This window comes from Micromys minutus (genome assembly GCF_963924665.1).
Source record: "Micromys minutus genome assembly, chromosome: 1".
Taxonomy (NCBI): Eukaryota; Metazoa; Chordata; class Mammalia; order Rodentia; family Muridae; genus Micromys; species Micromys minutus.
Window position 1 is genome coordinate 8,479,207 of NC_137969.1, and position 72,089 is coordinate 8,551,295.

The following is a 72,089-nucleotide window of genomic DNA, read 5'->3' on the forward strand; positions in this document are numbered from 1 at the left end:
TATTTATAGGGAAAATTACATAGGCAGTTAGCAATGGGAGCATAGCAATTTTATTGTTTTTTTTTTTAATTGGCACACTCTGTCCATTTTGGACATGATTTAACTCTAGGCCACTGGCTTTTGGGGCACACTGACCTTTATACTTTGTTTCTCTCAGGACTGCAAGGCCAGCTAATGGAGTCTAGCTAGTCTGGGTTTAGGCCATTTCTTTAAACAAGTTATTTTGTTTTTAGCCTTGAGGCATACTTGTCTTCAAAGCAGGGTCGGTGGGGCCAACTTGAAATTTTAACTCTTTCACTAACATGAGGTCTAGAACTTAGGACACCTACCTCAAGTTAGTATCTGTTTTCTGACCAATGACTGCTATCTTCAGAGGACAGAGAATGTGCTGAGATGCCCAAGACCAGTCTCTCCAGTGTGTGCAAAATACATTTATGGATACAACCTGACACGGGACTACGTATTAACAGTCCGGGCACCACAACTGACCAGCACTTTTTGTTTACAACCCAGTTTTGAATCTGCAGTGTTGGAGCACACTTCAGCTTGTTCAGGCCGGTTTCCCCACCTGTGAACTGTGGGAGCTGATGCTCATAACGAAGACACAACTCACCACAGTATCATCTGGGATCAAGCCTTAGGTCCCTAGCTCTGACAATTATGATGGGAAAAACCTAGTGTGTGACTTTGAGGGTGTCTCTGGAAGATCTTGATGCAAATCTGACACCCCAAGCTAACTTAAATCTGACCTTGAGGAAACTCCCTAACAGTCCCCAGGCAGTCTCCTCTCTAAAATAGGTTTTCCAGCTTAGAGTCGGTTGGAGGTAAGTTCACAGTTTACAAGCGGTGATTAAGATGACCTACCCTGCCAAGATTTTCCCCACAGTACTAGAGTGTGCCAGGTATCAAGTTCGATAGGGAGGCATTCCACTACTGAGCTGTACCCTGCTCTTCTCCCCTCACTCCTGCATCTCTGCTTGTCCCTTTGCCCAAGATCACAATACATACAATGAGAAACACCAACCAGGATTGAAAATGCAGAAATAAATGGCATCAGCAGGCAGATCATTTATTTAGACAGCATCTTCAGAAGAAACTATGGTTAAACGAGACTATGGGTGGTGCTTACGACTGTTCTCTGGTGTGAGCGCTGGGTATCCGCAAGCCAGAAAGACACCCTCATTAGCATCCACTGTGTTGGCTCCTTGCCTTGGATGTTTCGCTTCCAGAGCTGTGAGAACCAATCTCCGACACTGCTAGACAGCCAATGACATGGCTGTCATCCACGTCACTCAGAATCTGTCATGGTAGCAGCGCTCTTGTAGTTTCTGGTGATGATTGAACCCTAGCTGAGATCTGGGCCTGGAACATTTTAGAACATTTAAAGATCCCAGTCTTATCCTAATAAGTCTAACTTCCTGGTTACTAGAAGATAAATCTTAATACCTAGAGTCAGGCTGGTAGCACATGCCTGTAATATACTTGGCAGAAGGGTCAGGCATTCTAGCCCATCCTCAGCTACACAGTACATTTGAGACTAGTCCCAGCTATGTGAGACTCCCAAACAAAATACATCAGGAGAGGAAACAATTAATACCCACACTTCTAGGTAAATGCATTTCCCTTTTGCAGAAGCTCTTCCCAAGGACCACATTTGCATTTTTGGACTGTCAGCCACCATCACACACACAACTCATGAACCGGCACCGCTCTCTCAGGACAGTAAGTCCCAAGAGTAGCCAGAACATCTGTCCCAATGCCAACTGTCCTCAAAGCTCCAATTATTTCCCCAAACTTCACTGTGTCTCTGAAACAATACATACCATGTTGAGAATTTGTGCCAGAAGAGAGCAGTTCAAGAGGGCACCGTAAGCACAGCCTGGTCACACCCTCTGTGTCTTGGGTGGGGAAGGAGTGCGAACAGAAGTGAGCTAGACAGTTTCAGACTTCGGTAAATGTTTGGAGTCCTGATATGATAACTTATTTGCAATTAGTATGCTCGTTACTTATAGAACCTTTTCATGTTTTACGCCTTAGCTGGTTAAGAAACCAAGATCTGGCATGTTTCCTGCATCCACAGACAGGGCAGCACCTTTGTCTGGATTGAGCACATCTACTTCAGGATTATCAGTGGCCCTACCCTAGTCCAAGAGTCTTGTGTGCTGCAGCACAACCCAACAGGGTCCCTGGGGCTCCTTCTCCAAGCTCTCTCAACTCTGCCCTAGGCGTTAGCCCACCCTGTGGACATTTTATGTGACAGCATCGTTTCTCTTCACCTCTCAGCCATTTTCTATACTGTCTCTAAGGAACTTGGGTGCTGTACATTTATATAGGTGTTTGCCCATTGGTGAGAGTCCCCTGTAACCACTCATGTTACTGAGGGTGGGAAGTAACACAGATGCCTTCTGTACTGTTATAACCAGCAACCATTTAGAATCAATAGCCAGACACATGAATTCAAAGTAATCTGCTACGACCGCGTCAGAAGAGACTGCAAACTACTTCAGTACAACTCACCACCGCTCTTTTGGTGATAAACCAAAATAAACCAAAGATTTGAAACTATAATTTCTTCCTTTATATTTGTCTTAATATTACATGAAGTATAATCAGCCCTGTTTTGGGGAGTCCCCTAAAGGCATAAATTGCATTATATTTATTCTTTGGTATTCTAGACAAAAAGACAACCCTGTTCTAGAAAAGCAAGCCTTTGCTAAAAAGCAGCCTCCAGTTTTGTTGGGGTTGACTGGGAGATGTACCCTTTCAGCAACAACTCCCAGTCACTAAAGTAAAGGAAACTAATTTAGCATAATTATTACTTCAATGTCAGGTAAAACATAAGGTAAAACTCTAGTCCACAAGCTAATACAGAATTTAGTTTTATCTCTATGAAGTATCTGAATCAAAGGCGATGATGATGCACGCATTGAGCACATCCCACAGAAGACATTACAATGGTTTACACTTCCTCTTTATTTATTCCTAGAAACGGCCCGGATTGCAGAGTTTTCATGGATGAAATATGGAATTGAGCAGATTCCTTTTCCTACAAAATTATGGTATAAACTTGCTCAGTTTTCTATCGTATTGCTGATAACCCTTATGGGCACTGTTTGTAAAGTAAACCCCTTAGGGACCGGATGTGCAGAGCATGCTGCAAGGTGCATGAAATAAGCCAGAACTGAGCGTTTACATGACCTACATCTGACAGACACAGCTCTGAACACTGGAAAACATCACGACACAGAGAGAAATTAATAGAAGGCAATACAGCTCAGTCCTGAAAGGGTTAAGTAGAAACAGTAAAATATGTTTCTAACCATCCATCCCAAGTAACAGTGCTTGAAAAATAAATCAAAGTGACACAGAAAAATCACACATTTGTTTGTTCAGTACTCACCAGAAACACAGCTGCTTTGGAAAACAATGTCTGTCAACTTGGTTAATAATCAAATAACATTTGCTTTCAAACAGGAACCTCTCCCCACAAGAAGATGTGGGTAGAACAACTAGTGGACTAGTTATTAAACGTTGCACTGGAATTTCTCTGTGGTTGGCCTCAGACCAGTTTCTCTAAATCAAAAGCAGTACTGGCTCCCTGCCGTGTCTGGGACCCAGGACCTGGAAGCTAAGGAAGGAACTTTCCAGAAAGAGCTGAGGGGCTGCACGGGTGAGACCCTCGTCTCAAGAGAACACAAACACAGCCTTAGCAAATAGGCCTGAGGCCCTGGACTTGACCCCAGCACCACACAGAAAAGGAACCAAACTGTCAAGGCTAAGATGATGGCAGTAAGAATGACAGCCTTTCTACTAGTTTAACTGCAATTGTACAAAAGGCATCCCATATTCTCAGGTTTTGACCTGCCTTCCAATCAATCTCATGACAAATTCAAGGGGCTAAAATACATGGTGGGTCTCAGATTCTGCATTTAGACATGTTTGAAGAAGCTGTGTAGACTCACTAGACAGAACGGAAACCACACTGCAGCTAAAGAATTCCCCGTTCTAAGAAGATAAGAGGATAAAGAGGACCAGCATCTGCAACAGCATCAACAAGGAAGAAACGTTCCACAGTGACTGGGGACAAGACTCCTGTACATCATATATTGAAACTGATTTACAAATCCACAAAAAGGACTTTTAATAAAAGCAGCTGACAAAAGAACTATCAATGACATGGTAAAACAGACATATCTGTTTATGCTGTTCTGTGGTAGGAGTCTGACATAGAACCATAGGAAATGCCTTTATTCTTACATTCTTAAACTTTGTAAAAAATAAACAAACAGGAAAACAACTTATGCCTAATTGTTTCAATTCTTACTAAAACAAACGAAAGAACCAAAATGAGATATAAGCATTTTAAAAAGTCAAAGTTCACTTTAATAAAGCCATGAACTTGAAAACGTACTTTAAGCTACAAAGCTGAGTAAGGAATAGTTTGTTCTTCAAAAGCATCTCCCCTGTCCTCAGTTAACGACTTAGCTAAATCCTAAATCTAGGACCTCAGAAAGCACAGCAAACTGCAAAGTGCTCAGGCTCTGAACAGAGTGCAGCGCGCGGCTTCCATCACAACTGAGGAGCAGTGCTCGGGAAGAAGGTCTGAAGGGAAGCTGAGAACACTTACTGCAAAATAGGTAAGGCCACAGTGAGCTCTGCCTGGACCACTGAGACAGCCTGGAGGTGTGAGGGGGAGGTGGGCTGCAGCTCATCTGAAGAGAAAAGGGCCATACCGCGCAGCCTGGGGTAAGGCTGTCACCACATGTTTTACAGCCACCTTCCCCCGGACAAGCCACAGAGGAGGCGGCTTAAAGTCGTTCGGAGTGGCATTTACAGTTACATACGGTCCACAGCCGACACGTGAAAGCAGCAAAGCGGGAACGCAATGGTCCTGACAGAAGAGTCTAAGGGTCGACGTGAAAACTCTCAGAAGCCCAGAGAGCCAGAGAGACACCGAGAAATGCCACAAGTTACAGTCTGCACTGGTAAGGTGCTGGTGGCTCCTGTTGTAAGGGACAGTAAAAGCTTACCACAATCTAGAGGTAGTCTTTACTCAAGGGTGATGGCATCACTAGACTGTGTCCTTTGACATCACATGTGTGGTTCTTGTACTAACTGTAGCCCAATGAGTCTGCTGCAATTCCCGAGAGACTGAACAAGGCATTGCCAAAGTGCAGGGAAGGAACAATAAACCTGGCAATCAGCACTCAGGCTGGCGCACGAGCCTGGATGCGCGCAAAGCTCAACTAAAGAGGGAAAAAATGGACAGAACATTTCTACTGGGAAAAAATAAAGGGGCAAAGAGGAAGACGGAAATATAAGTTACATTTGTATTTTTATAAACTTACAACTATCTGCCTCTAAGGTACTGTCTTCTGGCTACTTAATTCAGTTTATTTAGTTATCATCTAATAAAAGCCATCTTATGGTCTTAAGTTTAAAATTATAATGATGTTCTGGCTAGGCTAAAAAAAGGAAAAGAAATACAATAAATCATCCTGCAGAGACTTTCCTCATTTTACCCTAAGGGCACCATCTTGGTAGCAAATAATTCTCATGATATTTTTTTTTGCCATTTGCCAACAAGGTGGGAAACACCCTGTTAAATGTAATCACTGGGAACATTCCAAGTAACGATAAAATGTTTAACTTACACATAATACAAGTTATGTACAAGATTTGGGGGAGGGGAACCTGAACAACTCCTGGAACACAGATGAACCGATGAACAGGCAGGGGCGCAGAGCCGTCAAATGGCGGGATTCAGCGCCATTTCCTCAGGAACTACAAAACGGCCACACAGAGCTGTTAGCATCTTAGATTACCACCATAAATACATTTCTTTAAAAGGGGAAACACAGAATAACTAACAGGATCTGAGAACAGACTAAGTTAACATACGTTGCATGTATTGCAGGCAAGGCAGAGGCATTTTTTAAAGCTTTTGCAGACTTCATATAATCTTAAAAAAAATATGCAGGCCTTTACAAAATTTGACTTGCTGAAATCAAAATAATTCCAACTTATGAAAAAGTCATAAGACTTCAGCTTAAAAAAAGTTCCAGCCTTAGACAAAAGAGCCTGGAAGTGTTCTGCACTCAGATTAAACAAGCTTGGTCAGGCTCGAACCTGAATGGACTTCAGAGCCAACCCTCAAAGGGCGGGGAGCGCAACCTGTTTGGTAAGAAGGTGTACTGCATACTCTGATATAAAAAGGCATGGTGAAAATGTACCTTTACTAAAGCTTATGCAAGTTCCTTGGTCCATAAAACTATGTTAGGTTTGTTTCTTCTAGCTTAACCTGTACCCCGGCCATGTAGCTATTTCCTGACCATTAAATCAAAACCAAACCAAAAACAACCGAAAAGGGGCGAGAGAGACAGGTGACCACCTGGATTCCCAACAGCCTGTACATCTGGATGTTGTTCATGTCACTGTGGCTTCTGCACTTCACATCTGCACTTGGAGTTTTGAATAGATCACCTGGTATGAAATGTTTCCCCAAGAAACCACAAAAGACCGTTCACTTTATCCTTGCCTTTTTCTGTCAACTTTTTGCCGAGTTCAAGTCAGTTTAAGTCCCAGCAAAAAGACGGTAGTTAGGACACCACGGTTGCTGTGGATGATGTGACACTGGTAGAATTTGTGCTGGCATTTGTGTAGTTTCCGTCGCTGTTTGTGTTTGACTCGTTGGTGGGCACTTGGCTTGAGTTGGCTCTGAGAATTGCTCCTGCTGCGCTGCAGTGTGGCCGTGGCCCTGGTTCTGGTGTGTAGGTAAAGGTAAGGCTGGTGGAGTAAATGATTCCATCATTACGGACCAAAGTTACTGGAACCTGGACTGGCTGTCGGACCCATCTCCAACCTTCTCGGAACGCAGAAATGTCTGGGACCACACAGAGCATGCTCTCTCCACACCTGAGGAAGTACACAGCACTCAGAAGCGTTTCCAAAGCAAACACCGCTCTGCACGGACAGGCTCAGGTGCCCACACCCCCACCCCAGGCGACAGAACAGGCTCTATCGGTACCTGTACATTGTTTCGGCTTCTACATCCCCAAACCACACTCGTAAATTTGGAGTAAAGTTTTGTCCTGTGAGTTCAAGCATTGCTACGTCCCCGCCGCCATTCAACTGCAATGTAGAGAAAGCATGTTAAGACAGCGCTCTACTCCTCACTGAAGAACAGCGTGGGCTATATGCTCGCTTTCATTTTCATGAAGGTCAACAAGTTCAGATTTATAAAACATCTTGTCTAATGACATGACTACAAAGCTAGCTGAAGCTATTTCAAGATAACATTCAGTGTGATGTAAGCTTCCTTCAATGTAAATACACTGCTCCTATTTTTATTTTCTATCAATAGTACATGTAGGAAGAACCCAAATTGTAACATTAAAAGAAAATCAGTATCACAGCAAGTAAGTTTATGGCACGTTATAGCAAAGAACAGCAGTAAAGACGAAATCACCTTCCAGCTGAACAACCTCACCTGGAGACTTTCCACGACAGGCACAGGAGTGACTGGGGCAAGAACGGGGCCCATCCCCTCGTAGAACGTGTACTCCGCCTTATCTGTGCTGATGATTGTCCAGGACGCTCCATCGTTTATCATCTCTTTATTTTGTTCTTTTGGACATGGAGTGGCCTTAAGAGAAACAGATGTTCACATATTGAGTTTTATAAACATCAGAGAGCAAGAAAAATTTACCAAGTAACATTCACCTACTTCATTAACAAGGAGAGAACTTAGAACAATCTGGGAACATCCTAATAAGCTTAACCCCTACACGAATGCTAACGGGTGCTAACATGAAGTCCACAGGCAGCAGTTTTTGCTAGAACAGAAACACTCCAGCAATACATTAAGTCACACCTCACAGCCATCGTTCTGTGCAGCATTACTACTTCATCAGCGGGTTGGTGCCTGTGATGGAAAATGCAAGTGGACTAAGAAAGGGAATCTCCAGAGACTACAAGTCTGCAGAACTAGAAGCTCTGTCACTTCAGAGGAAACAGGGCTGACCTGGGGTCTAGCTCACCCACTAGTGTGGTGCAGAGCCATGCGTCTCCAACAGCAGTTTACAAAGGAGTTCAGCATGAAGCCACAGCAATCCTATTACAACATCAATCCATGTCACAAATGTCCTCTGAAAGGTTCTGACAGTGGCACTACTAGGGGACCCCAACTGTAAAGAGGATGAAGACTTAAGCCCTCTTGTTGAAGCTTTCTCTCTCCCACTCACTTTCTTTTGGAGGGCTCACTGAATACCAGTGCTCCACTGTGTCCCAATGCTCTCTGAATGCCAGATGAAGAATCCTGCAACTTGCTGTGAGCAACTTCTCTAAGAATACTCTCACGGTCTTGAGTTCTTAGAGGCAGGGTCATGGGCATGCCTGAGGGCAGTGTGTTACAACCAAAGAACCCAGGCTTCCTGTATGTGAATATAATTACCAGCTGATGCGAAGTATGTCTTTGTAAACTGCCAATCGCTTAGTTTTCAGTACATCTTAATCAGTCATTACTATTCTGCAATGTGTGCACTGAGCAGAGGACCAGGTAGGCATTCATCACTGAGCAGCAATCCCAGGCCCAAGGTTTGGATTTCAGTGGTCATTTTATAACATACCTGAAATTGAATTATTCTTTCTTGAGAAAGGCACAAGTACATTCTTTCTGTATCCTTAAGGTAAAATGCACATTTGTGGAGTTGTGATACAGGGTCGTCTGCATCCAGTAATGCTGTCTGCTTATCAACTTTCCTAATTATCTGCATTTCAACAATTTAAAAGTCAGTCATACATAGTATAAACTACATGACAACGTGTTAGTCATTTGTCCTAAACCTACACATTAAGAAACAGTTATAAGTCATTCTACATTTTATAAAGATGCAATACACATATAAAAGTATTGTAACACCCTTCAAAGAACACATTTAAAAGAACAGGGCAGGCAGCCATTTGTTGTCTAGACTAGTGCTTTTTAGATATTAATGCACACAAGGACAGCCTGGAGCTCTTCACTAAAAATGCCTTACCCACCATGATTTGTTTGAGGCTTGATATTCTGTATTTCTAATAAATTGTTTAGTGTTGTGAATGCTGCTAATGGACATAGTATTTTGATTGTCATGTTCTGACAACCTTTTCATTAATGTTCAAATTAAATACTGTACGAAAACATTCAGTAGGCAACTATTGAGTGTCCTAGTCAGAGCAAAAATTATAATGGGATTAAATTACCTTATTAACATTATTTCAAGACCAACATGTTCATTGGAAAATGTGATCAGGGAAGTGGCAAAGCCCTTAAAAGTATTAATAGCTGAGAGACAAGGCTAGAGTAGGCTGACTGATCACCCTTCCAATACTTCACAACGATTATAATCTAGACCAGTGGTTCTCAACTCCCAACTGTAAAGTTATTTTTGCGGCTACTTCATAAGTGTCATTTTGCTAGTTATTAATTATAATACAAAAATCTGACAGCTGGTGTCAAATATCTGGTGTTCAACTCACACAAAGGGGTTTCAACAAACAGGTTAGGAACCACTGCCTTCTGTCCCAGAGTTTCCTTTGTGACTGCTTTCCAAGGCCATCCAGACCTCAGGGCAGGTGACCCTCATGCACGTTTTCTCTGCAGTATTTCACCTATGAGGTGCCTGACTTGGATATTCTTCCTGGAACCGTGTCTGACAGACCTAAACTTACAGTGCGCTCACACATCACACCTACCACATCTCCATCATACTGAGTATGCTTACCTAATGAAAAGCACAAGTTTGACATTTTTTTCAACTTAAGGGAAAAATAATGCCTTAGTTTCACTACCTGGTGAACAAGAAGGTCCATCCTATGCTTGTTCCTAAAGTAAGAAACATCAAGGCTCCTAATTTTAAACAAATGTCTTATTCAACTTCCATATAGAATGATGCTTGTATTTCTGGACTATTGAAAGCTTAAGTCTCACATTCAGCTATAGCAGGCAACACACAGAAGAACACAGCGCATTAAGTTCATCATCATAAAAAAGCCAATGACAAACAACCCAAAAATAAACCCCACACCAAGTTTATTAAAATACTGTAGAAGACATCAGCAATTCGCTTGTGACTAATTCTTTAAGAGCACGTGTGGATTGAGCCAGTGGCTGATAGGAATAAGAGGGACTTGCACTTCACATTAAAAACGTAAGCATAAGAACCAAGCTACCTTTCCTTGCTTGTTTTACATCTCATACTTACCAATCTGGGGAGCGCCATGCCAGTAACTGAGCACACAAGCTTGACAGTCTGTCCGTAATGGATGTAGCCATCTCTAACTGTGAATTCCTCTCCTTCCGACTCATCATCATCCACTATGAGGGTGCAAAAAACAGACCAAACGGTTATCCTTAAAATTTAGTATATGCTTAAGAAAATAACAACTTACTACCCCAAGAAGGAGAACATATTGTTTTCACACTAAAAATACCAAATGTATATTTTATACTCACAGAGATGAATGTAAAATGCTCCCCACTGTTGTGAACTAGCATGGAAATTTCCTCCTTCTACATGCAGGTATCTGGTACTAACTGTCTGGGATCGAAGTCGATTAAACAGCGCCACCTTTGTTCCTGAGGCAATGCACACTGCAAAGACAGGGGGATTTCTACTGAAGTGGTGGAGAAGGAGTTCACAACAGAACAGACTTCTGCTTGGCAAATTATGGTATTTTTTCACAATAATGCAAAGAACATATTCTGGTGGCAAATATTTCAGTCTTCCCAATATATTCCAGGATAGGGATAGTAAACAAACAAACAAAGGTTTATCTCTTTACAATATTATCAAGATTGACATAAAGGGGGGATTTTTTTAAACTATTTTTATTTCTGTTTAATTAATTTAATTTTAAGTTAGTTTATGTTTTTCCAAAAGACATAAGTTAAAATAAAAATAATACAAAGAACTTTCTTGTACCCATCACCCAGTCTTCCCAGACGTCAACATGTCACTCAGAGTGACACAGGACATTTAATGTAGAGATGATTGTTAAATGGAAAAATCACCTTTAAAAACAACAAATGCTTAATGCTAGATACTTCATTAAAGTAACACTCAACCACTAAAACTATGTATGCATAAATTCCTGTGTTATTATTGCATGGAAAGGCCAACTATGAGGCTCTCTATACACTGTGGTCCTGCTAAGCAACAGTGCAAGAGTGTCCCCACATGCTGTCACCCCATCCTGTGAAATATGTACAGAAACGTCTCTAGAAGGATGTTTACCAAAGCAGCCAGCCAGTGCCACCGCATTATGATTTTAGGGAATTCTACCATCAGCCAAATGCCATGCAGTATTGTACTATATGAAAAATACTTGTTTTATAATTAATAAAATTAAAATTTTTAAATAAAGATGTACTTTAGATGTGAAAAATACATCTACATAAGAAAATATCCTAAAAATGCAACAAGTTTTTTGCACTACAAATGATCAATATAAACAAAATAAATAAATAGAGATAAGACGTGAGATATGATGTGTAAAAACCCAAAGCTATGCATTAAGAGTCTCTAGGGACGTCAGTGAGAGGACAGGCACACGCTGCAGCAGTTCAGAAGACCCAGTGAAGCTGCTGCCGGAGGGAGATGGCTGCACCGCATGGCCGTCTTCTTTTTATATAAATCTCAAAGGTATTCAATAAAAACCTAAAGCCAGACAACCAAGCACACTGTGTTGAAATGTAGACTCAGAGAGTACACAACCTTAATGAAATAGCGGTTTCTGCCGGAGACCTTTGGAATCTGGGTTCGCAGAGCACACTACAACACTTCTTTAATTGCTCTTGGGATCTTGGGCACTGTGGGACTCTGAGCATCATCTTCCTATCTAGTCCCTCTGATGAAAGGACCAAAGCCCTCCATTTCCCCAAATGCCCCTGGAAACAGTAAAAACCAATCTAAAGTGATCCTAATAAAGTAACTGAAATTCTCAGAACACTATGATTGAGACTCAATCACTTCATTAGGCCAGACAATACCCATTTATCCTTAAATTTAAAACACAGTAAGGCCAAGAACTAGTAGTTAACAGTGAACTGGCTACTGACAGAACCACCTTTAAACTTTAAAATGTTTGTTTCATTCCTGTAATGTGAGAATTGGGAGCAAATGAAGAAATGTGAGCATACGTACAGTCAGCATTTTTCAGTGACTGCTTCTTTTTGGAAGGTTTGGAGATGACCTTTATCCGCTTGCTGAGGAACACACCAATGTCATCACTATTGCCATAGAACATCTTCACGGACAACATGAAATGTTTTCTCTTGTCTGAATCAGATATGTACAATGTTTTGGCCGTGCAGTAGTTCTGTAGAAAAAAAACGAAGTGGTAACAGGAAGCCCGAGATGGGTGTGCACCTTTGCTGTAGCGCCATCTGCTCGGACATGAGTGACATCACCGATGCATCACCTGATAAACTGTTAGCGCTGCTCTAAGAGAACCTTCTTTAAGAACTTTTCAAAACAATGAGGAATGGATGACAGGCTCACGAGAGGTCAGACTCTTCCCAAATGTAAGCAACAGCAAACCACACTCAGCTTAGGTGCCAAGATGGGGAAATTTAGTTCAGAAGGTTGGACTGAGTCTAGCATCTCCCAGACCCTTCTGGAGATGGTGCTGAATGTGGACCTTGCCATTCAACTGAGGGAGCTGAACACCACAGTCATTAACAAAGCTACCCTTAGGGTGGTTAGAAAACTATCATATCTATTATTCCTGTTCCTTAGTTCAAAACATTATTGAATTGAAAAAAATTTAACTTAATACTTTTCTAGACAGTCCAAGTCTACCTAGCACAAGAAGCAGAGGAAAGTACAGTTGGGAACACCATCTGAATCAACTCAAGCTGCACAGAAAATAATCCAAGAATCTCAGAGCCCAGCCCTGCTGGCTGTGGACAAGCAGTAATTGAGGACTTGTCTAACTGTGGACAGGAGCCCACAGTAATGGATTCGCTGGCTTCTAAGTCTGTGTGGTCTACAAGCTGTTTACTAGCAAAGGCATTCATTTGAATTCCTTGAGTTTTAGTTATATACAAAAAATGACTACAGCATTTACTTTAAAAGCCAAAACCCTGGGGCTGGAGAAGTGGCTCAGTGGTTAAGAGCACTGTCTACTACTCTTCCAGAGGTCCAGAGTTCAATCCCTAGCACTCACGTAGTAGCTTTTAACTATCTGTAGTGTGATCTGATGCCATCTTTTGGCATGCAGGTGTGTATGCAGATAGAGCATTCGTACACATAATATAGAATAAATAAAAATTAAAAAACTCTATAATTCCTATTTACTTTGTTTTACATAGTTTTATGTTTCACAGAATCACACCACTCAATGTTACAGCAATTATTTGATTTCTGTAGTTAAAAACTGACTATCTGGAACAAAAGTAATAAGACTATCATAATTTAGCAAAGTATACAAAAACAAACAAACAAACAACCTATTGGTTGCAGTTTCAAAATAGCTCTTACAATGCTTCTGTTTATATGGCTGAATGCTTTGGTAACCAAGTATCAACTAAAGAAAATAGTGCTAGACTGAATGGGAGCATAAAGCATTCTGGATCTCTTTAAGCACATACGAAAGAACTGTTTTTTAAAAAATGAGAGCTTTGTTTAATGGGTTCATTCATACAATCTCCAAAAAAACAAAACAAACAAACAAACAAAAAAGACACAAGAGTACAAAAAAAAAAAAAACAAAAAAAAAAAACCCATGCATCTGCCAAAATGTTTAAAATGCTGCTACAACTTCACCTGTAGGCAACAGCTCTGAAATTCGCCGTTTCCTTAACCAATGTGAACTAAGGGGCCTGGGTCACAACACGGTCCTCTTTTACCAAACAGGGCAAATGATGTCTCAGTTTTATTACAACTACTTCTGCTGTGTGCTCCTTTTAAAATGCAGAACAAGTACCACTCATTAGAAAGTAGCTAGTGAATCCTAAGCCTTTGTTCTTAAAATTTTTATCAATACAGACTGTTAGTAATAGATAAAAAGTTCTGCAACAGTTTGTCTCTATAACAAAGTTACACAAGAAAATTTAAATGTTATCTTGAACATTCTAAATTTTGAAAGGCCTTGCTGTATAGAAGGCAAAACAAGACAATAGCAGTAAAACTTAACTACAGTAACAGTCTTTGTGGTGGAGTTCTCTTACACACTTAGATATGCATCTGTTCATACAGTAAATACAGTATATCTAACTGTCTGAGGTGGAGTTCTCTTACGCACTTAGATATGGCATCTGTTCATACATAGAGAGGCCAGTCACATCCTTTAAACACCAGCTAAAGGTCAAATCTGCTCTGGAACATAGGATAAAGTCAATGTATTAGAGCAGATGGTCACAGAACAAAACTAAGATTTGTATCTAAACAAAAAAACTACATCCTAATGGGAAGGCCTAAGATCAGATCAGTTAATTTTGAGCACTAACATTAATGGATATAATCTGCTTCAAGAAAGAAATACTGTCTAGCATACATAGAACAGATGCTCACCCCCTGGGTCCTGCTCGGTGGGGAGAACACAGCCCTTTGCGGAGTCCTTTACTACTCACATGCACATGTGCACCTGTGTCCTATCAACAACCAGGACTTATAGGTCTAACATAGGACAGAAGGAAGGGCTCCATGCAGAGATCGCCCCCAAGGAGCTTAATACCAGGATCTGAGGAGGGAAGCTACTGACTGGGTGGCTTTGGCATTACTTCACTGGAAGGTAAATGACGAAAGCTAGAACTGGGTAAAATGAAAATAAAGTTCAGCCAACACAGTTCCACATAATGGTAGCTAATCCCTGGCTTTTAAAATTAACTGTCCATCTACCCATCCACTCATTAAAGAACTGGGTATGCGGCATGCTGTATGTAACTCCAGAAATTATCTTAACAGGAGAATAGATCAACCTGTATTTTCTTTAAAGTTCAAGGGACATGATTTAAAATGGTTTACTGCTCTACTCTTTTACAACAAGCATTCACTGTTGTAATAAATACTATCCTAAGCCTTATCTAAAATCCATGGTCAACAAATGTTACTAACTAAAAACTAGAAAGACCTGATGACAAGCATCCAGATTTGAAGGTTAGGTTTAAGGTCTTCAGCATGAGTAAATGTGATAAACAATTTTTAACTCCTAGCTCACTACCCTCAACACTCCTATACAAAACATAAATATCAAAGAGCCAACAAAGAGTTAGTTATTAAATAAGGAATAAGGAAATAGCGTTTGCATGATAGTTTGGATGCTAGGTAGTCACTGAGATCAGAATCATTTTCAAAACTTTAGTATTACGAGAATACCAAATTAGTAAGAATAAAAATTCACAAACTGTCAGAAAGCCAGTAGACAGCGTTCTCTGTGTAACCTGTGTCCTGCACTGGTGCTGGTTAGCCAAGCCACTACACCCAGCCCGTTCCTCTATCATGTGTGAACAGCTACTTCCCATCACGGGATAAAGGGAAGTCGACAGAATAAACCAAAGCTGAGATCCACTATCATTACTACCTGAGTGTTACAATACTGCCAGGCAGAAAATGAGGGTTAGTCTCCCCATAGAAATCTGATTTACAACCAAGACAGCCAGGAAGCAGGAGAAGCCTCCTGGTGCTGCCTTTAAATGCCAACACATACACTGTAAGGATTCTCTGAGTCACCAGGCCATAGCTGTCCTCAAGGTATACTTGTGGTCCTGACACACACATGTCGCTCAAGAGCCCTTAAGAAATAAGTGCAATAGGCACCGGTGTGAAGAAAACAGAACTAAACATGGCAGGACTGACTGCAGCATGTGTGTCTGGAATTTACCTTCCCTTCCAAGTTCAGCTGCTGCATTTCTTGGTCACTATTTCCTATTCCAATAAATGCACAGGGTTGAGACTCTTGTTCAGAACAACCATCTCGTTCCATTTGTTCTTTTTTTTTCTTCCAACCACTGCCCATAAGATACACACAAGGAGGAGGGCAAAAAAATCTGGAAAAAAAAAGTAGCAGAAAAAAATTAAAGATCATACTTCATTCTTTTAATATATGAGTTCAAAATCATATTTCAATGTACTAAATTGGTTCCTAGCAAAGCATTTTGATCATTTATAAAGCAAATCATCATGTCAAAAGGACTGAGATAAAGACCTTATAAATAAAGACCTAATAAAATCTGAAGACTTATACCATCAGTTAGATTAGTCCTGCTTTAAGCAGAACTTTGAATTCTCACAGCTCAAGGTTCTGAACTACTCGACTAAAATTTGGCAAACAAGACACAAAACATAATAGATCACTACAGAATCTGTGATTACTAAGTTCTAGCCAAAACAACACCATTTATTTTAATGCTATTCTTGTTCTATTACATTTAACTTTATTTGGCGATTCAGCAGGAAGAGCATAGGGAAGCAACACCCCACGCAGGCACCCGAGGGAAGACGAAGCAGCTGCTTGATGTGAGTCCTATAGCATCCATGCTTTATGTGCCTTAGCCCTGAACACCTGCTTCCAGGACTGCATCTTAGACGGAAAGAACAATACACTGTTTTTCTTCAGCTCATGATTACTAACAGATTTAAAAGCACCCTCCCAAGTTCTCTCCACATACAATGTCTGTCATAACCTAACAATCAAACTATGTATGTATCTCCGATGTAAGGCAGAATGTACTTGCCAATGATATGTAATACACCTTTGCCTAAAGATGCCCACTGATACATACATACCTTAAAATGTTTGTGTCCTGCTCTTTTTGAAGAGGCCTGAAAACTCAAATGACTAGTAAGCAGGCAAGCAAGTAGTATAAATGATGAACCAGGCCCAGTTAACACGTAGGAGTATCTTTTACTCAAAGATACTACCTTCCTTCCCCTTTCTTAAAACCAAAGGCCCTCATGGTAATTCCTACCTTTTATATAGTTATGAACACAGAAGTGCTTGATTATGCTAATGCTGCTATAAGCCTAACTGTAACAATAGTCAGCTACCTGTGCTCAGTGACGATTATAAGGAAGCAGCGGGCAAAGATGACCAAGCACTGACACTGCTGAACTGAGCACACGGGCCTCCCACTGCCCTGCGACATCTTCTAGTCAACTGATAGTCTGAATTGAAATTTACCTGAAACTCAGACTAAGAAAAGTAAACTGTGTTGCTGAGCACAGTGCTGCATACTTTAATCCCAGCACTTGGGAGGCAGAGGCAAGCAGATCTCTGTGAATTTGAAGCCAGTCTGGTCTACACAGTGAGTTCCAGGATAGTCAGAACTATATAGATAATATTGTAAATAAATAAATAAATACACAAGCAGATAAACAAACAAACAAACAAACAAAATATCTGCCTGTGCGTACAGTCTCAGGTCTGCGGATGTAAGCTGCTTGCTTCCTCTTCAGCAAACCAAGGATAGCATGAACTCAACAACCTCCAAGTGTTCTGGCACCTTCTTTTCTCAACCCTGATCAGGTGACTTTCCAAGTAACTGACACATATAATATACAAGAAGTGAGCTGAAACTATTCAGTATTTGTTAGTTCTCCAAATACCCCCAGGTACCAGGAATATAACAATACAAACAACATCAAACAAAAATCACTATCCTCATGGAACTTACACTCTCAGAGGGTTGGGGGAGGATGGGTATAAAGTTAATATAAAAACCAAGACTGTTAGCTAGTAGTAAGTACTTACAAAATAAAGCCAGGAAAGGGTGGTTAAATATGGACCGCCTAAGGCAGCCAGGGAAAACTTCCTTAGGGAGGTAACTTTGAGGCATTTAAAATAAAGGAAGACAAAACATAGAAGCAGTGGTTAGAAGAAGGGGATCAACCATGAAGAGGAAGTTGGGGGCAAAAAGGTTGAGTAGCCCAAGTATGTCCTGCAGAGGAAAGAGTGCGCAGTAGAGAAGGAAACCTCTGTGGTGTTTCTGTAATACCTAATTAATCAACACAAAACAACAGGAGCTTTCATGCTTGCATGCTTACACGTGGGGCCAAGGATATCAAGGTCTAGCCCAGATACTGGGCCCAGGTCCCTGTCGTTCCAAGTTTGTAGAGATGCTTATATAGGCGGACATGTTTTATAATTGATTCAGTTTACTTCTACACCAGAAATCTTTCAGGCTTTAATGATGGTGGCTACCAAATGCATAGCATGACACATCAAGTACCTAGGATAATACTCAGTCCTGTCAAACAATATGGCCTTTTTTTCTTTTTAAGCATCTTTTAACTGACAAGCAATGCTATGCTCTCCCACTTGGTGGCGATATGTACACATTTAAAATTTTACTCATTGCAAAATTACTCATTATTTTAGTGAATGACTTACCAATCCTTTTCCCTCAAATCCTGTGAATATACATGAAAAAATCTGATAGATTCAAAAAGGGCTTTTTTTAGCTTGGTATAACAATTAAGTTTGGCTAGACAAAATCCAAACTTGTCACCACTGAAGGAACATCTGGGAGCTCCTAGTATATCAATTACCCCAGTTAACCCGTTAGAATCAGAATCTAAGTATCTAACTAGTTAGTAATTGTCCCAAGAACCTCCCATAAAAGGAGACAATGATGAACATGAATATCATACTAATATCAGTAGACACACACACACAATGACATATCTATCAATACCAAGTAATTTAAGCTTTTTAAATGAAGTTTTCAGGTTCGATATTTTTAGCATTATTTACTGGAATTATTTTTTATGACAGACATGGCTAAAGTGTCTGTGGCCATGTCCCAAGGTTACTTCATACTCCATACCTCAGCGCAACTCTTTAAAACAGCCTGAACCTATTCGGGAAAACTGGCCAGTCACACTTCTCTCCACACACACACACACACACACACACACACACACACACACACACACCCCAGACACAAGCCAATACAGAGAACTGGCCAGTCCCGCCTCTCTCCTCTACACAAGCACGCCAATACAGTTCTTCCTGTTTTGTAAAGTAGCATATTTACCTTCCTTGAAAACATTTGAATACACATGATTCAAGAGGTGGAATCGAGTAGTTACTATAACATCTTCATTCTTTTTCCTTGGAGGTCAAAAGCTAAAATTCTTCAAGTATTTAATGGGGTTATAGATTGACCAAGACATAACTAAATAATATAAGGTAAAACAACCCAGGCTACTATGATAAAGACAATCATTAAAATGTTTATGATTCTTGATAAGCCACTGCAGCCCTGTGGTCTATTTCTTACAATGACTAAGGAACCCTTGGATTACTTCAGAGATCTCAGCCATCCACCGTAAAATTAAATGCTGCATGACTTTGCATAGGTCCTTTTGCACTAGCAACTAATGTAATTTAAAAGGGAGCCGTGAAGAAGATCTAACTGATACGAGCAGAATGGACTGCCCGAGGTCATGTGAGCGTTGTGCTTGCCCCATGCTGCAGTGAGGTCTGGCCTGGCCGCTTTTCCGGCACCTTTTCCGGCACCTTTTAATTCCTTAGCCCTGACCCTCTGCTGTTGCTAACCCATGGAGGGCAGTAAAATAAGACAGCACCAATACACTCCCAGGTAATAGCACACACCTGTGGGGTTTCACGTCATAGAAACAGCTTGAATTTCTACTTTTTTGAAACTACAAAGAGTTTTTAAAATCCTGGAATTAGTGGTAGAAGTTCCAATTCTGGTACCAAGGATAACAATTGAAGCCAAGGCATGTTTAGAGTTCCTTATCTTCATTTCCCTTAACATGTACATTAAAACCCTAACACTGGTAGAGCACTTCTCTGGTTCAAGACCAGAGTGGCTAGGCAATCTCTATTTCATCTCAAAAAGCAGAACTGGCCTTAAACTTAGCATTCTTTAGTGGTGAGAAGCATCTTTGCTTAGAAAACAACTGACTAGTGTGAACTTAAGTTCCCAGAAAAAGGGCCACACCCACGTCACCGAGGCTGACTGACTGTAAGGCTGCAGCTGTGGAGAGCTGGGAAGCTGCAAACTCGGAGCTAACTTCTCCGGGGCTACCTTGAGTCTACACCCTCCTGGCTATCTTGTAAAATCTGCAAGCATCAGATGACCAGCTTTCACCTTCAACAGCCAATATGCCCTCAGACAGCAGAACAGCCCTTTGCTGTAACCCACTAAACCAAGAAAGGCCTCTTGATTTACATCGTTTTGTTCTCAAACTTTAAAAGCCATATTCACGTTACAACAGAGCATTTGAGGTGACCTGAATCTGTATTCCTGAGCCATGACCATTTGTACACAGCTCTAGAATTAATCACTTTATGGTAACACACTACACATACACACTAAATTTTATTATTTAAAACCCAAACATAGAAATCCATGTAGGGCCAAGTTAATGAGCAAAAAGAATTTGTTATTCACATCAACTTCTATGTTTAGCTAGAAATGAGTAATCACGTTTCACATGTCAAATAAAACAAAACAGGGCTGGGGCTGGAGTCTATTAAAGAGCCTTGGGATGTAAGAAAGGCCTAGATGTCCGACCACCCACCTCACCCACCTCAGAACAGAACTTTATTGATCTGAATACCAACACTGCGCTGTGAGTGCTAAATATCATCTCCACTTCACCCCTTCACCAATTTAGTAACTTTGCTGTTTTTTTTTAAAGCTCGGAGATCAGGGAGAGACTTCCTGATTACCTTCTATCATGCAAAGTGATTTGATTATACATTTATAATTCATTTGCCATTTCCACAAATTCTAAGATTCCTTCCATTCTTTCAACACAGTCTTCAAACTCACACTTTCATTCCTTCCGGCCAATTCCCAAAACTCTGACCACCCCCAACACACACAAGTAGGGTATCTTTAGCCAATAACACTTAACCAAAAGCTGCTGTTTGAAAGACAATGCTTACAGGACCTGGCGTCAGGTGAGAACAGCAGAGGTGAGGTTCTGAGCCTGCAGTGACCTGGTCCAGGAGGCCAGGTTCGGCTCACTGCCATGCCTACCGTGTGGTAACTTCAGCTGGGTGTGTGGGATGTGACCAAGTGGTAGACCACGCTCTTTGTGTGTGCGCACAAAACTCTGGATTTGAGCTCTAACACCAATTTTGAAACAAAACCCTGACCAAAAAGAAGTCCATAATCAAGCCAAACATAAAGAGATGTGAGTTTCATGAAAAAGACTACACAGAAACAATATTCATTCACTAATTATCATTATAGATAATTTCTGTGGCACCCAATTAGGTTTGAGTACATAAAGATTTGTCTTTATTTTCCTTGCAGTGTGACCCAGGCATTCTTGGGCACAGGGAATCCTCTTGGCTTGGCTGCCAAAGCAGGTGGGACTACAGGTGACAATGCTACCACGCTCCATGTATGAGCAGATGAACCTTCCTAACTACCAGATATTGCTTCAAGCGGTTGGGAGCTCAAAACTTTTAGGCCTTGCTTATGTGCAACTATGTGCCTACCTGCCTACCTACCTATTGTGGCATTGGGTGGCCATGGGGGCCAGAAGAGGATGCCAGTTCCCCTGGATCTGAAGTTCTAGCCAGTGCAGACATGAGCATTGGAAACGAACCAAGCGGTCTCTTGGAAGAGCAGAAAGTATTCTTCACCATTCCCAGACTTTTTTGAAGCAGAGTCAATGTTGATCAAACCAGTCTCACTTCTCTATAACCCAGAGCTTAGAACTTGCCATCCTCCTGCCTCAGTCTCTCCAATAGCCAGGATTACATAACTGTGTCACAGTGGTCTCATCCTTTTTAAAAACGGCACGGAGTGGGGTGGGAGGGTGCAGTTGTTTATCAAAGTACACTTTACCCACAGAAGGAAAGATGCTTTGTAAATTCGAATGTGTTTCTAAGATGCTTGGAACACAGTTCTAAAACAGACTTAATTTTGGGATATGGCCAGATGGTGTTCACTGAGTTTTCTGATTTGAATATGCCACAATTCACTGTTTCTCCCCTTTAAGAGATAAGTCTTCTCTTACCTACTTTTTCTTTTCTACCATGCAAATAATCCCAGGAATAGAAACAAGTCTCAGACATAAATATAAATCATATGCAAATTACAAAATAAGCCAAACACCCAATGATCTTACCGTTTTTCATTTCCATACGACTTCTGTGCAACTTTTGCATGAAGAATGAGAACCGTTTGATCCCCTCGCTCTTTTAAGTAATTCCGCATTGCTTCCCTATAATCAAACATAAATATCACTATTGTAGAGATGGTGCTGTCAACATCTTTCTTTCACTAAACACAAATGGAGAAACAGCGGCATGAGCTGCTGTAGAAAGTCGTGTGTGGAGGCAGTGTAGACCCACTCTCACCCAAATCCTGGTTTTCCAAATACAATTAGCGTTTACAGTGGTGATGAAATTAACTGACTTTCTCTGTAGTTTATCTTCCTCCTCTACCCTTTCACTCAGTCACAGCAAAACCTCAAATCACCAAACTGCTGCTGCCAGATCCCAAACTAACAGTCTCCCAAGGGACTTTGTTAAATATGTTTAAAAGGCACTAACTGAAATTTTAGAAAATTACATTAAGTAATTTCAAAAAATTCAACATCACATCAAATGAAAACTATCACAGGCTTAATAAGAAAATGTTTTGTAAAAATTTCAATGTATATTTCTTCATTTAAGTGCCACACAGGAGGGAAAACTCTACAGGTTCAAGCAGAATCTCAATTCTTGAGATGTTCTACACTCTACAAAATTTAAGTCAGGAATCAAATATTTTTATAAAATTCAACTAACACTATAAATAAAGACAATCATACAAGTGGATATCCAAATGACAGTAATAAGCTGTCAAAGCTGCCAACTGTCATAAAACCATTAGATGTAGGCAACTATAGGTTTGTGTCACTTGCACACTAACCTCCCTGGATCACCCAGTTCTGAATCTGACTACTGGAGCTAACATGTTTCAGGCTGGATAAAGGGGTTTGATGAGAAAACCTAAATGACATTTATTCCTACTGAGAAAAGAGGTTTTAGCTGCAAGGCATGAAAAGTGATCCACAGTATGGGCAGAGATAAAACCTCTCCCATTGAAGGGAACTAAAGTGAATGGAACAGCACACTACCAGTGCTGAAACATGGTGCCTGTCTAGGTCTGGGTAAGTTCTCCATGATCTGGGTACTGAAAGACCAGCGTAGCTATGGGAGGTGACTAACAGCTCAGAGCATAAGATGCAGGGAGGGAGGGGGGTTATAAGATAAAGAACAGTGGCTAGGAATATGGCCTGGTGGCCAAAACCTTTACAAGAGGGCCAGATTCCCAGAGCGCATCTAAACACCAGGTGAGTATGGTGAGCCACCTGCAGTTCCAGCCTTGAAGGCAGAGCCAGATCCCTGGAGCAAGACCAGCTATACTGGTTAAGTTCTGGGTTTGATTAAAAGACCTGGCTCAAAACAATGAGGTGAAAGAGAGATTGAGGAAGATTCCATAATATACATGAAAAAAAGGACAAACCAAAATAAGATTTAAAAAAAAAGTCAGAGACAGCCAACACCCTGTCAAAATCTGTACAAAAGTCTCGGCATGGAACTTGAAAAGCAGCTATTACTTTAACTGCTTTATGCAAGTTTTAAGTGCAAGCACATTTTCTTAACTTCTACTAACAATATGATCTATGTATCACTTAGTAGTTATTTGCTTATGTTTACAGGTTATGTGTTTGCTTTTCTTATCTTCCTAGACGCACAATAGAGGCTTCAAGTAAAAGTGCTCTGTGTGTAGAAAGTCTTTTTCTAGATAGACAGGCTAGACTAAGGCCCCAGGCACACAGGGCTGCCTTTTCTGGCTGCACTGGGAGAGGATGCAGCTAATCTTGCAGAGAATTGATGTGCCACCAGGAAGGGGAGGAAGGAATAGAACTCGGGGAAGATTAGGGATTGGGGGGTGTGGAGGGGGAGAAGAGATAAAATTTGGGATGTTAAAAATAAAAGACTGAAACTGAGAACTAAGGCTGTGCTAGTTAATTTTTCTAAGCAACAATATTCATACAACCAACAACCTTGAGGTGACATGACCAAACACAGTTAAGTTGCTTTCTTAAAAAGACACAGAAGAAGCAGGATCAAAGCTGGGCAGTTCAGCTATCTCAAGGACAAAGCTATACTACTGGTAGTCCAATGGCTAAGCTAAGCCACATCTCTGCTATGAAACGTTCTGTTACTTTTGAATCTGAGGTTTGTCTCTTCTGTGGAGCTACTGGGAAAGAGGAAAAAACAAAAACAAACTTAAAAGATGAGTTAGGCCCCCACAAAGTAGTTCCTGTCAACAAGTTAGAGGTATCATTGTCTCCCTTTTAAAGAGCCACCCAAGCTCCTAACTATATGTACACGCTGCAAGAGAGGATGGAGAGGGAACCGGAGTAAGAAAGAACAAGGCAGGGTAGGCTTTGAAAGGTCCTTGAACACATGGTCCCCACATTATACTCCCTACAACACAGTGGAGACAAACTTCTTAGACACTTTTCCTAAAGCAGACTCACTTCAGAGGAGAGTAAGACTTCAAAGCTGGTATTGGATAGTACTAAATTTGGTATAGAAATTATTAAGAAAATATCCTAATTTCAAGTTTGTATTTAATAAAACTAATTTCACCACAGAATTGGTTATTGGTTTTCAATTTTCATTTGCCATTAGACACATTTGCCAAGTTTGCATAGGCAATGAAGACACGTAGTTTGCTTTAAGAGAAGCAAGGCCTAATTGAGTTCTCCCACAGCACATACGCTGAGTCGCCCAGGCTATCTCCTCCATGAAAAGGTTACTACAATGTTAAGTTTTAGTGAGACCTGGCTGGCCTACCACATAGTGGCTTCAGCAGCACACTACACCAAACTGCAATAATTCTCAGTTCCCTGTTCTGTGGGGTCTCTGAGACCTGCTCTCTCCCATCCCAGGAAACCGTTCTCATCTGCATCCTGTCAGTAAGAGCAGTTTGCACTTTCTAGAACTTGTATATGCAGAATTCAGGCCTTTTGTGAACTTCTGGACAGAAATTTTTGTTTGCATAAAGCATTAGGCTGTAATTGTGCTTCCTGAGTTTTAGTAGCATTTGGGCATTGCCGACCTTAGGTAACAGCACTCTATCCTCAGAATAACTAGGAACTAGATCCTCTTTCCCGACATTAGGAAGGTATAATGGTGTTTTCTCCTGTAAGCACTCTGTAGAACCCAGCACTGAAGCCAGCTGAGTCTTAGCTCCTGCAACGGACACTTCTGGGTTGGTCTGGATTGGTTTCCTTCTCACTGAAGATTCTGTGTTGCAGCTTGTCTGTGTGGCTGACTGAGCTCTGCTGCTTCCCGAGCCCCACAGTTCTTGCTCTTCCACTGAGCTGTGGTTGATGGAGCTCGGAGGCCTTGCTGTCTTACTGCTCTGCTCCTGAGCTTCATTTTATAAAAGCATAATTTAGTCTGAGCATGATTCTACAAAGACAAACTTGATTATGTGAATTTTTTTTTTTTATTCTGACTACTGAAAGCAGGCACAATTCATAGCCTTCCATAGCCTTTAGATGTGGTTTGTTTGCAGTTTTCCCTAAAGTTGTGGGTAGTGTTTGTATGCAGAAGACTAGATAAGACTGCTCTGCAGATCTGCACTGCGGTCCCACTCGAGGTCTTCAGTAAACACATCCACTGAGCGTCATCTCCGTCCCCTCGTGACGCCCCAACAACAGTGCTGTGATACTTAGAGAAACATAAACACTGAGAAAGACGATCATCTGTTGCAATATAAATTATCTTTCTCAAAATTCTTGGGACTAGAAGTATTTCAGATTACAGAGGATTTTATTGTTTTTATATTTTGGAATATTTTCATAGATGTTAATATTTGAGCATATATGCTCTAAAATCTGAAACTTTTTAAGTTATTATGTTGGAACTTAAAGGGGGGTGTAGTTCTAGGGCAATCAGACTTCAGATTCTCAGATTATGAATGTTCATTGAATACAGACTAATAGGGTTTTAATATGTTGTATCTTCAGAGATGTCCCAAATTTGTCTTCAAATCATCTTCTGTGTTTATCATTTTATACAATTCTCTCTTTTTTTTTTCTTTCTTCCCTCAATCCTTCTTTTCCTCCTTGGATCTCAGGCAGCTTTGGACTCACTGTGTAGTTCAAGTTGGCCCTGAACTCACAGAAGTCTGTGTGCTTCTTCCTGAGTATAGTATTAAATAAAGGTGTGCACCAACCACCATATGCAGCCCACAGCTGTCTTCAGTATGTATCTTAAGAGTAGTGGTTACTTGGTAAAATAGCCTAAGCAGCCATCTATATGAACCAAGAAGAATGTGAATACAACAGAACACCACAGAGCTAATACAGAACTCTGCAGGCCTAAGGTGCTATAATAAATACATGGCGGGTTTAAAGAATGCAGGACAAGTTAAGTGAGGTCCCAGTTTAGGTGCACACGCACATGCACACACACCTCTCCCCCCCCAAAAAAAATTTAATTTGGGGGGGGGGGGAAGGTCAATACCAAGGAATGAAACTAAAAAAACCATTGGTTTCTTTATTTTAAAATTTTTAAGTTAATTCTTTGAAATATACTAAGAATATAGACTGTAAAATTACTTATATAATTAGAACACTATATTATCATAAAAGTAAGTAAATCTTAGAGGTTTTCTTTAAAAATGATAGGGGACCCATATTTGAATATTCATTTCAGAAAGCATATATTAAGTCTCTCAAGTCTTTGCCTTACACATCAAAGTCTGATTGGCTACACATAGCTGCAGCTGTGACTGAGTTTCTAAAAATACTTCATTTTTAAAGTATACCCTTTTATTTCTACATCCCCTTTTAGGAGACAAGAGAATGGAAGGGCTCAAGATGTATTATCAATCTCTGATATTACTAATTCATATTAGTGTCTAAACGACAGGATCTATATATACGCACAATGTTTAAGTGGCTAGTATAATGCTTACCTAGTGAGGCGTTTAGGTGGAGGCCGCTCACCAAACTTCCTGGGGAAAAAAAGTAAGGAAATAAAGTAAATAGGCTATCAGATAAATATTACAGTAAACCATAAGGCATTAGAAAATGATCCTTATGACTTGTCAATCTTAATTATCAACAGTATAAGAACTCCCTCAGCAATCATTTGTGTCCCAAAATAACAAATATACAATACAAAGAGTTCTTAAAAGCAACAGGGCCAGAGAGAAACCACCAGAGAGCACACATGGAAGGACCCATGGCTGAAGCCACATATGTAGCAGAGGATGGCCTTATTGGGCATCAATGGGAGAGGCCCTTGGCCCTGTGAAGGCTCATTTTCCCAGTGTAGGGGGATGCCAGGGTGGTGAGCTGGGGGAGCACCCTCATAGAAGTGGGGTGGAGGGGGTGGGATAGGGGTTTTTCCCAGGGGAAACTGGGAAGGGGGATAACATTTGAAATGTAAATAACAGGAAAAGGAAAACAAATACTTGTTGCTTTTACCCAAAGACACAAATTCAATCACCAGCACCCATCTGCCAGCTCACAAGCAACTGTAACTGCACGTACAGTACGGGGTGGGAGTGGGGGCTGTCTTTTTCTGCCCTCCTTGGGCACCAGGCACAAAAGTGCAACACGCACACAGATGGAGGCAAATACACACATGAAACAAATCTCAGAACAAAACAAAGGCCAACACCAGGCTTCATACACATAAGCAGATGAAGATGGCCAACAATAAACTTTTGAAGCATTTCACAGAAAAACAACTAAGACCTGTGAGGTAAAGGTGGGTTAAAGCCTGAGTTCAATCCCTGGAACCACATGGTGGGAAGAATGCAAATTCTACTCTGCAGCCCCAAGATTTTGCAAATAAAATACTTTTGTGTTTAACTTTTATTCTAGAGTATATTCAACCTTTTACACACAAATTTTGAAACCTACAACCTACCCCGCACAATGTTTGTTTTCCTGATATACCAAGAAAGCCTAAGCAAATAATTTAAACATTCACTATTCATAAATGACTGCTACAGAGGATGGGTTGAATCAGAGGGAGGACCAAATGCACCACTGTGTCACAAGGGTAAGAGGGTCTGACAGGGGTGGGACACACTAAACCCAACACACTTACACAATTTACAGAAGCAAGTGAGGCACCAGTCAAAGGCCACCGGAGCACTAAGACAGTAAGAACCTTATAGACAAGAAGAAATGGGGAATGAAATCAAACATTCCAATGACCACTGTGTGACAAGATCAGCAAGCACTCTCTGGGATCTAACAAAAATTAATTATATGGATAATTTAGTTAGACAATAAATGCACTAAGAATTCAAATACAATTTTTATTCCTAGAACAGTCTAATTCAGCCAAACCTAGATTAGATTATCAAGTAAATATCAGAGTACCTAACCCATCCCTTCTATAAATAAATACTCATTAGATCAGGTCAATGACAATAAAACATGCTGATACAGCATCATACACCCTCATAGGAAATGTGAACACGATCATGCAGTACAAAGGTCTGCTGAACAATTACTCTAGTCTAAATGTTATTGCTGTACTCATAGGTAAGCATATACCTACAGATAAATAGGATCACTGTATTCTAAATGTTATTCTTATAGATAAGTGGATATCTACAGAATGTTATTCCTGCACTCATAGATAAGTAGGTACCTAGGATCGCCTCGTGTCAGAGGCTTCTCTTTACAGTAAATGGAAAAGATCACAGAAAACCACAATACAGATCAAAAGATTGTAGGGAGCCCAACCTCAGAGGATGTCACCTACACCATAGTTCCTGCATCCATGGTTCAAGGAACATCTTAAAAGAGAGGCAGACAGATTTCAAAGGTAGAACACCAGGAAGCCTGCTGTGACAATCTCAGAAATGGCTGCATAAACAAGGCCTAAAGAATGGCAATATCAAAAGCAAACCTTATGGCTCACATTCCTAGACAAGGAACTATAAACTCATGACTGCTGATGGGGAGAATTAGCTCCTCTCAGGGGCTGAGACAAACTGGTTGTCTAATATAAAGAGATGCACACTGGAAATGTACACACAAACAGCAAATCAGTTCAGCAGGTTGTATTTATATATTTGTGTATACATTTGTGTGTGTGTGTGTGTGTGTGTGTGTGTGTGTGTGTGTAAAACAATAATCAGGGAAGGAGAGGCTATTAATTGGAGAGTAAGAAGAGGAGCTGTAAAAAGCTTGTGGGAGGTGACTTGGGAGGACCTGTGTAGAAAAGGGTAAAGTTACATAAATGTATTTTAATTACAAATATATTTTTAAAATCCCAACTGTCTGCAGAGCCTGGTAACATTTTATACAAAACCACAATTATTTAACCTAGCTGCTATGCTAAGGTGAAGAATCCTATAAATACTAAGATCAAACTGCTTCTTCAGTGTTGAAAAGATCCAATAATTGTTACATGCAATCCTGACCTTTTTAAACAAATATGCCAGTCTATTTATTGGAGACAGTGATTACAAAATAGACTTTCTGGAAAAGATCCAATAAAATATGTAACAGTTCACACTGCCTAACTCTGAAGGTCACGTGTACCCTTCTAAACCCAGACTACATGATATACCCATTAAAGAAAACTAATTTTCCCTCTCCCAACAGGTATCAGATACAAATAGCTTCTTGTTTGGATATGAAAGCTTTTTCTTTAGTAGCCGACAATTAACCTATAACTTAACAAATACGCTGAGAGCACCTTGGAGCGCTTGGCCCTAAATAAAATGTCTTCATGAACCTCCTCCCCTCCAGGCTCAGGAATCTGTGCTGAGGAGGTGGAGCCACTATAAAAGGCAGACAGAGTAGATGATGCCAAGGAAACAGCCTCTTAGGCTGAGCAGGGCCGATCCACGGACCAACTCAAGAGTATGACGGCAGACTTCAGACCCAGACAACTTCAAGACAAACAAAATCCCAGCAAGCACAAAGCTCTTCTAGGGTTTCTTTTGTTTTGTTTTTTTGTTTGTTTGTTTGTTTGTTTTTGCATACCCCAATCCTCTTAAACTTCCAAAACAAACGTGTACATCCACTATACTTGTGCTTCTAGTCTGAGGAAAGGGTAAGATGCTTCCTCAACACCAGTTCCCCTTCATCCTACATGCACCAGTGTGTTAAGAAAATGTATGACCACCAATGTACAAAAAGGAGAGGTTATTACATTCGGCATCCTAACACCTTTTCTGGCCAAAAGATAACTCACCTTTAAAAGCATTAAAACAACCAATTCAAATACCGAAAGAAGAAGGGAAAGCAGACCAAGTGCTGTGATACAGAACAATTTAGTAAGCACGCTGGAGCCAGAGAGAGCACAGCCACTGTCTCTGCTCTTCACAGCACTGAGGTCTTGGAAGCAGATTAATGAACTGAAAAACAGACACAAAACATGCAAGGAATCTCTTGTCAATCTGGGGTCACAGAGCTTAAAGTAATTCTATTTATTTTAATTTTACAAATTTTCTGTATCTTCTTGAAATGGGATTAAAAAGAACTGAAGGCAAGCAACACCAGTGAGTCACTTGAAGGAAAAAGTGGGGAAAGAAAACACTAACCCCTCAAACTTCTATAAACAGTATTACTTCTATTAAAACACTCAGAAAAACCAAGTGCAGAGAAAGCAGACTCACTCCTACCTTCAAAGCATTTGCCACATAAGAGAAGCCAACTACATGCTGTGCATCAGATACAACCCATGATATAAATGGCATAAAACTCCAACTGGTACTGATTGGGAAGTTGCTTGGTAACTGAAGGAAAACCACAGCAAGCTCACCATGTAAAGTCCTCATCAACTTTGGCCCTCACCAGTTACTTTTGAGCAGCTACTAGCAACTAAGTACAGGTATGTCCAAACATCAATGAGCAAGAGGCACAAACCCATGCCCTTATGGAACTTATACAAAATCAGGGCAAATGGATAGGGAGATAAGTTAGTGTGTACATATTCATAATTTACAATAGCAAAAATTTTAGAAAAGTTTATCTATCTGAAAATAACTTTTTGTTATTGATATTTTTGGTTGTTTTAAGACATGATCTCTTGAATCCCAGGATGGTCTCCAAAGTAGTTGTTTGACAACCTTGAACTTTTGATCCACACGCTTCTACTACCCTCACAATCAGTTCTATTCAATACTCAGGAGTCAAACCCAGGGTCTTGTGAATACTAACCAAGTATTTTACCAATTAGGTGATATTCCCAGCCTTGGATACATATTTAAGTAAACACGTAATCCATCTTTAAAGAGCTTATGCATTTTCTATCTATAGGTGTAGAAAACAGTTCTTTGAAAAATACACTCCATCAGGAGCTAGGATATAGCTCAATGGGAGAATGCTTGCCTAATACTCAATATCCTGGGTCTCTGATCCTCAACTCGACTCCAACAAAAAGAACATGTCTGCCTTTTTCAAGCTTATTTTCAACCAGGCCTCATCTTACTGTTTACTCTTAAAAGCAATTGTGCTAGAATTCAGCTCAGTGTAACCACTGGTTCTGATGAAATATAAATGATCAAGGCAGTACGCTGTATCCTCCTGGATCACCCCGTTTACACAGAATGTAAGACTTTCCTCATCAGTTTTGTAGATGTATCCAGCAAAATGAAAGGTACTCTAAAACCATTCTCAAGAGATTTCTAGACTCCAAGAACAACATTCATGTCCTTATTTAAGGACAACGTACACTTCCAAACGTAGTAGATACATAAAGCAACTTAAAAACCATTGAAGAAACTTGTTAATAACTTCTTCAGTCAGTCAGTCATGGACAGGACTCTGTCCTGAGAGCACTGGCTAACTCTAGTGCAAACTAGTAACATGACTGTTCTACTGCTGGGAAGAGACACCATAGCCAAGGTAAGGACTCTGACAGAGTGTTTATTTGGGGCTTGCTGGGTTTCAGAGGGTTCTTACTATCATCATGACAGGACAAACAGGCATGATGTCGGAGCAGCAGCTGAGAGCTTTACACTCCAATCCATAGGCAGCAGGCAGACAGACACTGGGCTTGGCATGAACTTTTGAAACTTCAAAGCCCCAGGCCCAGTGACACAACTCCTCCAACAAGGCTACATCCAAAAATCCTGTGTATACCACCTTGACAGCCACCACAACCAGCCTCACAAGCACCAATAAAGCTCCAGCTCTCCCTACATTTTTCTAAAGATTTATTTTTAATTTAAGTGTATGTGTGCATGTATGTGAACTATGTGTACCTGGTACCCAAAGAGGCCAAGAGGCCATCAAATCCCCTGAAGCTGGAGTTACAGGCAGCTGTGAGCCACCCAATGTGGGTGGCTAGGAACCAAGTGTGTTCTGCAAGAGCAGCATGCATTCCTAACCACTGAGCCATCTCTCCAGCCCAACCATCCCCTAACTTGTACTTACATACCGATCATGCAAAGACAATGAGACAACTTCACAACAAACCTATAAGGACACCATATTCTTATATCTCCTTGCTTTCCTGCCCTAAAATGCCCCTTTCTTCTTTGTGATAATACTCATTTGCTTATCCCATTATAACAACCATACCTTATTTAATCTTTCTGACAGGAAGCTCTTCAATAAAGTATCAGTCAATGAAAATTACATTCTAATGATCAAATATTATAGTAACCCAACCAGAAAATATGAAGACTGGCATATGATTAAATAAGCCAGGGAAAAAACATGACTGAGGTAACGGCTCTAAGAGTTAATCAAACGCAGATTGTAAGTAGCCTAGAAACAGTTCCCATGATGAAACAGACTTACACAATGGCAGTTTAGGCTAGCCTTTTATATGGCAGACATGGACAGCATTATAAGGTTGTTTTAGACACATAGACATTAACTGAAATACATATAATGTCAAAATATCTAAAATGGACCAAGACATTCCCTGGTTTGGTTCTGGTATAGTTGAAGAAGCCTCAGCCCATTTGTGTTCTCCCTGTTCAAACACAGACCAGACATAAGGCTCGGAAATGAGTTTCTCCGTTTCCTCTTTCTGTACAGTGTGTTTGCAAGACAGACCAAGACAGCCTATGATAGAAGAAGTACCAAGAGAGGCTAAGAAGCTCCTTATTCTGAAGGAGGTGTGGTCGTGGGTCGATCTTGTAGGATTTAAGATTTATGGTGTTTTCCTAGCATCCTCATGGCTGACTCTTGTTGGTCTACTCCTTGTTTGTCTGCCTGGTTCTGAGACACAAAGGTTGATCTCAGTCAACGTTCACAGTATTAATCTACAGGAAAAAGTACAGAGCAGTCTTTTATTTGTTTAAACTCCGAGTGATGGGAGTAGGGTGGGACTGGAAAGAGTACGAAAAGATAAGGGAAAGGGGGCAGAGACACTGGAGCCAATAGAGCAGAAAAGACCAAAGAGAGAAAAGAGAGGAGAAAAAGACTGTTTTGGGGAGTGTCAGAGCTACTGAGTCAAAGGAAGCAAGCGTGATGGAGAATCCAGTAGCTATAAAAGGGCAATTGTCCATCTCCAAACAAACCAAATCTGGTCAATCCCAAATATGGAAATGTTTTAGTTGGATACAGCTTTTCTTCAGTGGGATGTGAAAAAGATCATAATCAGTTTCCCTATAAATAATCTTTTCACTTCAAGAAAATGCTCCAATTATTAAGTGAGCTTCTTTCAAGTTCTGCTCCAGTAAAGTTCCCAGTGCCTTTCCGTCCTTCTCTAGTTTCAGCCTCCACATCTGTGAAATGGGAATGCCGAGTCCAGGTAAAGCATTGGGTAATGCATGCAATGCACTTAGCAAGGAGCACACCGCTTTCTGTCAGTACAGTAACACACTGAAGCCTTTCTAGCCTCTAGAGCAGTGGCTCTCACCCTTCCTAACGCAGACCCTTTAATACAGTTCCTCATGATGAAGTGGCTCTAACCATAAAATTATTTCCACTGCTATTTCATAGCTGTAATTTTGCTACTGTTATAAATTATCATTGTAAAAAATATCTGTGTCTTCTGATGGTCTTAGGCAACTCCTGTGAAAGGGTTGTTCAAGCCCCAGGTTGAAAACTGCTCCTTTAGACCCACCAGTATCCAACTCACAAGAATAAGGCGTTTGTTTGTAGAGACAAAGAATGTTTCAAAAACAAAACGAGACAAAACAATCCTTTTGAATATTTTGTCATTCTATTTGTAAATCAAACATCAAGTAAATAAGAGTATGGATTCATCCAATGACAAGCTAGGTGTTTGTTCATCTTAGAAACTTAAGCTTCATTTTTTAAACGTATTTATTTTGTAAATGCTCACCAGAAACAGTGCTTCAGGAGTGACTAGAATCCGATCTGCTAATGGTATATGGACCCATTTGGGAAAGCAGGCTAGGGTTAAAAACGTGCTGCTTCTCCACCTGCCCCATCTCGCCTCGTTATGGATGTGCGGAGATGCTGTCCGCCTCTACCCTGTCAACTAACCCCTGCTGGACTTCTCAACCACAGTTTACTCCACAGGAATGTTAACATAGGTGTCTTAATAAAGCTAAATTAATAGTTAGTTAATTCGGTTGCTCAACTGCTATCATCACCTTCGTCACCATTACTGTGATAGGCAAAGCACAAAAGCCTCAAATACTTTTCAAAGAGTCTCTCCTGTCTGTCCCAGGATTCCCAGCTGTGCTCACAGGCTGTCAATGTTGTTGCATGCTCAGTCACAGCTTTTAAAGATCCCATATTAACCAGATGTTAAGGCACCTGATGTTGCACAGCTCCGCCACATGGGCCATAGAAAGCCTCATGGCACTTGACCCTGTGTAAGAGCTTGACTCCATCACTAATGAAAACGGTGCTTCCTCATTTTAACTACAAGTTTGCGCATTGTGAAGACCACAAGCGCATGTTCCTGTTCACCTACCCTGTTGTCACGTCCTAGCAGGTCTGTAGTACACAGAAAGGTGGCTTCAATGACATTTTCAACAAGGTTTCCCCCATTTTCCTCCCACAAACAGACCTGACCCAACAAACTCCATTTTCTCAGAAAGGTTCATACTTGAGAGGAATTGTTAAGTACCTTTTCTGGACCTATCTCCCACATACATCCAAAATAGTAGTATTTTTTTTAAAGTAATGAAATACAGCACAAAGCCAAAACTGTGTTTAATGACAATATCATCACTTGCTCAGAATATTTTACAAGTGTTTTTAACCTTAAAAAGAAGTTTTTATGTACTTTTAAAAGGTTTATAAAAACCTTACAAACTCTTGCAAAAGTTCATTTTAGAGGATGATTCTAACCTTTTTTTAAAAAAATCTTTTGTTTGTTTTATTTTATGAGTGTTTTGCCTGCATTCATGTCTGGTGCCCACAGAAGCCAGAAGAGGGCATTTGATCCCACGAAACGAATTACAGTCATTTGTTGGCAACTGTCTCGTAGGTGGTGGGAATCTAATGCAGAAAGGCAGCCAGTGCTACTAATCACTGAGCCATCTCTCCAGCCCCTCTGACATGCTTTTAATAAACAAAAGCATACTGAAATCATACCTAGTAATGAGTGCCTTAACTTATGATATGCTCTTTTTATTTTAGAGATTAGGGAATTCTAGTCACAGAATCCACCACTAAAATGGACTATACTGTCCTCAGCTGTGAGTTAGGAAGAAAAACTCAAAGTGACAAGAGGTTATGGTGCACCTGTGGTACCAGGGAAAGGGACACAGCTCTGAAGAAGTAAATGCCACAGCTCCCAGCAGCATGAGGCAGAACATTGGAAGCTTAAAGTGGGTAAATTAGCCCTCATCATGATGGAAAGCTAAGCAATGCTACTGAAAACAGAACGACGAGAGACAGCTGGGAAAGGGGAGATTTGGAGAAATGTAATAAATTAATCCACATGTTCTCGCCATGCAATACTCCCTACTAACATAACATGTCTGCGCACATCTATAGATAACAGCTGTGAAGACATTGAACAAAATCTATTCCTGCCAGAAAGGGAACTAATGGCAGTCCAAAACCTGATTCTACCGAAGTCCAGCTTGACAAACCAGTGAGTTTCTTGAGCTTATTTATAAAGCCTGAACAAGGGGTGACTTCCAGACAGCGGTAGCTGATGAGACAGGCTTGGCTGACACATGGAGACCGCTGTTGCACTGTCTTCCCCCACACTCCTGTGTCTTTCTTACACAACATGAGTATGTAAGGGTACCGTACAGGCAATGTGGAGGGCACAGGACACACACCACTAAAAGCACCAGGCAGACAAACATACTCTTCCCAGAAAAGCAAGACCATGCAAAACCAATACCACTCATAAGGACTTTGTGGCTATAGAACACAACTAAAAAGCTAAGAAAGACCACAAAGCTGTGTGTATATAGTTTTTACTCTGACATTTTAAGATAGAAATATAATTTCTAAAACATGAGTAAGTCCTTTATTCAGTAGACTCCTTATTTTTGCTATATGGTATTTTTTCAATGATGGTCATAACCCACTGACTTTCTTGACCCACTAATAAACAGGCTGAAATTCATAATTTAAAACACAGAACTTCAGAGAACTTCAAAGTTACTCTAGCAAAGAGCATCACAGACAAATTACCAGTCCCCTGATGGCTAACTTTCAGTGCCAAATGAAAGCTCAAACTGAAACACTAATCAAGAAGATAAGTTTTAACTGTAGGAAGGTCACTAGAAAAACTACAAGATTCAGGACAGAATAGAAAATTGTACCTCAAAAGTCCTGATTTCACAATTAATAATTATCTCTGCCATTATCTGTTTACCATTGATTCTTACTGACCAACCCTTCATATGCATGTAATCATTTAAATATCAAATGTAAATTATACTATATAGCTATATATACTTTAATGTGTAAATTTGTTTTTCAGATTATTCTTACAACCTGCCAATATAACAAAGAAATCTCATTATGAAACTTAGGAGAACAGACTCCAAAGTTTGTTCTTAAAGCTGTAACTCTTCAATCAGGAAGAAAAAGTGCCAACTTTGTCAGAGCACTAAAATTGTTTCTCAACTTCAAACAAAACAACAAATGGAGTCCTAGTGAAAACCAGAAATAAAACGTTGACTTGGGACAGCGAGGCTCATAGAGATACACATTTTGTAGAGAAGGTATTGAGTACCATCCTGAAAGCAGCATGGAGGAGAACGTTGTTTGGAAGGTAGATGGTGGCACTGCTTGCCACCAGATGTGAACTTGTGGGCTGAAATGAATAGCTGCCTTGGCTCATAGCCAGATGACTCTACCCTGGAGCGTGATTTAATCACTGTCATCACCAACTAGACTTTAATGTCCTGGCTCCAAGAAGTGACTGGCAGTAGTACCTTAGCTACTAACATTCTAGAGGACCCTGTGCATGCAGCCCAATGAACCAGTGCCTGTACCATCAGTGTGTTTACAGTCAACCTGCTGGTCCTTGGTCTGTATCTTTCCAGTGAAAACATTTTCCTTCATGTTGGAAGAGACAAACAATTCTAAATCTGATAAAACATTAGTAAGCTCAGTGCTGCCCCCAAATTCCTTCACTGCGATATACAAAATAAACTCAGGAACAACCACGGCACAAAAAACTAGACTCCAAGATTTCAAATAATGACATAAATTTTACACCATGCAAAAAAAAGTTTATGAGCATAAAAACCATGAAGACCCTTAAGGAATAAGTAGGTATTTATTACAGAGTCTAAACTTACCACTCCTAGTAACCATAAGTAATTACAAGACTCTGTACTATGAACGCATGTATGACTAACTGCATACATTCATGAACTCACAATATTGTTTTTTTAAATCATTCATTTTTCTCTAAATGATTTTTTTTCTTCCATAATTGGTAATACTGTTCTACAAACAGTCCAAAGAATCATCTTATTTGGTAACATACCCTAAATGGAGAACTTACACACTGTTTAATGTCAGCACTGCAGAGTGCTAGTCTATGATAGTAGCTTTAGGATAATTATAGACTAACACATAACTAAGGTTAGTTATGTGCCCAGCATGGTGCTTGTGCAGGAGAGCTGACCCTGACCACTGCTGCAAACACCTCCCCACACTGTACACATACACACAGGTCTCCATAGTTGACTGATGGCTTCCAGCAGGGATATAGGTAGAGAAAAACGCACCTTCCCTTGGGGTGATGACCACTAGGAGTTAGACCATGCATGTCCCAGTGAGTATATGGACATCACAAAACACACCCCCCCTTTTCTCTTGACAGGGAGAGGTTAGGAGAGGAAGGGTGGACATAGAGGGGGCCTGGGAAAAGAGGTGATCAGAGTGCATGATATGAGATTCCCAAATAATTTTAAAAAAAAGAAAAAGCTAGGAAAAAAGATTAATTATATAATCTCAAAACTATTTGATGAAAGAAATTATAGCTTTTACAATTACCTAAGGAGAGCATCTACCCTGTCCACCACAAACCTACATCAGAAGAGGGGAAAAAAAAGTCAAAGTGTGTGAGTCTAACAGTAAAACCCCACTATATATTCATAAACATACCTGTGATCTAAATATTAAAGTATCGTGAAGTATAAAAAGTATAGAATCATTAAGTGTTGATTATGCCCATGACTACTGGGTCACTGAGAGATTTCTAAAAGCGTACCTTTTAGTCCACGCCATGGTACTTCAAGAACATGTTAAGGTAAAAGTCTCACAGCTTGGAACACTTCGAAGTACCTCAAAACACCTCAGCCAGTGTAACTACATCATTCTCCTTTCCTTTTGAGATCATAATGGTTCCAAAGAACTACAGTGCATTCATTTTAATTGAGTCTCATAATTTCATTAAATTAAAAAGTTAATAAAGACGTGTTTGTTGATTAAGGTTCTAGTGCACTGTTAACTGCTCTATGACTTAGAAAAGCCAGGAGCCACTGCAGCTACTATGTAACTGTCAACACTTGACACAACATCTCTCTGACAGTCCCACAAGTTTGTCTTAACTGCCTCCTCTACCTACTGTCCTATTCAGTTCTTCATCTGAGTCATCAATATTCTCTGAAAACCTACATAATCAACCAATGAGCACTACTTAGTGTTGCCCACAGTCCTAGGAAATGCTCTTGAACATTAGTGAAACTCAGAGAAGATCATGGGAACACTGATCCACGGCTTGGCAGAGGTGATCACTCCTGAAACAGTTCCTCTTCCACTGGGAGTAGGGCACTGAGCCACTGGAAAGCCAGCAAAACTACAAGTGCATTAGAGAACAAGGAATAAAAGCATAGGTTCACTGGACCTTCTCATTGCCTCGTTCTGTTACAAGAGTCCTGCTTTAAAGGAGTCAGCATCTGTACTAAAATGACTGGCCTAAAGAAAACACATATAGGAAAACAAAACCAAAGAACTAGAAATTATATTGAATTTTATAGTTAGAATTTCAGAATATCCCTAAAAAACCTGCAAAGCTGTTGTGCAGTCCTGCGGAGAGAGCAGCTCTGGAGCTGGCTGCTGTGTGATGTCCAGTACAATGCTCAACACCTAATGGCATCCCTCCATGCTGACCCTTCCTTTAACAGGTGAGAGACTGGGACTAGAGAGAGAACGATGAGCTGCCTGTTGGTAAAATTTTATGAAAACACTTCTTGTTCCCAGAGGATGAACTGATAAGGTCACAGTTCAAAGTCAAGTCAATAAATACTATAGCTCGAGATCACTTAAGAGTATGGACCTAACCTGATATGTATGGTGTACTCAGCTGCTTTAAGTTTAAATTGCATTTTAAAGAAAATTAGTATAGCTAAACACGGTGGCACTCAACTTTTATCCCAGCACTCAGGAGGCACAGCCAGGGTGATCTCTGAATTTGAGGCCATTCTGACAGACAAAATGAGTCCCAGTATAGCCAGGACTAAACAGAGAAGTCCTGTCTGGGAGTGGGAAGAACACCTTACTATACCCTTGATAACCTTAGCTAATGCATACCTTTCATCTTAAATTATGTATTCTTCGATGCTCCTGATGCAGAACAGTTCGTGTGCGTGTCCCTGTGTGGTAGTGGTGGTAATTATTTTCTGAAAGCAGCCTACACGATGGAAGTGACCTTAAACAGCAAATATTGGTCATCCATGCTGTAAGCAACTTCTAGATATAACTTGAAAATGTGTCTACAGGTGTTTCATTTTCTAAGTGCTTCATGGTCAGTTGGGGATCAGTAAAGTTTCTTACCTTATAAAGCACTGTTCAATACTTCTGTAAAGAATCCCTCATCCCTTTTCTATGTGTGCTTTCTGTACTGTTCAAGAAGTTCAGGGCAAAGCCCTTTGTGAAGGACAGCAATGAGGACACACGGACATAGACGCACAGACAGCAAACAATATTCCAGATAGACGAGTAAATGAATACACACTGCATTTGGGCAGGAGATACTGGGGCTGAAGGGCAGAAGTCAGACTTGGCCTCATTTCTGTACTCAACTAATGCCAAAGTCAGTACTGTGTTTTCATTCCTTAGCATCATCAACACAGTTTAGTGCTCTCCGGATCTTTCTTTACTTTAACCCACACAGCTATGGAATCTTAGAAAGACAAAAGGAGGACAGTCATTGTTCTAATTCCCAAATAAAAACCTACCCTGACATTGCTATAGTAATTTTTCTTCTAGAAATAACTAGAAGAAACCAAGTCAAACAAATAAATGTATTTCTCAACACAGCTGATATGGTAGTACTGCAATTGTATAATTGCTTCTCATGTGAAACTTGACTAGTTTTATATTTAAAATCATATAAATAGCTTATATATTATAATATACCAAGAGTCTGTATGCATACCTAATAAACCAGTAGAATGACAGCAATTATATTTAATGAAGTCAGAAACTTGGTGCATACAACTGAAATCCAAGTTTCTCATGAAGTGATATACTTGACCTTTTATCGTTGCTTTAAGCTATGTGCTTTGAGGATAAAAAGCTGGTTCAATGGTTAAGACTACTTGCTGCTTTTGCAACAAGAGGATCTGGGCTTGACACCCAAATGGCAGCTCACAATCATAATTCCAATCCCAGGAGAGCTAATTCCTGCTTCTGATCTCCACAGGCACCAAGCACACACGTGGTGTACATACATAACATGGGCAAGACATTCATACATATAAAACAATAAAATGAATGTGAAAAAGTTTAAATCATGCAGCTTCTGCTAAATGTTAGCTGTCAAATCAAAAGTGACCATGAACCCCCTCCCCCAAAAGAGTGACCTTGAAAGGCAGATGCAGGATTTCCTCAGCTTGTCTAACAGCCGAAGCCTATCCCTGCAAGGAGCATCAGTGTCAGAGGCGAGATGACAGACTGGGACAGATGGAGCCTCAGACAGGATGACACTGAAAGAAGACACACACGCATTGCAGAAACCTCACAAATTCAGTCCAGGAGACACCTAGGCAACTTAAGAGCTGAACAAAAACTCTGCCTATTCCCAACCACTGGCAGGATAAAAATAAAACGAAAAGATCATTTTAAAATATCTTCCCCAGGGCAGGTCTGGTAATCCCAGTGAGGGGCACAGGCAGAAGCAGGCAGATTGAGAGCTACATGGTGTTAGACTAGCTCAAAAACAAAACAAAACAAAACAAAACAAAACAAAACAAAACAAAAAAAAACCAACCCAAGTACTTAACGAAAAACAGCACGTCCTAGGCAAAACTCACTGTAAAAGCCTCAAAATAGCGGACAGGAACAAGAATATTCATAAAGTTCTCACTCTTAGTTATAAAATTAATAAATTTGAAAGCGTCTATGCAAATGCCTGCGATATCTCACTTGGTCTTCTTTCAGAAGATGCAGAAATACATGTCCTGCCAGGTTTTAAACCCTCCTTTTGGTTTTATTCTCATATGCCTGTTGTTAACAAAGTCTAAAATACAGCAAGCACTGATAACTACCAAGTAGTAATGCAGCGTAGCATGTTTACTCTTAGCACACGGATGCCAGCTAAATGATGCTGAGCATGTGTGACGTGCTCTAAAATGCAGTAGGCACACCAGTACCTGTTGAACATGAATGAAAATGTTTATCAGGGAAAACACATTGTCATGGAGAGTGTGTCTAATTGCACTGATACATACGAACAACTTTGTACGTATCTTATACATGACAACGTGCTGTAGCGGAAGTATGAGGACAGCAACAATTTTAAAAGGGAATTAGACCGGAAAATACAGCGTTCCTTCCTGATTTTGGCTCCATCTGAGGGTCCCATATCTGCACATGAGATTTACCTATCGGGATAAAAGGTATTTTAGAACAGGACTGGAAATGTGGCTCAGGGGTTAAATCCAAACTTAACTTCCAGTACACACAGGACATCAGCTCCAAGGGACCCAGCAGTCTGGCCTCTAAAGGTACCTATACTCATGTGTACATGCTTTCGTACACACTACACATAATGTGAAAGACAGAATCTTTTAAATATGAGGAACATTTAGCCTGCATTTACTATATCCAGACTTGTATTTTAAAACAACACAGTGTGACCACACTTGATAGCTTTACACTGCATTTGATGACCTGACGTGTACAGTATATGCAGGTCAAATGCAAGGACATCCAGGAACTGTGAAGAACTTGAACCTCCATGAGCTCTCTATTGAATTTATAACACACACTATTTATAAAGACAATGTATACAAAGATAATGCAGACAGCAAGCTACTGCTAAAGCACAAATTTCAGGAAACCTAGTAAAGTCAGATGTCAAAAATTCTAAACATTTATGATTTCATCAAACCCCATATAGTAATCTGAAGACAATAAAAGTGTGTATTATGGTGCTCCAAGTTCAATGCTATTGATTAGAAAAGGCCTGGGAAATTCCTGCCAACAAAAGGGGATTGCTTAAATTAGTACACCCACTGATGAAAGTAGTTTTCAAGTAACAATGACATAAACATGGCAACATGCTAGCTACAAGGTTACCTGACTCTATATATTGCGTTTTTCCAAAGAATGTATTTTATTACATTTAAGTTCCATGAAATCAAGACACACCTCAGGTACACTTCTACTGTACTTCCAGCACTCCGCCAGAAGCTGTCCGAGTGGCAGTTAAGTAACTAAAAAAAAAGGCAGAGAGAGAGAGAGAGAGAGAGAGAGACTGAATCCCAGACCTTCCACACAGACTGAAGTAAGCTATATCCTTCTGAAAACCTGGGGTAAAGGTAATGTTCACAGAGCAACAGTGAGAAACAGGATTTTACACACACACACACGCACACACACGCATGCACGCACGCACGCACGCACGCGCAGCATTCTAAACACTACCTGGCAGGCAGAATGATAGCAAATAAACCACGAAGTCAGAGAGCAAGGAAGGCAGGTCCTCAGCATCCAGAAGTGACTGGATTACAGACATCTGCTACCATGCCTGGCCCAACTGGATTGTTTTTAAATGGAGAGAGAAGTTCTAAGTGCACATTACAACCCAATATATGCTATACTGACATACGTACATAGATTTGTTTAAAATATAGACTGTTTAAGGCAATAAAATTAACTTTTGTACTTTAGTCACAATTTTCTTTGTAAAGGACAAAAAATTTAACTTCTAAAGCAAGTAACTAAAGTAAGAATACTCCACAAGAACTCACCTCTTACTTCTAATTTAAAAAAAAATTCTTTCAAATGTTATTCTTTACTCTTCAAGCACCATGAATATCAAAACATTCCTTAGAGCCCATTAAAGGTGGCAGAGTTGGGCACAGTGGCACATTACTGTATCTCAGCAAGAAGGAAGCTGAGACAACAGGTTCTCATGTCTGAAGCCTACTAAGGCTACATAGCAAGAACATGTATATTACACTCTCCCTAAGGTAAACTACACAGCACACGATAAAAATTAAAATGTGAATACCTGTAATCTTGGCACTCAGAAGGTGAACAAGATCTCATGGGTTCAAGGCTAGCCTGAGCTATGGGCTAATTAGTTATGTTCTAGGCAAGCCTGGGCTACTGAGGCACTGTCTCAAAAAAATCAAAATCAAACACACACACACACACACACACACACACACACACACACACAAGAAAAGGGGGGTTCTAAATTCTTCCACAATGCAGTGTTAAGAATTGAACCTGGGGCACACTAAACAGGTTCTCTACTACTGAACTATATCTCCAGTCTTCTTTAAATTTTTTTTTCCCAAATCAAGGTCTCAGTAAACTGTTGGGGCTGGCCTTACATTCACTATGTAGTCCAGGCAAGTCTTCCAGACTCAAGTCTCCCAAGTAGCTGGAAGTACAGGACTACACTGCCAGACCTGGTTGGGGGCCTTCTTTAGAACTTAATTAACTAGAGGATCTCCATCAAGTGTCTGCAACAGAACTTGCTGAAGGGAAAGAAATTTCACACATTTTTGGGACGATTTAATTTTTCACTATATTCTATAAGCTAAGTTAATATTAATAACTCCATATTCAAGTAAATATAAAGGCAAATTCACCTAAAGTCAGTAGCCAAAATACCTATGTCTCAAGCCTCTATCCATCCATCCATCCATCCATCCGTCCATCCATCCGTCCATCCATCCATCCGTCCATCCATCCGTCCGTCCGTCCATCCATCTAATTTATTTATCTTGGTTTTTCAAGACAGCTTCTAGGTGTGGCCCTGGTTGTTCTCACTGCCTACCTCTCCCGCCCAAGCACTGAGATTAAAGGCATGTGCCACCACTGCCCCAGAAGTAATACATTTAACAGGTTATCATTTATGGAATGTTTCCCACAAGTTAAACTTCTCATTTCAATGATCTAGTGCCTGCCATTAGTTTAATTTTCTACAGTGAAACCAAGAGGAAGAAATATTAGGAAGCTGAAAAACTATGGTAGAAAGAGCTATTTTTAGAAGCCTCCAGGGGCTTCTTTTCATGTGTTGCTTAATTTCCAATTATCTTCACACTTTTTTTTTGTGTTTTCTCATGCTTTTCACCTTTCCCTTGCCAATTATCAAAAATGTTTTAGGTATACATTACCAGAAAAAGATAATCAAGAAAAAAGAATCTCATCATGTAAGCTCAAAAATACAACTTATTTTCTGAGATGGAATGGTATTAGGTACACTGGCTGCTGACTACACATGACTGAAGTGAGTGTGACTTCTGGGTAGTGATAGTTTAAGAGAAAAGAATATCCCCTGGATGCTGGAAATTGAACCCAGGTCCTAAACGCAGCTAGTGCTCAACCACCAGCCGTCCTGACAACTCACTGAGGCCTCTGGCTTAATCAGAAGCATCTTCGCCCACCAAGCCATCTTAGCTGTTTCTGTTTTGTTTTTTGTTTTCCTTTGTAATAATTTCTGACTAGGCACCTTCCCTAAGTAAGGAGTAAACAGACATACTCAAACCATGTTTACGAAAAGCTGACTGACTAGCTTGAGTGTTTTTACATGTCACTATGTAATATCCAGAAGCCACAAAAACGCCACTCACAAACATGCTCATCTTGGGATTTCACTGCAAAATGTTTCCTTTACTTAATAATGGAAATCCTATACTCACCATTGCACAGGCCCAAACCATGGCGTCATCTTTGGTTTGTGTCTTTTTGTTTCATACTATGTAATGCAAGCACCTCATCTCACACGTGCCCACACTTCCTCAAGGTCCCATTCATAAACTCACTATCTCTGTGGTAGCATCAGCTACATATAAAGACAGTAAGAGCAATGACAACTTCAAAATCTACTATCAAGAATAATCTCACTCCACATACATATTATACCCTGAAAGATCTGTGTAACTGCATAAAGCCAGAGCTCCTGCCCTACAGGAGCTTGTACCATATCTCTAGAGCTAGGGCACTTTTTCTCACCAACAAGGTTTTAAAGTACACGTTACTGGGGCTGAAGAGACAGCATCCACATGGTGACTCACAACCACCTGTAATGCCAGTCCCAGAGAACCCTTGCACTTGCACACACACTATTAAAATGGCTGTGTGCATATACAAATACAAAACATCATCTTGTGATATAAAGTATATCATGTGATATAAAGTATATCAAGTATTATTCAAAAGCAACAAAAGCCAAATGGATGCACAAAATGATAAATGCCCAACACAAATTATAGTTTAGTTTTGTTTTTTAAAAAAGCTCCATCAAAACTTGATAGCTTTCATCTTCCACACTCAGAGCCATTACTGTTTCCTTTCTCTGAATCAATTCCTCAACTTGCACAAACTGCACCATAGGTCTCACCCCTTCTACCGTAACTGTCTCGCCAGGTTCTTCTTTGCAGCATGTGACAGTGACCAGACCCTCTGCTCGTCTGTGAGTGCTGCACTGCTGAGACCTTGCCCTGCTGCTCTTATTTCCAGTCTGCTCTCTCCTTGCACGCTGCTGCTGCTGCTGCTTAGCTCTCCAGAGGACCCCCGTCTAATCACTGCCTACTCCTCATCAAGGGTGGTTTTGGAACCTTGACCTCTTGAGCTGAATCCTATACATAGCTGATAACTGGTCAGAGATTACTTCAGCTAGCTCTCTCGAATCAACCATCAGTTCTCAAGTTCTTAGTCAGCTGACCCAAAACGTCTACTGCTCATTTATGTCGGCGCCACCTACCTGATAAATGACATCAACACGCCCTGGGACCCATATAAAGCACTAGAGCCCCCCATCCCTCTTGACAAATTTAGGCGTTCTTTAATTTTACTCATTCTTTGAACTGGCTCAACAAATTATGTCATAAAAGCTTACCTTTTCCCCCAAGATACAACCCATCTTTGTACTACCTCAAAACATCACTAGATTGCCTTTATCTAAAATCAAGAAAAAAAACATTAAAAGTAGACTGAAACTTTCTGGCTATTTCAACTACCAAGTGTACAATGTTTTTAGAATCTTAGTAATTTAAGAGCACAAATATGTATGGATATCGCAATTTTTTCTTTTAATTTCCAATGGGTAGGAAAGAACCCTATTATTAGCAAGTAAGGGTCTTTATCAAAGCTTCACTATATGAGCTGGAGAGATGGCTCAGCGGTTAAGAGCATCTGTAATGAGATCAGATGCCCTCTTCTGGTGTGTCTAAAGACAGCTACAATGTACTCATGTATAATAAATAAATAAATCTTTAAAAAAGGCTTCACTATACACTAGTGGCGGTACCTTTAATAACAGTGTTCAAGAGGCAGATCCGAGTCCAAAGCCTGCTGGTCTACAGAGCGTTCTAGGATGGCCAGAAACCCCACTTTAAAAAGAAGGAAGGGAGGGAGGGAGGGAGGAAAGAAGGAAGGAAGGAAGGAAGGAAGGAAGGAAGGAAGGAAGGAAGGAAGGAACTGAACTGAAAAGATTGTAAACCCAGAAAGGCTGCATTCTGAACGCCTCCCCCAGCACAATGAAGCCTACCTTAATGCTATCACAAGCCACCCTCAAAGTGCTAATTAGAAGTTGCCACTGACTAAGTGGAAATGAAAATAGCACACTGACAGCAATAGGTCTATAATCCCAGCACTCAGGATGCTGAGGTAGTAAGAGCTTCCCAGATACAAAGTCTACCTGAGTGTAATTAATAATAATGGGGGGAGGGGTTCCTGACAGTAAAAAGGCTGAACAAGTAGCTAAGAAATTCCTGAAAGGATGACAGGAAGAAAGAATAAATGTCCTGGGACCGAAGGAGTATTTGCTCATTAGATGAAGAAAGCAGGCTTCCTTCACTTGGAGCATGATTAAGCACACACAGCTCCAACTGTGGAAGCACACATCTACACCATCCTCTCTTACCAGGCATTCCATAGTAAGGAGTTGGTAGGACTAGGAAATGGCCCAACTCAAACATGAACTTGGAGGTACTACTCAGGAACGGCAACAGGGAAGCCAGCTGCTAAAGGAAATTGCATTTCAACTTCCCAAGTGAGCTCGGGCAATCAACCACAGCAGCACATCCCAAATGCTTCAGAGGTTTTAATTATTCATATAAACTGGCCAGGAAATTAAAGTTAAATGTTACACAAAGGGATCTCTACCCTGCTAATATATTCTGGCTAATTATTCTCGTTGCTAGTCTACAACCGCTGTTAAAATTTGATAATGAATCACAACTAACTCACTGGGAATGCTTTTGTATCTAAAGCTGTGTTTACTAACTACAATTCACAGAAATTGTTCCTTTTTATAAGAAATAAAAATCCTTCTGGAAATATTTCCTATACAACAAAACATCAAATGTTAGTCTCTGACTGAACTTAAACACTAGTAAAGTATAAAACTAAAAACTAAGAAAAAAACAATTTTAAGGATACAGCTAAATGACAGAGTGCTTGCCTAACATGTGCAATTAATAGGTTCAAGGCCACGCACACCAAAAATTAAGTTAGCTATTTAGGTAATTATCATCTCTACTTTCCTTTATAACTTGTTTTCAGAATATATTCAGCCATTACAATAATTTTTTTTCAAACAGAAAAATACTTAGTTCCAAACAACTCAATATTCGTAACATTGAACACAATGCTGTCACACAGCAGCTGAGGATCACAACTAGATGACAGAAACAATCCAATAAAATGTCTCACCTGCACATCAGACTACATCTAGAGAGGAAAAAAAATGCACCAAAACATTCAAGCAAGTGTTCCAAATCCCTTCAAAGGCAAAGAAAGGAACAGCATTAAGATGACCAAGACAGAAACACTCACTTGATTTGTGTCCCTCCAACCCCCTCGTCACCTCAAAAACCACAGACACAACATTCACAGCAGCTGTGGCTACAGTTTGTAAGAAGCCTTTCACAGCTTCACAACGGCTTCCCACTATAGGGGCTCATTAGTTTCTAGGCCACATCCACAACTGCTGTCGTAAGAACCATCAAGTTCAACAGCAAAGACTTTAAAATGGCATGTATAAAACAGATCTAGGTAAAACTGACACTAAATGGCTTCAGTGTAACCGAGAGGACCTATAGGTACGGTGGGAAGCAAATCTGGGGCTAGGATGAGCTACATTAAAGACACCACCCCTGTCTAAAAACAACAGTGTAATTAATGGTACCTCAAGCACCAAACTAGGAGAATACTGAACTATTCTTCATAACAACGCCTTTAGTTTATATGCTGTGAGAAGCACCTTCTACTTGGCATGCCATAACCAACAAGGGTGAGCAGAATGTTTCTTGTGACTATTAGCTTATGTTCTTTCCACAAATGGCCTCCCAAACACATGCTGAAATGCAAAACTAAAATTATCTTAGAGACTGGAAAGATGGGTCAGTGGTTAGGGGCATGCTCTCACAGAGGACCCAAAATAGTTCCCAGCACCTATGTCAGACAGTTTAAAACTGCTCATAACTCCAGGTTCAGGGAATCTAAAGCCCTCTTCTGGACTCCTCAGGCATCTGACTCCCACAGGCCACACTAGCCAACATTAAATGAGCGGACATTTTGTTTTACTTTGTTGTTGTTTTGTTTTGTCTTATCGATGTGTCGCATGTTTATTTTGATTTTCATATTTGTGGGACTTTGTTTCTTATTTGTTATTTTAAAGAGAGAAAGAGAACAAATATAAAGTTGGGTAGATAGAGATATAGGAAGGATCTGGGAAGGGCTAGGGGGAGAGGGAAACATCAAAAATATTGTATAAAAAATGTTTTCAATCTAAAAAGTTAAAAAAATAAGTGGTAGAATAGCTCCACAGGAAAGATAAGTTTTTATTTTATATGTCACAAAATTTATCTTAAAATTCAGTAAGTCAAACTAAGTATGGAATCCTAATTTCTACTACTTACAGTAATTTAACAGTTACACTTAGAAAATATGAAAGTTCTTACAGAAGCTGAGAAAAGACTTCAACAGAAAAATACATTTATAAATGCAACTCATAAATCAAATGTAACAAGGACAGTAACTACAGTTAAAAATCAAATTCCGTATTTTTCATTTTCATACATGCACAGATACATTTATGTGAAGAAATAAGATATCTAGGAAGCACCTCCAATGGGCAACCCCACCTCCCACACACCCCACAGCAACACATGGAACATACTCTCAGGTACCCAAGTGGAAGAACAATGTGCTGCCTAAGGGAAGTGAGGAGCAACGCAGCACGTCATCCGAGGGGTCACCTGTGCACATCAGTACACGCCATAGGCCTAGAAGATGCACCAGTGAGCGGGAATCAAGGGCAGCTCCACAGCTGCCCTCACTGTTCAAGTTTGAAAGGATACTACACATTTAAGTGTTACTTCTGTCTAATTAGGACTATGACTTTTCTGTGTTGCATTTTGTCAGTTTTGTAGTATTATGATTACCATGTGCTGAACTTATTCAGTGCGCGTGTGTACACACACACACACACACACACACACACACACACACACACACGTGTACCCCAAAGAGAAGGATCTCAGTAACTGAACCTCTCAACCTAACTACAGTCAACTATCTAATGAGCCTGTGGCTGATAAAATGAATGAGGATTTTAGAACATGAAATTAATAATATCTTTTCCAGTTCTTGAGTTCCCTGAGTCTAATAGGTTCTATATACAATGTATACAACTCAAGATCCAGTTACCATCATGAGGCATGTTACTGAAGACAGATGAGAATACAGAACAACAACAACAAAATCATACCCCATTGTCAGGGCAAACCACGTTTCATCACCTTCCAACAAATTCTCTAAGAATCTCACTGCCCCACTCTCCTCCTTTAAAGTAACCCACAGTCTAACCAACAAAAAAGCCTCCTGCAAAAGGCTGCATGCATGGTACACAGTGTAAGTGTTCCGTTTCTATTTTTTAACACAGGTCTATCATTTGGTAGGTTTCATATTCCACTTCCAACAGTCCAGTCCAGAAATGCAGAATGGCGAAAATAATCCAAGAGTTAAGTTTAACATACACATCAGTTAAGTAGAAAATTGACTCTGCAGAACTCCTTAGACCAAGTGCCACCTAGTGGCAAGTGTTACATAGTATTAAATCATCTTCAGGCACAGCCATTCATCTGCTAGTAAATCTGCTAGACAGACTGTTACTAGAGACATATAAAGGAGCTCAGTCCTTTGAGATGTCACAGAAAGTAGACAGATAACCAACACAAATCTACACCTGCAGACAGATGTTAACTATCACAACAAGGTAAGCATAAGTAAGTATTTTGATATTTATTAAATAACTTAAACAGTTTTTTATATAGGTTCTCTTGAATTTATTCACATTATTCAGACTCTATCATTTCTGATTAAGTCAGATTTCAAACATTTAGACTTTTGTTTCTCCCTTTCTTTCCATATTACCCTCTTGTTATCTAAAAATTCCACATTACAAAAAGGGGGAAATTAAACTATTTCTTAAACATCTACTTCCAAAACTGAGCGGCGTATTTTATATCCCATACTGGACTTAATACTCATGCCATCACAACAAAGACTTAACATGTTCCTTACCACAGACCCACTGTAGTTGCACACAGTACATGATCTACAGTCCCTGTCCTACACTAGGCCGACCCCTAAAGTGAACCTTATGTTTTCCTTATCATCATCATCAACTCCAACCAGTCCTAGACCAACTAAAACCTACACCTACTCTCGTAATCCCTCACTTAGCTTGATGACTTTCTCCCAAGAGCCCAAACTATATTTCTGGCTTAATTAAAAATTCCTATTACCACCTATTTTTACTATAATCACCTCTCAATCAACGACACCAGTGCCCCTACCAACACTATGCAAAGACATGCATCTCAGCCTCTAACACAATTTCTCTTATTGTAATTATCTGGACCCTTCCCACCAAATCATGTCCAACACAGCATGCTGGGCACTAGGAGGCTTACAGTGGGGTCCTTTACCTACAAGAACTCAATCAACAACTGCCTCTTACTACACATTGTTAATGAAACATATTGAGGGAAGAAGCTAGCTTCATTCCCCAAGTTACTCCTCATGTCTTGGGACCTCCACACTTCTGCTTACTCCAACTGGTGTAATGATTAGGAACATGTTACAAAATTAACTGGTTTTTTGGCATGGAAACTATTCTTACACCTAGAACCAAAAATATGATTTGAATAAATATGCCTGCCTAAGACCTTCATGAGCTTACAGAAGAGGGGAACAATACCTTTGTTCTAATGCAAACCAGTCTGAAGCTAGTATGTTTGTTACTTTACAAGGCACACCAGCACTTTGTAATGCTGTCTGTTTCTATTACATTCTCTAACACGTTCAGAAGGTAATACTTTCATAGGAGACTTTGATGAGAAACTATTTTAGCAATTTAGACTATCATCTGATTAACCGTACAAATTAGCTCTAATTCCAACAAAACATATTATAGGAATATAGGAATCTTATTGGTGATTTTTAAAGTGTTAATGTATTCAATCTCGCATGCATCAGATGCAAACAGCACTTTCAGTTTATGCTTTTGAAAATTACAATGTCTACGAAATGTTTGTCTTTTCTTTTTATAAATATATATAAATAAAAAATAGTTTAACTATACCCAATACTGCCTGAGTGCTCGCCAATTTGACTGAACAGATGTTGTGTGTACCTCTGCATTTATTTTATCAACCCAATCTACACAAACATTTACACAGATAGACAATTACTGCCACTTATACTTCTCCCACCCCATAAATCTGTTACATATGCTTGAAAAATACATTTTTCAGACCATTAGACTATCATTTCATTCACCAAAGTAGCAGCAGGCCTAATGAGGCATAAACACCACCATGATGTAATACCAGACTCTGAAACACAGTGGCAGATGGGCAGCCAACTTTCCTCTAACACTGTGGTTGTCCAAGCAGATCTACTAGCAGCAAGAAGTAAAGTTGGGGTGACTCGATGACAACAACCCTGGTGAAGCAGTAACTTTCCAAATATGCCTGCTCAAAAATGTTAAAGCTGCACCTCAAGGGTTGCGGCCCTAAGTACTAAACACACTGCTGCCTTCCTAGAACATGACCCACAAACCACAGGATGCAACAGAAAAGTATCGTGGGCCTTGTGCATGAAGGATTATCAAGGAAACTGGCTTAGTAAAATAGCTCCAGAGTTTACTATTTCCAAATAACTCATACCTTGTTGTATTAGACCTTAATAATTTCACAGGTAAAACAGTCACAATGTGCCTGGCAGGTAAATACAATGAAAGCATAATTCCCTATTTTACAATTAATGATGAAAAAATTACCGGTGAGCAATCTTTCCTAAAGATGAATTTCCCTATAGATCATTAATTTGAGTCTGTGGCATGGATTTAAAAAAAAAAAAAAAGGCAGTACACAGTGCTCTGTTTCATACACATTTTTATGCACCTAAGAATTGAAACAATTAACAATGGAATTAGCTGGGCATAGGGGTAACACATTTACAGTGCCAGCGCCAAGATGGTGAGGGGAAAGCCAGCTTGGGCTACAGACACGTCTTCCTCAGTGTAAATGTGTGAGGAGGTCAAAGGACACCTTTTGGTGTCATTCTTCAGGCACTATGTCTTTTCTTTTTTAAATGACAGGGTTGGGTGGGCGGGCTGTCTGTCTGTCTCCCTTCCTCTCTCGGTGGCCTGAAACCTCTCACCAGGTGACTATGATGAATGGCCAATAAATAGAGCTCCAACGGATCTGCTGTTCTCAACCTCCCCAAAGTAGGGAGGCCAGCCTTTGAGACTCATTCATGTCCTAAGCACTAAAATCTAAGCTATCTCCCAGGCCAAAAATCTCATCTTTGAATAAATAAGTAAATAACCAACCACATATAAAACCACACTGTGAAATGTACATTTGTCATTATTGGGCAAACAACTCATGGTGGTGTTTTTTTACCGTCTAAAGGGCATTTCTATGAATCCCACTATGTTTTCTAATGCTATGTGACGCTTGAGGCTGAAAACACCAATTCCTTTGGGTACATCAGCAACAGTTTCCTGACAGAATCATTAACTAGAGATGTGTGGGTATCTTTGTTTAAAGATTTGTTTATTTATTTATTTACTGTGAGTGTACTGTCTCTCTCTCCAGACACACCAAAAGAGGGCATCGGATCCCAATACAGTTGGTTGTGAGTCACCATGTGGTTGCTAGGACTTGAACTCAGGACCTACTGTAATGTAAATCTTAAATATGAGCATTAAGATGAAGGAAGGACAATTTAGTTGAAGACATCATGAAATAGCCACGGAGAACCTGCTATGAAACACTAGCAAAAATTTTTTCTAAAGCACTAAGTATGTGCTTTGAATCTACTAACACTTTAACCTACTATTTCATTTAACTGTCACAACCCTTTAACTTACGAATAATTATCTTGCAACTGTTGGGAGAGGAAAGGACAGGCCAGTCTGATAATATTACAGAGACTTATTACAGTGGAGTACAGTGGAAAGAAAACAATTGGAACCCAGCACAGAGCAAACAGAACTACAAAGCCCTCTAACCTGTTGCCTCTCCCAGTGAAGGCTGTAGGGGGAGCCATTGGAAGCTTTTTAAAGCGACAGTGATTGATTCACTGCTCAGAAACACTGCCGGTGCCAGGGGAAGCTACAGAATGTAGAGGTGAGTGTAGCAGGAAGGGCTGTGCAAACAGGTGAGAAGTGATGTCAGCATGTGCTGTGTCACTGAGGATGAAGACAGATTAAAGGGTCTTTAGGAGGTAAAGCTACCAGCTCTTAGTAATTAGAAGAACAGTAAAGGCTCAGCACATGCGTAATCCCAGCACTGAGAGGCTTGGGCAGGTATATCATAAGTACCAGGGCAGCATAGGCTGCATGGAGTAACCAGTCTCAAAGGTTCAGAAGTAAAGGGTTACTGAGAGAGGTAGCCCAAAACTTTGACTGGGAACTAGATGACACCTGACTATCAACTCTCAAAATAAAGAAGCAATGGGTTTCAGCAGTAAGTATCTACAGAATGCCAAATACAAAAAATAAAAAATAAAAAATAAAAAATAAAAACTTTCCCTAAAACCAAGAGCCAAGTCTAAAATTATGACCTAGTGATCACAAAATATTCTTCAAAACCTCAAAAAATAAAAGGCAGATATAAAAGTTTTTCAGGTTAAGAGTGAAAAAAATTGTACTGTCTTTTAAAAAGTATTACTACAATAAATTTTTAAATTAAAATATATTTTAAAAGTATTACTCCATACAGAAACCAATAAGGGGCAGTCCGTGATTTTACAGTGTCAGTTTGATGTGTCTTCCATCTCTTACACAAGCTGTTCTACTTGATCCTCCCCCTCTAAAGTGACATCTTCTATACACACTGAAGAAACAGTTGGTTTGCTCTTCATCCCACTGTCACCCCTGGAACTTGCCAAGAACTTAGTTCATAACCTCCTACTTGACTTCCTATAAAATATGACCTACTTCACATCAGCTCACTTCAGTGACAGTTCCAGACCTGAAGCCCACAGTTCACCGAGGGGCTCTGCAAATGCTAGGTGCACTTCTACAGATGTGCAAGTCACTCCATCCCCATTCTGCAGTTAGGAAACTGGCAGAGGAAACAGAGTATCTTGGAAATAATCACAAAGCCAAATGCCAAAAATAACAATTTTTAGTCAACCCATGAGAAAATAGTGCCCCTAGCTGAAATAACATGAATTTAGTATTAGGAGGAAGCAAAATGCAAAATAGAGCTCGCTTCAAACCAAGTCTTATTTCTAAAACTGAGTGAGCCTCCGAATTAAGGCATGGAAGACCTTTAAAACACAATCATTTCCTTCTAATGTCAGACTCCTCTTCAATGCAAAGAGTTACATGTGTTGATAGCAGCTTTTTTACTTTTTATTTTACCCATTAAGAGACTGTAGAAGTCTGTGTGTGTGCATCAAGAAGTAACTTTTACTTGAACTTAACTGTTTAAAACTGAGTGCCTAGAAGTATGTAACAGACCGATTCCCTACAAACAGTCTGGGGTATTATGTTTAAAGCTGAAACAGTCAATACTCAGTTTCCCAGCCACTGTTCATTTCTATTTCCAGATATCCTGCCATCTAAGTTAAGGCACCATTTTTTAATTTCATGAAAATTCTTACACTCCTCAGTCTTTAGGTTGAGATAAATGTATAAGTAAAAGTCTCACAAGCTTAGAAACAGCACCACTCAAGCTGTAAGGCTAACTTAATGGTGTCTTTGTGATCATTCTGAAATGCACAAATCAGAACTACACTACATTGTTATACAGCATTTGACTGTGCTCACAATTGGAACCAGGGAGTGCCCGCTTTTAACCTTGAGTTAAAAGTATTTGGCTAAGTACAAGACAAATGCAAATTCTCGCAGCTTCATGTATTGGTCATAAAATGTGGTTTACACTGAAAGTATTCAGCATATTAATTCTAATAAGGTTTTTAAACTGCTTCCCACCTGCCAACATCCTTAGACCTCATCTTCTATGTCCTCATCAACAGGCCTTTGTGTACAACTTTATATAGAGAAGCTGCATATAATTTTATGAACAATTTATCTTCTAAAAGTGGTAACCAACTAGCAGAAAAATTTCTAAGCAATACATTCAGTAGTATAAACAACCCCAGGCAGGATTTCAACCCAGATACAGTAATTCAGGCCATACACTACCCTACACCACACCCCCAGCCATCACCCAGCTAACATTACCATAACAATAAGAGCCCAACAACTTAATGCTAGTGGAAAAGAAGTACCTTTAAGATAACCAAACTAAAAGCTACCAGTCTTCCTCCTGCCCGTATTTAATGTATTCCACAAAGATTCTCAAAGCGGTATTCATCAAACCCAAACTGTGCTCTGCTCTTTGTCACCTGACTCCCTGCGTCGGAATAGGAGTTGTCACACATCCACATGTAAAAAGCACAAACTACATACTCAAACTGCAAATTCAAACAATCATAAATGGTAAACTCAATTTAAATTATGAAGAAGCAAGCCACTGATCAAATTCCCAAACCAGATGTCTCCTTCCTATAAAGCAGGAGTAGAAAAGTAATGAAAACGGTACAGATTCCAGGAAGAAGAAAAAAAAAAAAAAACCAAAAAAACAAAAAACAGATAACTTCTCCACCCCAACATTCACAAGTTTTCAACATCAAAATTCACTCACCTCCTATTCACAACACACGCATATCCACTGCGAAGATCTGAAACTATTCAGCACCACCACCATCACCAACAAAAAAGTCCCTTTGAGCCTACTTCTAACAGTCTTAAAATATACCCTCCCATCAACCCTCAGGTAACCCAGGTGCAACGCTACTGCAGATGCCCTTGGTCTGGGCCGTCATAAGCCAAAGATGGGAGAGCAATAACCATCAAGAAATCTAGATCCTTTTCCAGCGCTACAGTTACCAAGCAAGACAATCACGGGCCCAGAAAGATGGCAAAGAAAAGTGGGGTCGTTTTAATCCCAAGAGAAAGGCGCAGGGGGGTGAGCAGGGGTCTGATCCAGAGAGAAAGAGGTGCGGAGGAAAGCAGGGGCGCGAGGGAGCAAACTTAAGTATCCCCAAAGCATCTCGAAGACTCAAACAACAAAAGCAAACCGTGGAGTCTGTGTGCACTTAGAAGCACCAGATGGAATCCCCGGGGCTGAGACAGTTCAACAGACAGACACAGTGGGCAGTGGGTAAATCAAGCAAGCAGGAACGCTAGGGCAAGGGGATGCTAAGAGAATGAGACACTACACGGGGGAGACAAAGCCTCTGGGGGTAACTAAGGACCAAAGAGAGAAAGGTGAGAGGGGATACACACGAGAAAGACAATGGAAGAAAGAGAAAGGCAGGAATCTGGTGCCAGGGCTGTGGCAGGTCACCCGGCTACGGAGGAGAGGGATACAACAAAGGGGCACGGGAGGAAGGACAGTGGAGTGGAGGTGCAGACGGGATGCGGGGCGCGCAGCGGCTCCCACAGAGCGCCTAAGGCGGCGAGACAAAGGGCCGGGGGCAGAGTCGCGGGGGGCAGCGCGCAGAGACAAAGCGCTCGGGCGCCCAGGGCATCGGCTGGGCGGACAGGCGACGCGGGCCGCGGGGAACAAAGCTGCGCCGCGATCCCCGCCAGGCCGGCCGAAGGGGCGCGCGGCGGGCACCGTGCCCACGGCCCCGCGCGCCGGCCGCACTCCGCCCGCAGCCGCCGGCCTCGTCTCCGCCCGCCCTCACGCGCCGGAGAGCCCGCTCCACCGCGGCGCCCCGCGAGCCCCGCGCCGCCCCGCGCGACCGCGCCGCCGCCCGCGCCGCCTCCCGAGCCCAAGGCGCGCCGCGCGGCCCCGGCCCGCCGCCTACCGCGGGCGGTCAGACGCCCGCAACTTTCCCCGGTTCCCAGCACTCGCTGCCCCCTCAGACTTACCCTGTCACAACAGGCGCCATCTTCCACAAACTCTCGCCAAAACTCCAACCCTCGCGAGATTCCCCCCGCCGCCTTTCCCTGCTCCTCTCCCCCGCCCCTTCCCTCGGCCTCGCTGATCGCTGCCACCCGGCCCCCGCGCCGTCTTTCCCCGCTTCGCCGCCGCCGGGAGCCAGCCACCTCGCGCCGCCAGCGGACTGAGGGATCCTGTTCGCTGCCTTCCCTGGAAACCTACCCCGACGACGGAGCATGCGCAGGCCGCTCCTCCGCGGGCGAGCCCTCCGTGTAGTCCATGGGGAGCGCTCCGGTTATCCGGGTTTTGGGACGCGCCCTCAGGGACGTACGTGGAGACTGAGGAAAACCGGAGGGCATTACTACGGGGACCAGGACTAGAGGGGTCAGGAGGCGGGGCCCAGGGGCCGGGAGGAGGGGTCCTGGGAAAATGTGAGCGTTTCACAGGCCTAGCCGAGACACCTCCTCAAGTGGGTGTTTTCCGAGCGGCTTCCCGCTCGCCGCGGGTTCCCAGCCCTTTTCATTCATTCCGACGTTCACTGGGACGCCTCCCTTACGCTGATCTCGGGATCAGGTGCGGGAGCGGTGGAGACCGGATCCCAGTCCCCGTGACCTGCCATTTGCTCCTGCGCCACCCGCACACGTGCTGGGACGGGCATGACTACCGCGTGGCCCGACCCTTCCCAGAGCTCTGCGGGCGGAAAGCTCTGGGAGTTAAGCTCTGTGGCTTTCGCTGCTTCTCCCCGAAGGGAGGTGAGGTCATCCCGAGGTCAGCCTCGGGCAAAGGCGCATCCCCCAGATGTCCACCTTGCAACCACACGTCAGAGGCCCGAATGGTTCTCCCCAGAGCCACGGCTACGAGCCAGACTCCAAGCCCAGGCACTCGGGGAGCGAGCTACCCGCCGAGCTCCCGCTGCCTGCTTGCAGGATGTAAATGTAGGTGCCGGCGTGGAAGTGACTGCCTAGAAGCAGCTCCTCCGGTGGTGGCCTGACCCTGTCGCCCGCTGCTTGCACGGGACACCTAGGCAGGTGGCGGCCCGAGCCCTGCCCCTCTCCTCCCCTACCTGCGATGCTCCCCGCTCCCCCTCCCGGCCCTTTGCTTTCCAAGAGATTCCCAGCTCCTGTACTAGGGAGCCACAAAACCCGGAAAACTGGACTCGGCCGCCCGAAACCCGCTCCGAAGCGCCGCAGGATTGGCGCGGCGCGCTCGCGCCACTGCGCATGTGCGCAATGCGGGCAGCCAAGTCTCACGCTACACCTCCCTCCGGCCGCCTTCCACCGCTCGGCTCAGACACAACACGGGCCGTGGGAAATTTCCCAAACCTCGCGAGAACGCGCTCCCCTACCCACCCCGGGGCGTCTGGGCGTGCGCCCTCAATCTCGCGGAGCGGGGGCCCCCGGCAGGTGTTCGTCCCGTGCGGCTCCGGGCGCGGAGGGCAGGGCCGGCCCGGCCCGCGAGGCGGAGCGGTGGGCGCGTGGCGGGGAGCGGCCGGCGGAGGCCGCCCTGGCACACTCACGCACGCGCCGGGGAGGCTTCCTGTCGCCCTCCCGAGCCTGGTACTTTCCTGAAATGTGACAGATGCGGTGCCCCCCCCCCCCCCCCCCCGCCTCCGGGAGCTGACAGACAGCCCGGTGTCGGCTTTGAGTCATACATCTGAGTCACCTAGTCTGGCCTCCACTCACTTGCTTTACAAGTTTGGATTCCCTTAACTATTCTAGCAATGGGTGGTTTTGTTTCTTTTCTTTATAGTGTCTTCGATGGCTTTGTGAGCCCGGCAAGGCTTCGGGAAAGCTGAGCCTGCATCTCACACGTTTGTATTGTGACACAAGAGCACGATTTAAATATCTTCCCCTTAACCTTTTAAGGAATCCTACATAGATACCAGCCTCTGTCTCCGCTCTTCCCCATATGACTTAAAATGCCAGTTTTGTTTCCTTCCTCTTTCTGTACTTTTGTAGTAAGCATCCCGTTTTAGGTACTGTTTCACCAGATACGTTAGTGGCTGCGGTTCTCCACGCACCCTTTTTGAATTACTTGCCCAAGAGGTGTCGGAACTTTTCTTCAGTGTGTCACTTTTCAGATTGGCGGGATGCTGTGTAGGACTGGTGTCTTGTTAGCATCAATCATGCACCCACACATGAAGACTGAGTTTTGACATTTAAAGAGCAGCGAACCCTCTAATAGCTAATGTCTCCTGGTTGAGGTCAAGCTTTGCTTTCTGAAGGTTTGTAAAGGTATGCGATATGTGTTTGCCTATTGCTTTGATGATTTACTTCACATTTTTAAAAGGACATATGTTCATTTGACATATGTCAAAACAAGACTCATCCAGAACAAAAGACTGCTGCAGAAGGAAAATGCATTTAAACATGGTCATCCCAAGGATTATTAGACCTAGTGTGATCTATGACACTCATGTTGGACCTAAGGCCATGAGACCTTTGGAAGGCCTTGTTAGTCATAAAACTAATCTGAACTCATCAGCTTCACCTTCAGTGTTTCCCTTTCTCAGTAAAGCCAATTCCTTCACTTTCACTTAAGAGGACCTTGGAATTACTTTTGCCTTTTTTTATATTACACACCCAGGATTGCTACTCAGAATCTATTAGTCTGTTTTCTAATCAGTGATGTGTAAGGAAAGGAAGTTAATCTGGCTCCCAGCTTTGAACTGCAGGAACAAGTGGTACCAACATCTGTTAGACTGTGGCAAGTCCTCCCTGGCAGATGGTGTCACAATAATGGAAGTATATGCATACAGAAGAGGCCACAGAGACTGGATGACTGGGAACCAGAGGCATACGGGAGCCGGGCTTGTTCTTTTGTATGTGTGGGTGTGGTCAGGTCATGGCACATGTAGAGGTCAAAGGACAGCTTGCTAAATTTGTTCTCACCTACTATGTGGGTTCCGGAGATCTATCTTTGGGTGCCAGATTTGGTGCCCTGATTATATGCCACTTAGGCCCAACTTCTTGAAAAGTCGACCATTTCTCACATTACTACTTTGGGCTCCAAGGTTGTGCTTGCTGCCAGACTCTCCTGACCTCTTCGAATCCTGCAGTCCCTCCCCTTCCTTTAGCTCTAGCCCACTTTGTTTCCCTCAGTCTTCAAGCCTAGGTTCCCTGAACTTTGCCTGATGTTTCTTATTTGCAGGAAGGATGACGGGGAGGTAGGGAATCTCTTAGGGCAGAGTAGAGATGATTTTAAAAGATGGAAGGAAGAATATTTGAAAATGGTGATGGGGGAAGGGGGAGCCCGTTTAGAGCAAGGCCAGTAAATGGGGCTCTACCTTTAAGAGTTTTCCTGCTGTCCGTGTGAGCTCCTCAGGAAAGAAAAATTCCTTTAGTGGACAATAAAGAAATAGATACTTCCACGTGTGGTCTGTGGGACTAAAAATATGGTTGTCTCTGTGGAAATTGTATTTGTCACTGGGTGTTGCTCATACACCTCAGTGTGGTTTATGCTACATATATACAAACCTATTTGTTAAGTTACCTGTATGTTTTGGCACTTCCGATGGTCAAAGAAAATACTGGGAACTTCCTGCCTAAGTAAGAAATGTCTTCTGCCTGTATTTGTGTGCCTGAATGCATGGACATGTAGGTCAAGGGACAGTTGGCCATACTCACCTGTCACTTAGTTTGAGACAGGGTCTCTTGTTTTTCTCTTGCACAATCCAAGTAAGCTGAGCAGTGAGTATCCAGGATTGTCTTGTCTCTGCCCCCCGCCCGTTTTCCCGTAGGAGCAATGGGATTACAGGTGCTGGCTGTAGGAGGTCTGGTTTAACATGGGTTTGGGGACACTGGACTCTGGTCCTCATCTAGCAGTTGTTTTTATTCACTGAGCCTTCTCCTCTCAGCCTGGGGGTTTGATTTGCTTTATTTTAAATCAAGAAAAATTGAATGTAATAGGATGTACCAGTTTTTAAGTAAAACCTACTCTTTAAGTCCTTTAGGTGGATAACAAGCAAACAGCAATAGATACTATGTACACATTGGCCTGTACTATAGAAGTGGTATTAGGAACAATGCAATAGTACCCATGTGTCTGCTAAGTTAGAAATACTTTTTATATACTTATGGGATAGACTCTCCTACTTTCAGCCACAAATAAGCAGGGATACATAAATGGACACTTAGTGGCCTATTCTAACACAGCTCTAGCCTTCCTCTGAGCAGGCTCTCTTGGGTCCTTTGAATTTGTGCCAAGTGCATATATTGCCTACTCAAAAGATAAAACAGAGGAAAAGAAAAAGAAAATGTAGTACATGTTCAATAAGCAGAGAGAGGGAGCAGATTTGTTTTTCTGTTTACTTCACTGGAATCCTTCTCCAACAGGCATTATGTCCCGTCTCAGTGGGATTAAAATGGAAGAACTACTGGTCCACTTGGCTGAAGCCAAGTGCTTTACAAAAATGGCTGACACAAATGAACTTCAGCCATCCTCCCCACTCACACACACAGTATGTACAGACTGTGAGTACTGGAGAGCAGGCCTAGGCTGACAGGATTGGAGGATAGAAGATCTAACTCTTGCCTCTGTAGAGATGACCTCTGAGTTGTGTCTCACCTCTTGAAAGACAGTAGGAAGGGACGAAAGATTACAAGCACAGCAAACAGCAAGCTCTGAGATGTGAAAAGAGACTTACGTTAGAAGACCAGTACATATAGAAGAAATGCCCTACATCCATGAAGGGTTAATAAGCAGAGACCCAGAATAACTACAGTCCATAAACATGAGTTCTATCAGACAGGCTTGTACATCCGTGTCTATGCTACTTTATTCATAACAGCAAGGAAATGGAACCAGCCTAAATGTTCATCACTACATGAGTAGATGATGAAATTGTGGCCCATATACACAGTGGAATTTGTTCAGCCGTAAAGAAAAAGGAAAGCATTAAATATGCAGGAAAATGAATAGGTCTGGAGAACAGATTAGGTGAGGTAACCCCATCTCAGAAAAACAAATATCTAATTCCTCATGTATAACTCCTAGCTTACATTTATACATATGCACACAATATAAAACTGGAAAGAATACCAGACGAGGAAAGAGGAAGCGGAAGCAGGGCAGGGCAGGCAGTAAGATACATGTGACATCAAATGGAAAGATGGCCAAGAACTGCAAGGCCATGGGGTAGAGGGGGAGGACGGGAGAATTAGCAAAAACTAAATTTTGTCTGAAAAGGTTCTAATGAAACCCAATCTTGTCTATGCAAAATTAAAATGGTTTCATTGTAAAAGGAAAAGATGGGGGCTGGAGAAATGTCTCAGGGTTTAGGAGCCCTGGCTGTTTTTCCAGAGGACCTGGGTTCCTACCACTCACATGGTTGCTCACGACTTTCCGTACCTCCAGTTCTAGAAGATCCAGTGCCTTCTTCAGGCCTACAGAGGCACAAGACTCACAAATGGTGCATCTACATACATGCAGGCAAACTACCCACATATATGTTTAAAAACAGGTGTAGTGCGGGTCGATAAAACTTGAGTGAGTGGCCTGTAGCAAGAACTGCAAGGTCAGGAGGAGGAGGGACAGGAGGAAGAGAGGGTGAGCATGGCTGACTGTCAGGGGTGAAGCGTGCTGATACAGACAGTGGCCTGGTCCAGGCTCTGAGAGTTTATAATACAGCCCGAGGATCACCTTTCCCCAGAAGTTTCCATTCCAGGGGTGATGGTGTATTGTTTCTTTTTATAACCCAGTAAATGAGATATTTAAATAGGGAAGGAGTGAGTTTGGAAGTCCCAGAACTTGCGTCCAGTGGGTAAGCAAAACAGTGGGTAGCTCATTAACACATGTAACAACGTTCAGTGTAACTTTCAGTGTAACGTTCAGTGCTGCTTTTATTCCATCTCCCTCTCAGCGGGGTGTCGCTGTGGACTCCGGGCTGCCTGAAATTCACTGTAAACCAAGCTGCTTTTGAACTTCCGAAAAGCCTGCTTTTGCTTCCCAATGAGGTCAATGTTGCTTTTATCCTAAAATCAAGTCGAATCAAGACTATTATCCCCCACCCCTCTGCATTTTCTCTCTCCTTGTCTTCACAAGGCTCTTTTTCTTCCCCCTTCCCTCTGCCTCTCTCCATGGATACTCCACCGACCTCCTGTGAGATCAGTGAGCCTTCTGGAGAGCTACCCCCAACAAACCTGCCGTTATATAGTCTAAAAGAATCAGACAGAAAGAAAGATCCCCCCATTAGTGAACCATACTCCCAACACTGATCTTTCGTAACTGTCAGCCAGTAGAGAACGATTTTAACCTCTAAAGTCTGTCTCTCCCCTGTAAAATGGAGGAGACCGTGCCCAACTCAGAGCAGTGGCAGGGAACCACAGTGTTACTGTGTGTATTATTCAATACCATGAGACCAAGTCAGCAGGTCCAAGGCTTGCCAAAACTCCTCTAAAGCATAAAGTATTCTGAGAATCTCAAAAATGTGTTTTAAGATCCAGAGAAGTGTCAGTTGGTCTCATTAGCATATCCCATTTGGAAATGGCAGCTATTTAATAACTTAATATTATTAAGTTAAGTATTATTTGATTTCAGAGTCACTCACATGCCTCAAGTAACTGAGAAAACCCACTGCAGATGGCTAGTGCATGCCGCTGAGCATATGAAGGAGGGCTTCCTGCCATCAGTCACTTGGAAAGAAGATTCTGTACCTAAAAGACTTCCTGGAGGGTAGGGGATAGCTCAGGTCGAATGAATACCAGACTATCATGAGAACATACACATACACACACATATACACAGATATACACACACCAACACACACATACACACATACCTACACACATACACACACATACACATATACACACACACATACACACACACCTACACACACATACACACATATACACACGTACATACACAGATATACACACACATACACATACACACACACACCTACACACACACACATACACACACGCACATACACAGATATACACAAACATACACACACACCTACACACACATACACATATACACACGTACATACACAGATATACACACACACCTACACACACACACCTACACACACACACATACACACACACGCACATACACAGATATACACACACATACACACACACCTACACACACACACAAAATCCTAGATTGGAAGGAAGAGACAGGATGGTTACTAGCCAATCTAAGTTCCCCATTCAGAAAGAGACCCTGTCTCAAAATATAAGATGAGAAACAACTGGGGAAAACATCTACTGTCGAGCACTGGCTTCTGTGTGTGCACATGTGCACACACCAGCACGTACACACATAGCCTATTTCCCATTCCTCGTCACACCTCCCTAGTATTTACAGCATCATCTGTATTGTACCCAAATGTATGTTAATCAAATTTACAGAATGCCGAAAGTGTGGAGGATGTTATTAGACCATGCAGTTCTGTGAGGAATGTGAGCTCTAACTCCAAAGTTAAAGAAGAATGAGGAGAACCCTGGAAGTAAGCCACACGTGAGCAAGCTTGAGAAATGGGCTTCAGGTGAACTCGAGAAAAGAAAACAAACACTCACCCTCTCTTTCCAGTTACATTTGAGTTTTCACAGGATTCTTTGGCCCTAGCAGTTTGATGGTTTTGTGGGCCTGGTTGGCTTCTTGCTTAGCTTGCTGAGGCTCAGCAACGCTAGGAGGCAAAGCAGGGAAGCAGCCCAGTCGCTCAAGTGCAGCATGAACAGAACCAGGTGCGAAGAATAGGAGCGAATCTCGGAGTGTCAGAGGTTTTACCAGCAAATTAATAGGAAGAAATGTCTCCAAGTATGATTGATACATTTTATTCTTTTCATAACAAATGATATAATGACAGTTAACACTAAAAGGCAAGACCGTGGGAATCATAAAAGTCTAGTTAACCATTCATAGAGGCATCTATTAAATTCTGACTTCCCAGGCTTTCCCTTTCGTGTAGTGTATCATATACTGCACTAGTTTAGGGTTTGCTTTATGTCAGTGTTAAATGTCCACAGTTTGAAGAAACAGCTGGTCTACTATAAAAAAGGTTCATTTTTTCCTAGTCTGCAAATGGGGATCATAGGGTTTGAAATATTACATGAATTATCAGGTATTCAGAAATACCTCCTCACCCCTACCCTACAACCATATCCAGTTTTCTGAACCCTTTGATGCACTATCACCTCCTTTCGTGTTTTATAGTATGTTTCCTACTTAGATTATTGTAAGTAATTAAATAGAAACAACTGTCCTTAAGTGAGGCCATGACATTTAATTTTCAATTGGTACATTTGCTTTTGAAAAGTCAGTCGTTGGGCTAAGGCTAGGGCATTGGCTCAGCTGTTAAAAGTGCTTGTTGAGAACGTATGAGGATCTGAGTTAGGATTCCCACAGAACTAAGCAAATGCCTGGCCCATCTGTAATTATAGCTTCTGAAGACAAGGGGATCCCCCGAAGCCAGCTGGCTAGGAGACTGATCATATTGGTGAGCTCTAGGTTTGCTTCATAGAAAGAATAATAGAGGGTGATTCCTGACATAAACCCTGGGCCTCCATATGCATGTGAAAGTACACATGTGTATGTATACCTTCAGCATAAACACAATCACATGCATACACAGAAAGAGGTTTTTGTTTAAGGGTAACTGGTTATAATGAAACTCATTATCATAGCGGACAAGCCTTCCATGCTCTTCTCTGGACTGTATTACAATCAAGCTTTGTCTTGAACATAAGGACGGTCTTTCTCCCAGTTTCACGGCGAGCTCCTGAAAGGGTTTAGACCTGTACTTTCCGTCATAAGGAGAAGCATCAACCTGCAGCAAGAACTCTGTGGCCAGCACCTTTGTCCAAAATGGACCGAATAATAGGAAACGTAATCTCGGAAACATCTATCCAAGCAATAACAGGTAACTGTCAGAGTCAGCGCGCCAGCCGGTCCCCTCCTGCAACATCACTGGCAGAGTTGTGTTCTGTCACCTTCAATAGTAGCTGTTGACATTATGCAATTTTGGATACTAACCACATTCACCTACCATGATATCAATATGTAGAGATGCTTAAAGGTATGTTTTTATTTCATGTGTTGGGCGTTTTGCCTGCGTGTATGTCCATGCACCATGAACATGCCCAGTGCCCACAGAACAAGTGTTCCTAACATCTAAGTCATCTCTCCAGCCACAACATGTAAGGATATCTATTTATTTGTGTTTGGTTCTTCAAGACAGGGATTCTCTGTGTAGGGCGGCTGTCTTGAAACTCACTCTGTAGACCAAGCTGGCCTCAAATTTAAAGTTCCACCTGCCTCTGCCTCCAGAGTGGCTAGGATTAAAGACATGGGCCACCACACCTGTCCTAATGTAGGAATTTTTAAAGATATATTATTATTATTATGAAAGTTATGTATGTGTATAGAGGTATTCCTATGGGCCAAGAGTGTCGGATTCCCCCTTGGACCTGAGTTACAGGTAGTCTCGAGCTGCCGGGTGTAGGTGCTGGGAATTGAACTCGGGTCCTCTGGGAGAGAGTGCATGCTCTATGCTCTTAAGCACTGTTGCCGGCTCCCATGTAGGGCTTTTTAAATCCCTTAGAGCTCTTAAAACCTTTGAAAAGGAGAAGAAGGAAGGAAGGAAGAGAAAGAAAGGAAGGAAGGAAGGAAGGAAAGGAAGGAAGGAAGGAAGGAAGGAAGAAAGAAAGAAAGAAAGAAAAAAGAGAGAAAGAAAATAAGTAAAATCCTCTAGTAGTTTCCAGTTGAACTATGGATAAACCATGGCACAGACATCCTGGTACATAGGATGCTTGAAAAGCTTCGGCTACATCTAATGACCTGGTCACTAGAAGAAGTATTAGAGAATTAACTTAAAATAATCCTTAAGGACTGTTAGGATTCATAACTGGTATGGCCCTAGATAATTTTTGCTGCTTAAATGATTATTTAAATTTTATCAGGATTAGCATCCTGTAACAGGTAAAATAAATTATACCAAAGTGGAAGGAATATTCCACCAGTGGAAAAAACATTTCTTAAGCTCGTAACTACAAATTGCCTCCCTTCTAAGTACTTTGGAAAGATTTGGAAATTTATTCATGCTTTTTTTTTTTTTTCCAGTTTTCCAAACGCGTGGCCTAAACTCTACCCTCAGAATTACTTTTGACTTCCCCAAGAGTTATAAATTACCGTCTGGGAAAAGCATTTGGCTCCTCGTTTCCAATGTACTCTCAATTTCTCCAGTAACGTTCTTATGAAATGCAAATCTGGTGTTCATCAAGCACTTATACCTACAGAGAGCATCATATTTTCCTTCACCAGCAAATCTAAGTCTTTTATTTTTAACTAGCATGGCTATATCTAAATTTGCATGGTACTTTCCAAGTTCCCGAAATAAGCAATAATCACAGAATCTAAGGCAAGAAGAGAAGGACGTGAAACCCGAAAGATAACTTCTGAAGGACGGGTTCTGTGCAGAAACATTTTGCTGTATGCAGCAGAGAGTTTCCAAAAAGGTGTGTGCCAAACGTGTGACCGTTTTCTGTTCTGAAAGATGCTAGGGCTGGGCACGTGGTGGGCTGGTGGTAGAGCACTTGCCTAGGTTTGAGGCCCTGGGCTTAATCCTCAGCAGAGCACTAGGTCATAAATGCATGCTGTGATATATGATCTGTGAACTCAGTTAGTGTCATTGCTTCTTCCTTGTCCCAGAACCTCAAAGGGACATCAGTCATCTTTCTCTGTCAGCCCTCAGGACAATGCTGAGGGTAAGGAACTTTCTCCATTTTCACAGAAGACTCTCAGAAAATATGACTCACGCTCATTATACTCTTAGAAGATAACCCAAGGGCACTTCTTCACTTAGGAACTACAGATATATACCTTATCTTCTTATAAACTAGTAGGGATAGTTAATGTCAACATTTCCTTATTAGACTTCAGTATCCATTTCTTTGCGCCGTGTGTGCACGGGCACACATTTGCCGTAGTGAAACTGTGGAGGTCAGAGATCAGAGGTCAGAGGACGTCTTTCTGGAGTTAGTTCTCTCCCTTTCCACCTTGCTGTGCCTGCTCCATTGCGTATTCGAGGCTACCCAGCCCATACGCTTCCAAGTGACTTTCCTGTCTCCCTCTCCCACCTCATTAATTTCTGGGGCAACGAGTGCCCACCGCTGCATCTGGCTTGTCTCTGTGGCTATCGGGGATTGAAATCAGGTTTGGACGCAAACACGTTTTTTCATGCTGAGCCATCTCACCAACCCCAGTCTATGATTTTAACAAATGATGTTCAGAAGCAGGAATGACAAGGGAAGCGGGAGATGTGTATTTTTAAATCAGCTCTTGTATTTGTTTTAAATGTGTGACATAGTAACACTGAAATACAGACATCTGGCGGCCAGAGCAAGAACATGGCCTGATGCCCATTTATCGGGTTTTGTTGGGTTTTTGTTTGTTTGTTTGCTTGTTTTTGTTTTTTACTATGTTGGTTATTTAAAGAAAATATTTCCCCAATATCATCATGAGAGAAAATGTATAAAAATAGCTCTTATAAATAATTTGTAAATCTATAAGCTATATTAACAATAGGTCTTATAAATAAATAAGTTCTCAGCAAAATACAAGCAAGCACCCATAAAGTATGTACAAACTTGTCTGTTCTCAACCTACCAAAGGACTTCTAGAAGAAACTGACAGCCAAGCTCACGTTTGCAGGTGGAAAACTGGGGTGTTCCCTGTAGCCCCAGTAAGAAGAGCAGGGAGCACTCTTACCACTCCACCCAACATTGTACACAATGCTCTAACCAAAGCAATTAGGCAAGAAATGAACACATGACACATTGGGATGATGTGCCGGAAACAAGATCAATACACAACAGTCAAATGTAGTCGATGTATTCGAGGGTTGGGGGTGGTTGTGGGGGTTCAAGACAAGTCTCTCTGTGTAGTCCTGGATGTTCTGGAACTCAGAGATCCTCCTGCCTCTGCCTCCCACCTGCTGGGACTAAAGGCGTGTGCCACCACTGTCTGCCTTAGTCAGTGTGTTCGTAGTGAGCACTTAGAATGTAATTAAGAAAATGCTCCAAGCCAAGCATGCTAATACATGCCTGTGACTGCAGCAGCGCTTGCAGGGCTGAGGCAGGAGGAAACTGAATTTGAAGTAAGAGCCTTGGCTACATAGGGAGACTGTTTCAAAATAAGTAAGTAAATAGCACCAAGAAGAATAAAGTTCTCAAAAACAATCTTTTGTGTGTGTGTGTGTGTGTGTGTGTGTGTGTGTGTGTAAGGCTTGTGATCTGAAAACTACAAAACATCACTGAATAAAACTCCAAAAGAACCAAGAAGAAACTTGCTGTGTTCAAGGATCAGGTGGCAACATTCCTGACTGAGCTACAGGTTCATTGCAGTCCTAAGTATATGCAAAATTTGCAAAAATTGACAAGGAAATTTAAGAACACACACACAAATCATCTTGAAAAAGAAGTTAGACTGACATGATCTTGTTTCAAACGTAGAAAACAACAGTCCTTGACTCTGTGTGGTCCTGGCATGAGACCAGACGAACACAGAAAGCAAATCAGAAGTCCAGAGGTCAGACCCCACATCCACATTCCTTTGATCTGGAGAAAGACTTCAATGAGAAAAGACATGGCCCAGGGATAACTGGGTATCTACATGCAAAAGAGTGAAACTTAGGGCTGGAGAGGCGGCTCAGCCGTGGAGGAGCACCAGTTCCTCACTGTCACGTTGGCTGACTCAGAGCCACCTGTAACTCCAGCTCTCGGCCATCCAATGCCCTCTGTCTGCCCTCTGCAGTTTCTGTGTCTGTCTGTCTGTCTGTCTCTGTCTCTGTCTCTCTCTCTCTCTCTGTATGTGTCTTTCTTCCTCCTTCCCCCTTTCTCTCTTGTTCCCTCTCCTTTCCCCCTTCTCACAGACACACGTACACACATGTGCTATGATGTGAAAGCATATAAACAATTCATCAGGGGATGGCAGCACATGCCTGCAATTCCAGATTCTAGGAGGTAGGTGAGGAGGGATCGGGAGTCCAAAGCCAGCCTGAGATACACAGCACATATCCAACCTGTGAGCTGAGACCTGACTCCAGGCTTGGCACCCACACGAAAAGTCAGGAGTCTGTATTCCCAGCACGGGTCGACTCCGAGGGCTCACTGGCCAGCCAGTCTGGCGGAAAATAGCAAGCTCCAGTTTCAGGGAAAGCCTGTCCAAAATTTCAGGTGGACACTCCACTCGTGAAATGTCATCAACATGACTGCCTAAGCAAGACATGAACAAGGATGACCTCAACAGACATGCTAACATGGAAGGGGGACCACTCATGAGGCCTCCATCCTAGACAAAGAACGACAGGCAACTCCGGAGTGTTACAGCAAGTGACAGTCTTTCCCAGAAAAGAAACCTCACATTTGGTTATCTAATACCAGGTGGTCAGCTCTGAAGTCATATGCATACAAATATATGAACTGAGCAGATCGTGTTTCTCTATCTAGTAACCTATGTGTGTGCCCATGTCTATCTGTGTTTCTGTGTGTGTAATAACAGAAAGAAGCCATGGGTTTGAGAGAGAGAAAAAAGAGTAAGTGGGAGGTGTTGGAGAGAAGAAAGGGAAGAAAGGTGAATGATGTAATTATACTATAATTAAAAAATATTACAATAAAATGAATCCAAAAGTCCTCAAGTTTATAGAATGTCAAAATAATACAAGTGCTATTTATTCAGTTTTAGCTAAGAACTATGCCAGCACAAAATAAATATGTCAACATTTTTAGTTACACACTAAGGAAAGGTGGGGTGATGTTGAAGAAAACACATGCCATTCGCTGGGCTTCATACACCAATGCACCCACACACATGC

The 72,089-nt window shown here is 41.6% G+C and overlaps 1 protein-coding gene across 2 annotated transcripts; it reads right to left on the bottom strand.

The window, feature by feature from the left end:
* Positions 1 to 2,673: 2,673 nt before the first annotated feature.
* On the bottom strand, positions 2,674 to 58,352 carry RBPJ (recombination signal binding protein for immunoglobulin kappa J region). 2 transcript variants are annotated; one of them, XM_080908143.1, is made up of 11 exons: positions 58,258 to 58,352; positions 26,963 to 27,001; positions 22,101 to 22,196; positions 15,865 to 16,030; positions 12,186 to 12,360; positions 10,496 to 10,633; positions 10,245 to 10,357; positions 8,628 to 8,768; positions 7,490 to 7,645; positions 7,028 to 7,131; positions 2,674 to 6,915 (listed from the first exon to the last, which is right to left on the bottom strand). In XM_080908143.1, the coding sequence occupies exons 1-11, from the start codon at positions 58,275 to 58,277 to the stop codon at positions 6,600 to 6,602; spliced, it is 1,464 nt and encodes a 487-aa protein (XP_080764269.1). In that variant the 5' UTR covers positions 58,278 to 58,352; the 3' UTR covers positions 2,674 to 6,599. The 2 variants fall into 2 exon arrangements, with proteins under 2 accessions (XP_080764269.1, XP_080764270.1); XM_080908144.1 differs by lacking the exon at positions 7,028 to 7,131 and having other exon boundaries at positions 6,675 to 6,915; positions 58,258 to 58,329.
* Between the last annotated feature and the right edge of the window lie 13,737 nt (positions 58,353 to 72,089).

Coding starts and splice junctions, on each gene's coding strand:
- RBPJ (XM_080908143.1), bottom strand. CDS start 58,277: ATGGCGCCTGTTGTGACAGG. Junction 7,646..8,627: donor AAAGAATAATTCAATTTCAG/GTATGTTATAAA, acceptor GTTTCTCTTAAG/GCCACTCCATGTCCAAAAGA. Junction 6,916..7,027: donor GAAGCCGAAACAATGTACAG/GTACCGATAGAG, acceptor GTACTTCCTCAG/GTGTGGAGAGAGCATGCTCT.